We start from the raw sequence: 68,101 nt of genomic DNA on the forward strand, positions 1-68,101 counted from the left end.
TGTGATGCACACTTATGTGCTGGTAAAGACTCATGCAATTGATTTCACAATCCACTAGTGGGTCGTAGCTTGCAGTTTTGAAAATACAGATCTCCTCTCAGATGGAAGTTCCTTGAAGACGGGCAGAACCTTACTTCCAACACCCAGGGCACAGCACTCAGATGGCCACGGGAGAGAAGCTGGCGAGACGGTTGACAGGGAGGGAGCTGGTCCATGTAATCCCCCACCCTGTCTCCCAGTCTGGGAGTTCCTGCTGCAGCTTTGACTGAACATCCTTAGGGTGTAGGAATCCTGGCAACTTTCCCCTGGAAGTTGCCCTTCACCCTCTGGGGTGTTGGGAGGCTGTCCTTAGTAACAGGCCTCATAATATTTGCCAAGTCAGTAGCCGTTGCTAGCAGCAGGGCACCCAACTGGCTGAACCTGATTGGGTCAGGGTTGCAGTGGCTGGGTACTAAGCCCTGGACAGGCATGTCTGGACTCTCAACTCAAGTTCTTGTCTGAACACTTCCCTCTTCCCCTCTCAGGGCCCCCCAGAGTTGGAAGCTCTGTCTAATCCCCTTCCTCTCTCAGGCACCAGCAGTTTGTTCCTGGATGTGTGTTCCTGACTCCCAGCCTGGGACAGTCTCCCTTTCTTCACCCCTGGCCCATGGTGTGCTGGGCCTGCTTGAGCAAACTCAGGAGACCTGATTGTGTGCATCTCTTCCCAGCTCTGCATTCAGTGACATCATGGTGGCAGCTTGAAATCAGCCATGGAATATTTGCAGCATGGAAAATAGCAAACGCTACAGAACAGACTTATCTTCCCTCCCTGACAGAGAGCCCCTTGTGTAACAATAACATGCCACTGCCCCATCCCTGAGCAGAGTGCTGTGTGTTGCAGCAGAGTGGCAGCGGGTGTCTCCCCCCTTGGGCTCTCCCCATAGCCCCCAGCACCAGGGAAACTTCTGGTCTCTTTGTTATACAGGAAACATGTACATATACACACTACATGAAGGCGGTACAGTGTTCCCGGGAAGACTACGGGGGCGGTGTATGTTTAGAAGATCTGGGTTTTCATCCTAACTTGGCCTCTTTCCATCTTTGACATCTTGGACAATTGCTTTATTTCTGTGTCTGTAGAGTGAGGAAAACTAATACCCATATCTCAGATTATGGTGAAGATAAAAGAAGATGAAGGATCTGCACAGGCCCAGCACAGTGATTGGCACTGAGAGTTCCCAATAGTATTTTTATTTATTTATTTATTTGAGATGGAGTCTCACTCTGTTGCCCAGGCTGGAGTGCAGTGGCGTGATCTCTGCTCACTGCAACCTCCACTTCTGGGGTTCGAGTGATTCTCCTGCCTGAGCCTCCTGAATAGCTGGGATTACAGGTATGCGCCACCACACCCAGCTAATTTTGTATTTTTAGTAGAGATGGGGTTTCAGCATGTCGGCCATGCTGGTCTTGAACTCCTGGTCTCAAGTGATCTGCCTTCTTTGGCCTCCCAAAGTGCTGGGATTGCAGGAGTGAACCACTGCGCCCGGCCCCCAATGGTATTTTTTAAAGTGTGTTGTAGAACATGATCATGTTAGCCACCATGGGTAAAAGGGCCATTATTATTCCAAAGTTTGGCATCATCCCTCACTCCCACCCTCAGCGTGGAACTTGGAGACATATACTTCAGTTCTGGACTCCCAATGTTTTGCTAATCCTTTCTCTCCAAGGTCTCTGCCTTAGGAATGCCCTCCTTGTGGGTTTCGGGGCCTCTCTACCTGGGCATGGGTGGGCTGCAGAGGCAGCAGCTTGGCTTACCTGTGGGGCACCCTTTCCCTGTTGCAGTGAACCCGTTGCCTGGGTGGGTGCCACTTTCCTTCGCTGCCAGTTCAGTGAGGGGAGAGGGGGCTACCTGCTGCAGCCCAGCAGGCAGGAGGGTACCAGGGGCAGAGAATGCCGGAGTGTGCTCTGCCTGGGTATGGGGTAGAGAAGGGATACACTCTGTAATCTGCTCCCTCCTTTCTCTCTTGCCCGACAGGCCAAGATTGGTGCTAGAAGTCGGGAATAGCCACATTCATCTTTGCCCTTCCTGGCTTTGGAGGAACTTAGAGCCCTTCCTCAAGAGATTTTAGTAGAGAGTACTCAGGGTACTGTGTAAGCCACTGAAGAAACACAAGATGGACTCAGATGGCACGAAGACAAACGTCTTACTTTTTTTTTTTTTTTTTTTTGAGATGGAGTTTCGCTCTTGTTGCTCAGGCTGGAGTGCAATGGCGTGATCTTGGCTCACAGCAAACTCTGCCTCCAGGGTTCAAGTGATTCTCCTGCCTCAGCCTCACTAGTAGGTGGGATTACAGACATGCTAATTTTGTATTTTTTTTTTTAGTAGAGATGGGGTTTCTCCAAGTTGGTCAGGCTGGTCTGGAACTCCTGACCTCAGGTGATCCACCCGCCTCGGCCTCCCAAAGTGCTGGGATTACAGGCATGAGCCACCGCGCCGGGCCTTTTTTTTATTTTGAGATGGAGTTTTGCTCTGTTGCCCAGGCTGGATTGCAATGGTGTGATCTCTGCTCACCGCAACCTCTGCCTCCCGGGTTCAAGCAATTCTCCTGCCTCAGCCTCCCGAGGAGCTGGGATTACAGGCATGTGCCACCATGGCTGGCTAGTTTTGTATTTTTAGTAGAGACGGGGTTTCTCCATGTTGGTCAGACTGGTCTTGAACTCCTGACCTCAGGTGATCCGCCCACCTTGGCCTCCCAAAGTGTTGGGATTACAGGTGTGAGCCACCGTGCCTGGCCAAATGTCATACATTTTAATAGTTATGTTTTATTCGAATATGAATTAGAGCATTAAGAATTAGCACACAGAAGCCAAGATTTCAAGGCTGTTATTGTTTAGGGTCAGGATAAGAAAAAAGTGAACTGATTTAGATTTGATTTCAAGAAAAATCTTAAGTACACCATAATACCTATGGAATGTCAATGCGGCTTGATGGTAAAGGTTGAATGCAAATGACCGATGTTCAGGATAGTCAGGATATCCTGGGTTAGAATTTGGCATGTACTTCTCAGCTGCAAAAGCCAAAAACTGAGAGAAGCTTCCATTGTGCCTGGATCAGGGAGGTCACTGGGGTGTCAATGGTGAGGGAGGGGAGGCTGACCAAAGGCAGGGACAGGACAGAGCAGCCTTTTCTGTGCAGCCCCTCTCAAACAACACAACAGTAGCCAAGCCCTTCATTGGCCTGTGAAAGCCAGGGGACCTGAACGCATGTGGATGGGCCAGCCTCCCCTTCTCCCAGGCGGAGCTCCATCCTCACCTCCTAGCCTACACTCTGCTCCCTTTGTGCCTGGAGGCTCTAGACCCCAGGAGATGACTTTTGTTTTTTCTTGGAGCATGCCAAGAATAAGAATTCCTGCTGCTTCTGCTTCAAGAAAACCCACTGCCTTCCACAGTCTCTGAATTGGTGCCTCCAACACTCTATTGCCCTTACTGGTTTTCACGTAAGTTCCCCAGTTCCCCAACACTTCCTCTCCCTCACCAGACTGCAAGTTCCTCCAATGCAGAGACTTTGATTAATCTTCATTGAACCTGGGCTCCCATGGTGACTGGCACCTGGTGGTGCTTACGAAATGTTGAGTGAATGACTGTTGAGGGATGAGTTTCAGTTTGGGATTTAGGTACGTTGCTCCACTTCTCTAGGCTTCAGTTAGCTAAGGTATCCTTTAACACTGACACTCCTGGGGCTCTGAGAGGAGCACGGTGTGGTGGTAAAGTGCAAAGACTCTGAAGCCTGCAGCGTGTGTCCAAATCCTGGCTCTGCCATTTACCACTATTGTTCTCTTCGTGCCCCTTTCTGTAAGTTTCCCCTTCTGTAAGATGGTGATGATAAAGTACCTACTTCATAGGGTTGTTAGCATTAAATATTTTAAAGTTGGATTGTAAATGTAAACACTAAATGCTTATGATATGTAAGTTCTGAGAACCGGGCCTGTCGTAAAGGCCCCCTTATTGTTTGATCTTTGGATAAAATAGCTCACTGACAATGTTATCTTTTTAAAAATTTTTTATTATTATACTTTATGTTCTAGGGTACATGTATACAATGTGCAGGTATGTTACATAGGTATACATGTGCCATGATGGTTTAATGCATCATCACCTCATCATTTACATCAGGCATTTCCCCTAACACTATCCCTCCCCCAGCCTCCACCCCCCAACAGGCCCCGGTGTGTGATGTTCCCCTCCCTGTGTCCATGTGTTCTCGTTGTTCAACTCCCACTTATGAGTGAGAACATGTGGTGTTTGGTTTTCTGTCCTTGTGATATTTTGCTGAGAATGATGGTTTCCAGCTTCATCCATGTCTCTGCAAAGGATATGAACTCATCATTTTTTTATGGCTGCATAGTATTCCATGGTGTATATGTGCCACATTTTCTTTATCCAGTCTATTATTGGTGGACATTTGGGTTGGTTCCAAGTCTTTGTTATTGTGAATAGTGCCACAATAAGCATATGTGTGCATGCGTCTTTATAGTAGCATGATTTGTAATCCTTTGGGTGTATACCCAGTAATGGGATTGTTGGGTCAAATGGTATTTCTAGTTCTAGATCCTTGAGGAATCGCCACACTGTCTTCCACAATGATTGAAGTAGTTTACAGTCCCACCAACAGTGTAAAAGTGTTCCCATTTCTCCACATCCTCTCCAGCATCTGCTGTTTCCTGACTTTTTAATGATTGCCATTCTAACTGGCATGAGATGGTATCTCATTGTGGTTTTGATTTTGCATTTCTCTGATGACCAGTGATGATGAGCATTTTTTCATATGTCCGTTGGCTTCATAAATTCTTCTTTTGAGAAGTGCCTGTTCATATCCTTTGCCCACTTTTTGATGGGGTTGCTTGTTTTTTTCTTGTAAATTTGTTTAAGTTCTTTGTAGATTCTGGATATTAGCCCTTTGTCAGATGGATAGATTGCAAAAGCTTTCTCCCATTCTGTAGGTTGCCTGTTCACTCTGATGATAGTTTCTTTTGCTGTGCAGAAGCTCTTTAGTTTAATTAGATCCCATTTATCTATTTTGGCTTTTGTTGCCATTGCTTTTAGTGTTTCAGTCATGAAGTCTTTGCCCATGCCTATGTCCTGAATGGTATTACCTAGGTTTTATTCTAGGGTTTTTATGGTTTTAGGTCTTACATTTAAGTCTTTAATCCATCTTGAGTTAATTTTTGTGTAAGGCGTAAGGAAGGGATCCAGTTTCAGCTTTCTATGTATGGCTAGCCAGTTTTCCCAGCACCATTTATTAAATAGGGAATCCTTTCCCCATTGCTTGTTTTTGTCAGGTTTGTCAAAAATCAGATGGTTTTAGATGCATGGTGTTATTTTTGAGGCCTCTGTTCTGTTCCATTGGTCTATATATCTGTTTTGGTACCAGTACCATGCTGTTTTGGTTACTGTAGCCTTGTAGCATAGTTTGAAGTCAGGTAGTGTGATGCCTCCAGCTTTGTTCTTTTTGCTTAGGATTGTCTTGGCTATGCGGGCTCTTTTTTGGTTCCATATGAAATTTAAAGTAGCTTTTTTTTTTCCAATTCTGTGAAGAAAGTCAGTGGTAGCTTGATGGGGATAGCATTGAATCTGTAAATTACCTTGGGCAGTATGGCCATTTTCATGATATTGATTCTTCCTATCCATGAGCATGAAATGTTTTTCCATTTGTTTGTGTCCTCTCTTATTTCCTTGAGCAGTGGTTTGTAGATCTCCTTGAAGAGGTCCTTCACATCCCTTGTAAGTTGGAGTCCTAGGTATTTTATTCTCTTTGCAGCAATTGTGAATGAGAGTTTACTCATGATTTGGCTGTTTGTCTGTTCTTGGTGTATAGGAATGCCTGTGATTTTTGCACATTGATTTTGTATCCTGAGGCTTTGCTGAAGTTGCTTATCAGCTTAAGGAGATTTTGGGCTGATACGATGGGGTTTTCTAAATATAAAATCATATCATCTGCAAACAGACAATTTGACTTCCTCTTTTCCTGATTGAATACCCTTTGTTTCTTTCTCTTGCCTGATTGCCCTGGCCAGAACTTCCAATACTATGTTGAATAGGAGTGGTGAGAGAGGGTATCCTTCTCTTGTGCTGGTTTTCAAAGGGAATGCTTCCAGTTTTTGCCCATTCAGTGCTGTTTTTTTTTTTTTTTTTTTTTTTTTTTTTTGACAGGGTCTAGCTCTGTGGCCCAGATTGGAGTGGAGTGGCGTGATCTTGGCTCACTGCAACCACCGCTTCCTGGACTCAAGCCATCCTTCCACCTCTGTCTCCTTAGTAGCTGGAACTATAGGTGTGTGCCACCATGCCTGGCTAATTTTTGTATTTTTTGTAGAGACGGGGTTTTGCCACGTTGCCCAGGCTGGTCTTGAACTCCTGAGCTCAAGCGATCCACCTGCCTTGGCCTCCCAAAGTGCTGGGATTACAGTTGTGAGCCATGGTGCCCAGTGACAACATTATCTTGATAGTTTTTGTAGGTCAGACAGAGGCTCTCTGGGATTCAATGAGACATTCGACAAATTTTCTGATGTTCTTGAAGGCAAGATGGGAAAAATGGGATCTGGAGAAAAGTATAGCTGGGTAGATTCCCAAACAGAGGGAGGGTTTTTAAGAAGAGCACACCACGGGGCCCTGTCCTTGCTTTTCTTCAAGACCAGGCCACTGGAGCAATAGGAACTCCCCCACCACACCAACATGCCAACTTGCAATCAGGACAGACCCTCTCAGCTCCTTCCTCCTCTTGGTTTCTGTGCTCATGTATGTATCTTCCACGAGACTGGACAGGTTGGGGAGGTGGCTTATGCATTGTGTATTTCTTGTATCACTTAGCTGAGTGTTCAGCCAATAGCAGATGCTCAATAACACATACTCATGTGCACATAGAGTAAGGAAACCACATTTCCCAAATGAATGGGATGCTCCCAGCTTGGGTGGGCAGGTTGCGGGGAATGTCTATTGTTTCAGAGAAGATAATTGAGAATCAGAAGGATCTCCAGAGATTGGCAGGAAATCACCAAGATGAAACCGAATGGGGATTCATTCATTCAACTAATATGTACTGAGCACCTACTGGCTGCCAGGCACTGTTCTTAAGTGCAGAGAAGACAGAGGTGAGCAAAAGCGGCAAAATCTCTGCCCTCATGGAGCTCACATTCTAGTGCAGGAAAGCTGCCAAACAGAATTAGTGAGTAGAATACACGGTGTATGAGGAAGCGATAGATGCCAAGTAGAAAGAAAGCAGGGAAGGGGAGAAGAGTGGCAAAGGAGGGTTGGTCTCAGGGTTGCAGTTTTGGTTTGGGGCAGCCAGAGAAGGTGGATGAAGGCCAGAAGGAGATGGGGAGCAAGCTAGGAGGGTATCTGGGGAGGAGCATTCCAGGAAGAGGACACAGCGAGTGCCAAAGCCCTGAGGCTGGAGTGTTCTGGAGTGTTGGAGAATAAATTAGGGGATAAACTAGGTTAGCCTTCTTTTGTGCCTTATACTTTTCTCTTCCTATTGTAATTACAATTAAAGACTTGTTTCATATCTGTTTCCCCAATAGACTCTAAGGTCTCTTAGTTCAGTGGCTGGGGCTTGGTCTCAGGTAAATTTCTGTTTTTTTTTTTTTCTTTTTTGAGACAAAGTCTGCCTGTGTTGCCCAGGCTGGAATGCAGTGGCGTGATCTTGGCTCACTGCAACTGCTGCCTCCTGAGTTCAAGCAATTCTCCTGCCTCAGCCTCCTGAGTAGCTGGGACTACAGGCACCTGCCACCACGCCAGGCTAATTTTTATATTTTTAGTAGAGACAGTGTTTCACCATGTTGGCCGGGATAGCCTCCAACTCCTGACCTCAGGTGATCTGCCTGCCTCAGTCTCCAAAAGTGCTGGGATCACAGGCGTGAGCCACCGTGCCCGGCCTGGTCTCAGGTGAATTTCTAACTCTCAGCACAGGGCCTGAAATATGGTAGGTGCTCAACCATATGTTGTTGAATAAATGAATAAATGTGAATAAATGACTTTTGGGTGAAAAGATTGACTGCACAAGCAAGAACTGGCTTGACAGCAATTAGAGAGAAAGGTTGGAGAGTTGTAGCTGTGGCCAATGGTGAACCTAGGGTGGTACAACGAGAGAAGGGGCCACAGGAAAGCCACAAGAAGCTGTGCTGAGATGCCGGGCGCGGTGGCTCACATCTGTAAACTCAGCACTTTGGGAGGCTGAGGTGGGCGGTTCGCTTGAACCCAGGAGTTCAACATGGGCAACATGACGAAACCCCATCTCTACCAAAAATGCAAAAATTAACCAGGTGCGGTGGTGTGTGGCTGTAGTCCCAGATATTCAGGAGGCTGAGGTGGGAGGATAGCTTGAGCCTGGGAAGTTGAGGCTGCAGTGAGTGGAGATTGTGCCACTACACTCTAGCTTGGGCGACAGAGCAAGAACCTGTCAAAAAAAAAAGAAAAGCTGTGATGGCAGGGGCTTTCCCATTGACAAGGGCCAAGGTTGGGAGAGGCTGCAGAGCATGAGGTGTGGTTGAGAAGGGTTAACCTGGAGCAGGGGAAACTGAGGAAAGATATACCCATTAGAGCCTTGACACTGCAGGATTTAATATTAAGTCCATGATGTGAGCCATTTATACTTTTGCTGCTGCATGAATTGGGATCTTTGTGCACCTTCGTGTGCAAAACCAAGTCACTCGGCTGCTGAGGGGCCTGGTTCAATCTCCAGACTGTTTTGTCATTCTCTCCATCACTGCATGACCGTCTTTCTAAGTAGAGCAATTATTTCTAAGTAGGGGCAGTATCTGTTACAGCAGCAATTGCAAATCTGGGGATTTTGCAAGGTCCCTGGGTATAATGGTCGTGGATAAAAATTCATCTCTTTAAACAAATAGTTATTGATGCCTAGTGTATGCCAGATCCTGAGCTGGATAGAGGGGTGGACAGGACATACATCATGGAGCTGTGATTCAGTGTTTAGTGGTGCTGTCTTAGAAAGTTTGAAGGGCGGGCATGTGGAACGGGGAGGAGGTTCATTGTGGGCTGCTCCATGGGGCAGTGGTCTGAGTTGCGTACAGGTGGTGCCTCCAGCCTGAGGAGCTCTGTGGGTGGCCTTGAGCAAGTCCCTAAGATCACAGAGGGATGGGCCAGAGCAGACTTAGAGGTCACCTGGCAACCTCTTAGGTTGCCCAAGAGTATATTCTCTATGCCCTGCCCCACGCCTATGGGGCCTCAGGGTCCTCGAGTGTAAAACAAAGGCATTGGCTCAGATGATCTTGAAGCGCCCTTCTGGCTCAATTATTATCTATAAAATTACAATTATAGGGAAGTTCCATGGAGGTGGATTGGGCCCCATCCCAAATGTGGCCTCTGTCCTCCACCCTTAATCCTGAGAGGGAGGGATGGTAGAGTTCATTTCACGGAGATCTTTCTCAAGCACATTTGTGGGGTCTGGAAGGCAGGCACAGAAACTTGCCCCTGCACAGTGGTCCCCAGGGGGTAGGGCTTGGATTTCCCTGAGGAATCAGCAGAATTCAATGCATTTCCCAGCCCTCTTCTGGACTCTGGGGCTGCTCCACATTGCCTCCTCTCTCCTTGTTGCACCTAATTCTCCTCCTGGGTCTTTTCTCTCCTCTTCTCTTCCTTACCTGGTCCCTTGCTCCTTGAACTCCTCTGTTCTCCCCACTGAAGGCCCTGCCTCTTCTTCCTCTTGAGGTCACCTGCCATTCAGTTTCATTCAGGTGTGCTGCCGGTTGGGGCCAGGGGAAGGAGGAAGGGGCTTTTAATCCTCTGGAGGGAGGTGAGGCACACTCACTGCTATCTGGCCTTGGGGTGGAGTATCTGTGGGATTGTTCAAATTGCTGAGAGTGACTTCCTCATAGCACATCTCTTGAGTGTTCAGTATTCTGAGCCCTCGTTTGTCCTAGCTTTGAGTTGCATTGTCAAAGGCCCCAGTATCCTTTCTTGCGAATGTGCCAGGCTCTAGAAGAGGGGAGGCGGACAGGGAGAAATAGCCCCCTTGCCATGTAAATAAGAAATTTTAGATACTTCCCCAAATCAAAGTGGTCCAGCTTTGCCGGCCAGTGGTGGAGGGGCTTAAGTGGAGTCTACTGTATGCCTTCCTTCCAGGAGTCCTGCCACTCAGGAGAGGTTGTACTGAAGTATCAGATGAACCCTAGAGTTCTCCTTCACCCACCAGACTTTCAGGCCAGAGGCAGAGGCTGTCCTGTGGGGAACCCCAAATATTCTGTTTCTGCTCCCAGTCCGTCAGGAGTATTTTTCTTTCTTTCTTTTTTTTTTTTTTTTTGAGACAGAGTCTCGCTCTATCACCCAGGCTGGAGTGCAGTGGCACGATCTCAGCTCACTGCAGCCTCTGCCTTCTGGGATCAAGCGATTTTCCTGCCTCATCCTCCCAATTAGCTGGGATACAGGCGCCCGCCACCACGCCTGGCTAATTTTTTGTATTTTTAATAGAGACAGGGTTTCACTGTGTTAGCCAGGATGGTCTCGATCTCCTGACCTTGTGATCTGCCCGCCTTGGCCTCCCAAAGTGCTGGGATTACAGGTGTGAGCCACCGTGCCCGGCTTAGGAGTATTTTTCTAAATGCACCTTGCTTTTTTGTTTGAGATGGAGTCTAGCTCTGTTGCCCAGGCTGGAGTGCAGTGGTACGATCTTGGCTCACTGCTCAACCTCTGCCTCCTGGGTTCAAGCAGTTCTCCTGCCTCAGCCTCGTATGTAGCTGGGATTGCAGGTGTGCACCATCACACCTGGCCAATTTTTGTATTTTTAGTAGAGATGGGGTTTCACCATGTTGGTCAGGCTGGTCTCAAACTCCTGATCTCCAGTGATTCACCCACCTCGGTCTTCCAAAGTGCTGGGATTACGGGCGTGAAACACTGTGCCCGGCCCTAAATGCACATTTCATTTCAGAGCCTGGGTGGCTCTGATTTGTAACCTGAGGAAGCGGAGCCTGATGGCAGGTGGATGGGCCTGGCCCCAAGTGCTTGTGGAAGGAGCAGAGCCACAGGCTGGGTCAGAAACGTGCTGTCCCATGCGATCCTGGATGGAGATGCCTGATTTCAGTGGGTGGTGCCTCATGGATGATTGCTGGGTTGGGCAAGAGGAAAGACTTGGAAACCCTGTTTTTCTGTTTCATTTCCAAATCCTGGAGTGTCTTTTAGCCAAGGATGGCAATAACACCTCCACTAACCTCCTCTGTTTGTGGCGCTGCAAGGGCCTTCCTTCTCCAACTCCTTGAGGCAGATTCTCCCTTGAGAATCCATGGCACTCTGATGCTTCCTCTGAACCCCTTCTAGCTTTCTTTCCTCTTCAACCTCCCCTCGCTTCCCTGTTTCCTTCAGGAAGCCTTCCCTGAGGGCCTCAGTGACTTTGCTCCTGCCATCCCTCCCTGTCCCTCAGCACTGACATCCCAGTCTCCTGCCTGCTTCCTTGTCTTTGGGCATGCCTATTTCTCCAACAGCCTGGGAGCTCTGAGGGCAGGGTCTGGGTTTCCTTCTCCCTTGGCTCTGCACGTGCCGGACACTTACTCTCCAGGCACGTCAGAGTAAGTCAGCTAGAGCCAAGTGACAGACACAGTCAGGTCAAGAGGATCTTGCTCTCCAGGGCCCAGCCCAGGTACGGGAGTGGATAAAAGTCTCGTGCTGGGGCCCCAGGGCAGAAACTCACACACCTTGACAATCTGTCTGTCCGTCTGCAGCTGCGTGACTGTCTGTCTCTGCCATGTCTCTCTCCCCATGCCGGGCCCAGAGGGGCTTCAGCGCTCGCTCAGCCTGTTCTGCTCACTCAAGGGGCCACAGCAGGGGAGGCTTCAGCAGCAGGGGCGGCTTCAGCAGCAAGAGCCTTAATTCCTTTGGGGGGTGCCTGGAAGGCTCTCGTGGGAGTACCTGGGGGTCAGGGGGAAGGCTGGGGTTGCGGTTTGGGGAGTGGAGTGGTGGGCCTGGGCTCTCTCTGTGCTCTCCGGGGGGCATCCAAGAAGTGACCATCAACCAGAATCTGCTGACCGCACTGAAGATTGAGATCGATCCCCAGTTCCAGGTGGTGCGGACACAGGAGACCCAGGAGATCAGAATCCTCAACAACCAGTTTGCTTCCTTCATTGACAAGGTGAGGGTCAACTCAGCCAAGCCCCTGTCTCTGTGCCTCCCTTGGAGGAGCTGCTCTTGATGGACTTGGAAATGGGAAGTTTGGCCTCCTTCTACCACTTTTCTAATAACTTCTGCAGCAAAGAAGTCCCTCCTGTGGACTAACTGGACTCTCTCTGGCTATGCTGAGGCCCTGTTGTTCCATGATTGGGGCTCAGGGACAGAGAACTGCCAGCCAGCAGGGGGGAAGGCCCTGCCCCATTAGTCTGTCCAGTCATTTTGTTGTGTTCAGAGTGTCATGGAAGATCATGAGGCTTCCCCTGCCTAGGTTGGGCAGGGAGACAGGGGAAAGGTGAGGCTGATGGGAGGGTCCCTCAGGCTTTACTTTCCAGAGGCTGTGCACAGGGAGTCCCACGGGAGCCTCAGGGATCCTCTGCTTCTGCTGCAGGTGCGGTTCCTGGAGCAGCAGAACAAGGTCCTGGAGACCAAGTGGCACCTGCTGCAGCAACAGGGGTTGAGTGGCAGCCAGCAGGGCCTGGAGCCTGTCTTTGAGGCCTGCCTGGATCAGCTCAGGAAGCAGCTGGAGCAGCTCCAGGGAGAACGAGGGTCTCTGGATGCTGAGTTGAAGGCCTGCCGGGACCAGGAGGAGGAGTATAAGTCCAAGTAGGCACACTGAAATTTCCCCATGCCATGTGGGCGGGGTCTGGGATGACTCAGATTGGGTCTGTCAGCCAGGAGATGTCCCACATACTGAGCACCCAGAGGCACATGACTGGCCTCCCCTCTACCCCTCCGCGTCCCCCTTCCCCAGGCTCTCAGGTGCCCACCTGCTACAGGTAAACGAGGTGTCCCGCAGTCCCCACCCAGGTCTGGAGAACCTTGGAGAAAAGGCAGGGAGACCGGTGTCCTACACGCCCCAGCTACAAGGGCCCATGTTTCCGGTCAAGGCTGGGAAGGGCTTATTTAAACAATGCCCCAGTGGCTTTTTTTTTTTTTTTTCTTGAGAAATTCCTGTTCAGCGGGCTGTGGGCTGAAGTGATTCAGATGTTCTCTGGTTCCAAGGAGGGAAGGGAATCAATTTAGTGGGGCTGTCCCCAGGCCTGTGACACAATTCACAGATGGGCTGTGGTTCTGAGCTCCACGCTTAGGTCACCTGGTGGAGTGTAGAGACCCCTGGACTAATGGGGGCTTGGGTTGGGGCAACTGTGAGTGAGGGGTAGCTGTGTGGCCTGGGCAAGGCATCTCATCTCTCCCAGACTTGGTTTCCCTTCTGTAAACTTGGGAAATGTCACCTGCCCTTCTGGCCTCCCAGGGCTGTTGGGAAGATGGGATGCGAGGTGGAGGAAGGAAGATTCTGGAAGGAGCCCGGGATTGGAGTCAGGAGACCTGGGTTGGCTCTGCTTTGTCTACCTAGTCATCTGTGGGGTCTTGGTCAAATCGTCTAATCTCTCTGATAAAACCCAAACTTCCTGCCTCAACTGATGGGTGTGAGTAGCAAGTGGGAAAAGGTATTCAAATGTGCCTTATAAACTAAACAATGTGGCTGTCGTCATCAAAAGGACATGGGCTGAAAGGGTGGCACAGGTACATAGCTAGGACGTGGCAGGAAAGGGGAGAAGGGCTGGTTATCGTCCTGTTTGGGGGCATTCTAAGGCAAGGAGTCTTTTTCAGGGAGGTCATGCTTAGACGTGGGGGCATGAGCTCTGACCATGGAGCCTCAAACTGCGTCTTTCTCTACTTATTTGGCAGGTATGAGGAGGAGGCCCACAGGCGTGCCACACTCGAGAATGACTTTGTGGTCCTCAAGAAGGTGAGGGTGGGGGCCAGTGCTCCACTTACGTCCTGAGCATCCACTGTACACGGAGCCTAGTCCTAGGCTGGGAGGGAAAAGGTGGGAGGTCCTGATTTAGGACAGGCTATCACTCTGCCTGCAGGGGTCCCCTGGGGAAATGGGACATCTGCCTAGACACAGGGACCCCAAGACAAGATCTGACTAAAGGACTGCTTGACGAGCTCTTGATGTCACTGCAGGAGAGGGCGGGGAGGGAGAGGAAGAAGCAGAACTGGTTGCGATTAATCAGGGAAGACTTCCTGAAGGTGATGTTGGGTCAATGTTGGGCAAAGGAGAGAGCAGGACAGCGTGGGGCTGGAGGAGGAAGGAGGGGTTCTTGGGAGGCATGGTGGATGGGTGTTGAGCAGTGCATGAACAGAATTCCTGAGCCAGAGTAGAGCCCCCAAAGGGGAAGAGGGGGTTACATGTTTTCTCTCCCCATGTCTCCAGGATGTGGATGGGGTTTTCCTGAGCAAGATGGAGTTGGAGGGCAAGCTGGAGACTCTGAGAGAGTACCTCTACTTCTTGAAGCATCTGAATGAAGAAGTGAGGCTAACCGAAGGGCAGGCGGGAGCCAAGAGAGAGGACTGGGTGGGCAGGCTCCCCGTGGCCATGAGGAGAGTGGCCAAGAGGGGAAGTCTGTTAGGGTGGCTTAGATTCTGGGTCATTCAGTCACTCGACAACCAATTACTGAAAACTTTCTATGTGAATTGCTAGGTCCTGGGGATACATCAATGAATAACCAGAAAAAAATCACTACAGATAAAAAAAATTGCTTTCTTTTTTTTTTGAGATGGAGTCTTGCTCAGTTGCCCAGGCTGGAGTGCAATGGTGCGATCTCAGCTCACTGCAACCTCCGCCTCCCAGGTTCAAGCAATTCTCTGCCTCAGCTTCCCGAGTAGGTGGGATTACAGGCACCCGCCACCACGGCCAGCTAATTTTTGTATTTTTAGTAGAGATGGGATTTCACCATCTTAGCTAGGCTGGTCCTGAACTCCTGACCTCGTGATCCACCTGCCTCCACCTCCCAAAGTGCTGGGATTACAGGCATGAGCCACCACACCCGGCTAAGTTTGCTTTCTATTGGGAGACAGACGATAAGCCACAGACTTAGTAAATAAGGAAATTATATAGTATGCAAGAAGGTGATAAACGCAATGGAAAAAAGGAAAATGAGAACAGAGAAAGGAGGATTGGGAACATGGAGCAGGTGCCAATTTCAAATCATGTGGCCAGGGTAGGCCTTATTTAGGAGATAAAATCTGAGCAAAGATTTGGAGGAGGTGAGGAAGGTCACCACGCAGGTGGGTTTCTGGGATTCCAGGCAGTGGCTGCAGCCCACAGCGGGAGTGTGCTGTCTGAGGAAATGCAGGAAGGTCAGTGTGGCCAGAGTAGTAGGAGCAAGAGGGAGAGGAGTGTGATAAGAGGTCTGAAGATGGCCGGGCACGGTGGCTCATGCCTATAATCCCAGCACTTTGGGAGGCTGAGGCAGGTGGATTACCTGAGGTCAGGAGTTCGAGACCAGCCTAGTGAAACACTGTCTCTACAAAAAACACAAAAATTAGCCAGGCTTGGTGGCAGGTGCTTGTAATCCCAGCTACTAGGGAGGCTGGGGGAGAAGAATGGCTTGAACCTGGAAGGCGGAGGTTACAGTGAGCCGAGATCGCACCACTGCACTCCAGCCTGGGCAACAGAGTAAGACTCCATCTTAAAAAAAAAAAAAAGAAGGAAAAAAAAATGAGGCCTGAGGAGTGATGGAGGCTGGGTGATTTCGGGCCTTGCAGGCCATTTTCCATTAATGTCCAAGCTGCAAGAGACCTCAGAGACCACCTCCTATGGCTCTCATTTTTGAATGAGGAGATCGAGTCCCATGGTGAGCAGGGCATACTCAAAGCCACCTGGGATGAATGGGGGTCATGGCGTGTAAGCAGAAATTCACCATCCTGCTCAACCATCCTAGGCTTCAAGGGGAGAGGGAGCTGGGGGTGGGTAGACACCGAGTCTGTCTTCCCTGCAGGAGCTGGGCCAGCTCCAGACCCAGGCCAGCGACACGTCTGTGGTGCTGTCCATGGACAACAACTGCTATCTGGACTTCAGCAGCATCATCACTGAGGTCCGCGCCCGGTACGAGGAGATCGCCCAGACCAGCAAGGCTGAGGCTGAGGCCCTGTACCAGACCAAGGTGGTGGGACCTGGGGGCAGCACCATGCTGGAAATGGCTAGGTCTCCATGCCCAAACTCTAGGGTGGTCATTCACCTCGATCCCATTGGGGCAGTTCCAGTTACCTCCCTGAAGGTCTGGGGCTGGGTGGGCAGGGCCATTTCCCCTCCAGGCGGGAGGCGATAAAGAGGAACCGTGGGAGATAACTGTGGACTTCTGGAAGTACATCCCACTGTGTCCTGGCTCGGGCGTTTAACCCACACTCCAAATAAGGAGTGAGAGGTGGCTTTTCAAATATGAGGAGATGATCAAAGGTGGCGGTCCTCTCAACTAATGGTGTCCCCTCTGTTCCCTTGTCAGTACCAGGAGCTTCAGGTGTCTGCCCAGCTTCATGGGGACAGGATACAGGAAACGAAAGTCCAGATCTCTCAGCTGCACCAAGAGATTCAGAGGCTGCAGAGTCAGATTGAGAACCTCAAGAAGCAGGTAGATTCCCAGAGCCCCCCAAATGTCCTCTCATTGCCTTTGTGCCTTCAACTCACTTCCCAGTTCCTAGCTTCTCTCTCCAGTCGGGTTGCCAGTGAGTTTGTGTCGAGGACCTTGATAACTTGCTGGAGCTTTGGATAATATGGGGAGAAGAGAACTTCAAGCCCCATCTAGGGTGAATTCAGCCTTCCTGCTCTGACTTCTAGCCACATGTTGGCTTTTGTGGGATAGTGCCACTGCCCTGCACTTCCCTGGCATTGGGGAGGGGGCTGACAGCACTGTAGCCTATGTCTAGGTGTACATCTTGCTTTCAGCCCCTTGGGGAGATGGTTAATTCATCTGTTTTCTCTTTTCTTATCTTTTTCTTTTCTTTTTCTTTTTCTTTTTTTTTTTTTTGAGACAGAGTCTTACTCCACTGCCCAGGCTGGAGTACAGTGGCGTGATCTTGGCTCACTGCAACCTCTGCCTCTGGGTTCAAGGGATTCTCCTGCCTCAGCCTACTGAGTAGCTGGAATTACAGGCATGTGCCACTATGCTTGGCTAATTTTTGCATTTTCAGTAGGGACGGGGTTTCACCATGTTGGCCAGGCTGGTCTCAAACTCCTGACCTCAAGTGATCTGCCCGCCTCGGCCTCCCAAAGTGGTGGGATTACAGTTGTGAGCCAGTGAACCCAGCCTCATCTCTTTTGTTTTCTTTTCTTTTCTTTTTTTTCTTTCTTTCTCTTTCTTTCTTTCTTTCCCTTTCTTTCTTTCTTTCTTTCTTTCTTCCTTTCTTCCTTTCTTCCTTTCTTCCTTTCTTCCTTCCTTTCCTTCCTTCCTCCCTCCCTCCCTCTCTCTCTCCCTCTCTTTCTCTCTTTCTTTCTTTCTTTCTTTCTTTCTTTCTTTCTTTCTTTCTTTCTCTCTCTCTCTCTCTCTCTCTCTTTCTTTCTTTCATGGAGTTTCACTGTTGTCCGCCCAGACTGGAGTGCAATGGCATGATCTCGGCTTAATGCAACCTCTACCTCCCAGGTTCCAGCAATTCTGCCTCAGCCTCCAGAATAGCTGAGATTACAGGTGCCCGCCACCGCGCCTGGCTAATTTTTGTATTTTTAGTAGAGACAGGGTTTCACCATGTTGGCCAGGCTGGTCTCGAACTCCTGACATCAGGTGATCCACCAGCTTCAGCCTCCCAAAGTGCTGGGATTACAGGTGTAAGCCACCATGCTCAGCCCACATCTCTTTTCTTATCCCTTCTTTTGACTCTTACTTCTCAAGCTCAGCAGGGACTTTAAGGTCAAACACTGAAGGTCCTGGTGCCCTGAGGGGGAAGTTGGGAGCCAGGGCCTCAGAGAGTAGGTGAGGTGGGCGGCAGGGTGGGGCTAACTTCTCCTTAGGTAGGTGCATTACAAGGGTCAGAAATAGAGGAAGGGATTGGCAAGGGGAGGGAGGCCGTTTCCTGCTCCTCCTGTGGTGTAGAGACCTCACTTCTAGATGTGAAGTGTTCTGAATTCTCAGACTGTTAAGTATTCTTGCACTCATATTTCCTAAACCCAAAATATCAATTTGGGGATCAATGGAGGATGAAGAGCAGAGATCACAGAGTTAGGCCATTTCCTCAAGCACTACAGCTTGATTTGAAAGTCACATGTGGTCCCTTGACTCCCAAGCAGAGCCCTCTGGGGAGGGTTCTGGGAGTATCCAGAACCCATACTTCATCCCAGACCATCCTTCTGGTTCTTGTTTGCAATGAGAAGCAGGGCTTGAGATGAATGTGATGAATCCTCTTACTCAATTTGCTGCCACTATGTTTCACCAACAAATTTGGACCCCTTGCTTTGGAGTCCTCTGGGGTGGCTGTTAAGATCCTGATTCCTGGCCTCCTGGCAGAGCTGAGGAGTCAGAATCTCTAAGGATGGGGCCCAGAAACCTGCTTTTTAAATGAGGTTGCCCAGCTGGTTCTGAAGCATGTGGTCTTGAGAGTCCAGTGGCAGCACGCAGGAGTGTGTACTGGGTACCTGGGCCTGGGAATCACAGCTCCTCACACAGCAATGTGCCTTTCCCAGGACAATCCCTCCTGGGGATATAGCACTGTCCCCTGCTCCTTTTCCTGCACAAACATGATGAACTGGGCTCCCCTGTGCAGGCCCCTGTGGCTTAGGATCCCAGTTCTGCCACTCTTCTGAGCCTCAGTTTCTTCATCTATAGAGTAGAGATTATGTTTCTATCCACAGAGTGGGAATCGCATAATAACAGCCTTTAGACAATTCCTTCTTTCCCGAGTCAGATGTGAGGGCAAATCAACTGTAAGGCTGATAAAGACAGGGATCTCATCCTTCCTCTAGCTTTCTGTTGTAAGCAAAAGGATGATATTTTCTTTCTTTCTTTTTTTTTTTTTTTGAGAAGGAGTCTCTCTCTGTCACCTAGGCTGGAACGCAGTGGCGCGATCTCAGCTCACTGCAACCTCCGCCTCCCGGGTTCAAGCGATTCTCCTGCCTCAGCCTCCTGAGTAGCTGGGACTACAGGCGCGTGCCACCACTCCCGGCTAATTTTTTTTTTTTTTTTTGTATTTTTAGTAGAGACAGGGTTTCACCGTATTAGCCAGGATGGTCTCTATCTCCTGACCTAGTGATCTGCCCACCTCAGCCTCCCAAAGTGCTGGAATTACAGGCATGAGCCACTGCGCCCGGCAGAGATTATATTTTTCAAGCCCCAAATTGAGGCACATGGTTTGATGTACTCTGACAACATGACAAAGTATTTGAAATGAGACTGTCTGAAAAAAATGAGAACCTTTGTGGCCCTCATGGGGAGCCTTGCAGATAGTGATCCATGGTATAGGAAGAGCTTTAAGCACCCTGGGAGAGGTGCCGAGGGCTGGGGGTGGGAAGAAATAGGGAAAGAGCACTTGGGGAGGTGGCACAGGAGTTGTACTAGTGTCCTAGGCCTGTCATGACAAATCACCACAAATTGGGTGGCTTAAAACAAGAGAAATGTAATCTCTCCCAGTCCCGGAGCCTTGAAGTCTGAAGTCAAGGTGTTGGCGGGGCCGTGCTCCCTCTGAAGGTGCAGCGAGAGTACTCCCTGGGTCTTGCTAGCTTCTGCAGGCTCCAGGAGTTCCTTGGCATTTTTCGTCTTATTGCTGCATCATTCCCATCTCTGCCTCTCTCTTCTTTTTCTTTCTTTTTTTTGAGACGGAGTCTTGCTCTGTCTCCAGGCTGGAGTGCAGTGGCACGATCTCGGCTCACTGCAACCTCCACCTCCCAGGTTCAAGCAATTCTCCTGCCTCAGCCTCCCAAGTGGCTGGGACTACAGGCGCGTGCCACCATGGTCGGCTAATTTTTTTTTTTTTTTTTTTTTTTTTAGTAGAGATGGGGTTTTACCTTGTTAGCCAGGATGGTCTCGAACTCCTGACCTTGTAATCCACCTGCCTCAGCCTCCTAAAGTGCTGGGATTGCAGGCGTGAGCCACCACGCCCAGCCCTGCCTCTCTCTTCTGATGAGCTCTTCTCTCCATGTCTGTCTCTGTGTTCTCTCTTCTATTCATAAGGACACCAGTCATTGGATTTAGGGCTCACCCTAAATATGGTATGATGTGATCATGAGATCCTTAATTAATTACATCTGTAAAGACCCTACTTCCAATAAGATCACATTCTGGGGTCCTGGGTGGACATGAAAATTTTGGGGGATACTCTTCAACCTACTGCAGGAGGTAAGGAAGTGAGGGAAGCAATACCTTCTCTGAGAATGAGAGGAGCCTGTTGCAGGGGTGGTGTTGGTACACATGGCCATGGATAATTTTGAGCTCATAAGATTATGATCCGCCCCAGCCCTCAAGTGATATCCACAGTGGGTGCTTTGAGAGGCTATGTTGGACTTACAACCACCTTCTCGTTCATTTCTTCCCCGCTTCCAGAACGCCAGCCTGCAGGCCGCCATCACTGATGCTGAGCAGCGTGGGGAGCTGGCCCTCAAGGACGCTCAGGTCAAGGTGGACGAGCTGGAGGCTGCTCTGAGGATGGCCAAGCAGAACCTGGCCCGGCTGCTATGTGAGTACCAGGAGCTGATGAGCACGAAGCTTTCCCTGGATGTGGAGATTGCCACTTACCACAGGCTGCTGGAAGGCGAGGAGTGCAGGTGAGGGAGGCTTGGAGGGACCTGGGAATATGAGGTTGGGGAGGGGGATGGGATGCCAACACAGTGAGCTGCTTGCTAAAGAGGATTCTGAGAGATTTCCTGACATTGTGAGTTGCTAAGGGCAACCAACGCTGCAGAGAGGGATTTTAGGTTGGGGACTGTGGATTTCATCTGCTGAGAGGGTGGGTGACCTGCTTTGAGGGGCTTAAAAGTTCATGGGGATGCATTCTTCACAGTATTTCTTAGCGCATCCCCCTCTTGTCCTTTTTCCCCTAGGATGTCTGGGGAGTGCCCCAGCCAGGTCACTATCTGTGAGTATCAGGGGACTTTAGGGATGGGATCCCCACGGGGAGCTGAGGACCCTGCTCTGACCCGGTGCGTTTCTTGGCAGCCTCGGTGGGAGGCAGCGCTGTCATGTCTGGAGGAGTTGGTGGAGGCTTGGGGAGCACTTGTGGACTCGGTAGTGGGAAAGGCAGCCCTGGGTCCTGCTGCATCAGCATCGTGACTGGAGGCTCCAACACCATCCTGGGCTCTGGGAAGGACCCTGTTTTGGGTTCCTGCTCTGTGTCTGGCTCCAGCTCTGGCTCCAGCTGCCACACCATCCTGAAGAAGACAGTCGAGTCGAGTCTGAAGACATCCATCACCTACTGAGCGACCCAGCAGCCACCTCTTTCCTGAACACATTTGGCCTGCTCCCCCCATCAGCCGGCTCTGCAAGGTCAACTCCGTGACCACTGCCCACAGCCCAAGCCAGCCCACAGCAGATGCTGCAAAAATCAATAAAGTCTCCCCTCCTGCTGTTCTGAATGCTCTAAGTGCTTGCACACCTCACCTGGCAAAACAAAAGCTGTGTGGCTCCCCAGCTTCCTCTCCTCGGAAGGCAATTGTGGCATATCTGTGTCCAAACGTGTCCTATTGGCATCTCACTCCACATCCCAGCCACTCTATCAAGGCATCCTTCAAGCTCTCCAGTGTGTTCCTTGGGGTGCCCTCCATCTCCCACACCTCCACTGATGTTCTAGCTGTGCTTGTAGCTCACTTCCTCGTCAATTGCCTGTTTTAAGAGGTTCTAGTCCTGACTGGGGGCAGCCCCCTTCCTTCTTGTTCCTCCTTCTTCCTGACTGTGCACCAAATTTTTCTCCTTCTAGGAACCTTCTCTAATTCCCATGTCTAAACTACTGGGCCCTTCCTGTCCCTGGCAGTCTGGCTGCACCTGTTGCTGTCCCAGGCTCTGTGTCTGTCTGGTTCTGGTAAGGGACTCAGCTTCTCTACTAGCCTGGCACTCCTGCACCCAGGATAAGGATGTGCTCAGCTTGTGCCTGGGGGCTCTGATGGAGATTGGGGCTCAAACTCTGCCCCTACCCCCTTATCTGTTGGCTCTCATCTTATCCTTGGGCAAGTCTGAACATGAGGCTGGAAACTTCTCCTCCTTCCTCTCCTTCAGGAAGCTCTGCAGGAAGCCAGGAGTGTGGGAATTGGGTGGGGTGCCAGGAGGGGCTGGAAGGATCACCTTTTCTACACACCCCCAGCAGCCTCATGGGTGCCTGCAGTTGCTCTTTCAAACTCCATAGTCTGGGCTGCAGGAGGTCACACTACGCCTCTCCTTGCTTTAGAGGGAGGGCAGACCTTTCCTCAGATCCATGAATCGCTCCTTCCAAATTATGCAAGAAGGCTTTGCAGCTTTGTGTGAAGGAGACCGGAGCCAGTGAGGATGTGGCTAGAACTCCTAGGCTTGAATCCCAGCTCTGCCGTTTCCTAATGGTGCGACCTTGATCAAGCAGCTTGACCTCTTCAGTTACCTCCTCTGTAAAAAGAGATTAATAATATGTACCTCACAGGGCTGTGTGGCGACAGTGCCACTAGGATCCCTGAAGGAAACTAAATTCATCCAAGGTAGTTCAATTAAATTGACTTTTTGAAAAAGTATAATTTCCGTTTTATTTTTTCCCCAGAGGATAGTCTTTAGTGCTGAGGGATTCAGCCCCTTACATGGGCTTTGGCGGAGATTGTGGGCAGCACCGGCTGTTCTGATTGGGGATATGGGTGTTGGGTCCTTCTGGGCTTCACAAGGCTGCTTCCTGCCTGGTCTGCTATGAGTGACTCACCTCACATGGTAATGCAGTTTCACATACAGCCTGGGAAGCACCCAGACATCCAAGACACTAGCTTTGGAAATGTTCCTGATGGCAGTGGCCTCTACCACGTTTTTCAGACTAAGACCTCCTTAATGGCCTTGCCCTGGGGCACGTATCAGGTGGAGTCTGTGCAGTGAATAAGCTGCACGTGGCTGTGGGCGTGATTGTTGTTCCTTCTTTTCTTTGTCTTCTTGGAAGTGAGGACCTGAGAGGGCTAAATTGACTTTAAGGAAAGGATTACTTACAGAGGTGTGGGTAGGGCTGAGGGAACAGGGATGGAGAAGCCAGGGACCAGCAATGGCGAGAAGCTGTTACCACACCTAGAGTGAGGTCCACCCTCTCAGTGTGTCCAAGACTGAGAGGACTTGCAGTGCTAAAGCCGGGCAGTCCTGAGAAAATCAGGATGGGCTGGTCGCCTTATGTAGAGCTGAAGATCAAGAGAAGCAGTGAGGTGGCAGAAGCTGTAATCATGGGGAGATGCAGCCATGTCCCCAGACAGTGGTCTGAAGTGGTTGGAAGCAGGGAGGGAGCCGGGAAGAAACATCTGACCTCTCTCCTCCCTCTGATCTCCTGCTAGTGTCTCCCTTTGGTCAACTCAACTGGAAGCCAGACTGCCAGGGAGCAGCCCTCAAGGGTCAGAGAAGGGTGGAGAATGGAGCGGGAGGGAGGCAGATGGAGCATCACCCAGCGTGGAGACTCAGCATGCCATTGCAGGGAAGGTGCCCAGGCCACTGTCTGCCGCATAGTACGTGCTCAGTAAGTGCTGACTGTATTGATGATAATTAGCTCAGGAAGCCCTACCCTCGGGGGACTCCTTTGTCCCTGTAACTTTCCTATTGCTCAGCACCCAGTCTGGCCCATGGTAGGTACTAGGTTGGCAGTATCCACTGTCTTGCCCCCTCCCTTTGGTGGCGGCAACCTTCAATCCCCTCTGCTTTTGTGTCCTGCCATCAGGGAGGGACTCTGGGCAGGTGACAGTCTCCAGAGATGGAGCCCCTCAGTAATGAGTACAGCAGTGCGCAGCAGCTCTTCCTCTCTGTTGAGGGCAGGAGGGGAGGAAACTGCTCCTCCCTGGGCTGCAGAAAGAAGGTCTGAGTTTGCATGTCCTGTCTGAAGGTAGAGTGGAGAGTAAGGGCTGGTGAAGGCAAAGTGGCCTCCCAGGCTTCTGTCTGGGCCTGGGCTGTGAGCCTGGGTGGGAGGGAGGCTGTCTCCCAGCAGCAAGCAGGGAGCTCCATGACAGTGTGCCCTGGGCCCTGTGCACCTGTCACCAGCTCCCAGCACAAAGCGTGGCCCAGAGAGCGTGCTTGGTAAATGTGTGCGAGGGACTGGCGTGAGTGTCCGCGTCTGGGGTGAGGTGAGACTTGTGTTTATTGACTGCCTCTCACTCTCACCAGCCTGGCTGCCCTGTGACTCAGAGGGCTGACAACACTCCCTTGCCCAGCGGGCCCACAGCCGCGTCCTGGAGGCTAGGGCCCACTCATGACTGTTTCCTCCTCCCACGTGGCCCAGGGAGAGATAAGGGAGGCTGAGAAAGTGATCTCGGCCTGGGGAAAGGAGACGAAGGTCAGTGGGAAGGGGCGGCTTCATCCAGGGATCGCTTTTCCAAAGGGCTTTCACGGAGGGCCCTGCTTATAGGCAGAGGAAATGGGGCTCAGAGAAGTTTCAAATTGCCTCAGGACACACAGCTCAGTGTGGGAGACGTCTCGGCTTGGCTCCCTGAAATGCCCAGTGTCCTAACTCCAACCTCTCCTCTTGGCTATTAAGGGACTAGTTCTGCAAATGCTCTCACTCCCATTCCTCGTGGGAGCCGGGTTCAACTTCTTCAAGCAACTGGGAGCCACTTACAGCCTCCCAGGGACCCTAGGAGAAGATCCCACAGCTCCCTCTAGTACTGGAGTAGGCTGTCTCTTCACTTGCCCTCCCTGGGCTGTAGGGAACATGGGAGGGAGGCCAAGCCTTCTCCATGGCAGTCCCATGTCCTCTCTGTTGGGATCCTGGGGACACAGGCTGGCTGGTTGTCCTGCTCATCTGATGGGGGTGGGGAGCACAGCGATGCTGTCCTCGCTCCTTTTTTTCAGGCAAGTCTCTGTTCACTTTGAGCCCATCTTCTTGCTGAGAGAAGGGGGTGGGGAGGGCCAGTGTCTAAAGTCACCTCCTCAGTCACCCCTCGGCCCTGACAGTTGATGTCTCTGTCTTTCCTTGGGGCTGTGTTTGGTCCCAGCAGACTGAGGTGAATAGGAAGTGGGGGGGACCATATGAGGTGATTTAAGGAACTCCCCTGGCCCCTCTGAATCAGACACATGGGCTCCTGCATGTGGGGCAGGGGAAGATGGGAGTGACGGGGCTGCTGTGTGTGCCTCCTGGGGCTCTTTCGGAACACCTGCTTTTTGGAGCTGTGCCTGTCTCTACCCAGGGTGGTCTGTGTCCTTGACCCACCTCCAGCTCCCTCCAAAGTGGCTGAACCTTTCTGTGGGGACTCTGCTGTGATCTCAGGTATTGGTTAAATCCTCTGCCCTCTCTTCAGCCTCCATAAGAATGTCCTTTGCTCCCAGGCTTCTGGGCCCCGCCTAAGGACCCCAGGCCTTTTCTACCTCCTGATGAAGTGCCTGGACCCCACGGTTGGGCAGGGATCCTCTTTCTGTCCTTGAATCCACTTTGCCAGCACAGGCTCACTTCCCAGAAGGCTCTGCCACTGTACGGCAGAGGCACAGGCTATCCCCACTCTCACCCTGTCACCTGTGTCACCCACCCTGGACCTGAGAGGAGCAGTGGGCCGTGGGCTGGGGGTGGGATGGGAGCAGGCCTGGTTGCTCTCTCTGGCAGCCCATTGCCAAATGCTCCTTCTCCTACCACCTGCACAGCCCCAGGCCCTGCAGCCTTGGCTTACAACTGGGGCCTGGGACAAACCCCATGGAACAGAGCCCTATTGACAGTGGCCACTGGGGCTGGGTGGGAGGACAGCAAGTCAGCCACTGGGTGGTGGGGGTGGCCGTGGGAGCCCGTATCATCCTGTGCCAACCGAGGAGAGCCTGGGGGCAGGGGGAGAAGGTGGCATCCTGCCCTAGACAGTCTCGGCTCAGCCCCAGCTCTGGAGCACAGGTGATAACCCGGAGGGCCCCTCCCTCCTGCTGGGGGAGAGGGCACTCCCCGTGGCCCACAGGACCCCTCCCTCTCCCCCTGGGGCGATGGCGCAGGAGTGTCTGTGGAGCTGGGGAGCCGGCCCAGTTGGGAAAAGATAAAAAGCCCACAGTGATCCAGCAGCTCACGGCACTCCCTTCCTGCCCTCTTGTCCTGCCCTCCGGCCCCTCTGCAGCTATGAGGTCCTCCATCTCTCGGCAAACATACTCCACCAAAGGGGGCTTCAGCTCCAACTCTGCCAGCAGAGGGAGTGGGTCCCAGGCCCGCACCAGCTTCAGCTCAGTGACGGTGTCCCGGAGCAGTGGCAGTGGTGGTGGGGCCCGCTGTGGCCCCGGCACAGGTGGCTTTGGCAGTCGAAGCCTCTATAACCTGGCGGGCCATAAGAGTATCTCTGTCAGTGTGGCCGGAGGGGCCTCATCGGGGCGGGCTCTGGGGGGCTTTGGCTTTGGCAGCAGGGCATTTATGGGACAGGGGGCTGGCAGGCAGACGTTCGGGCCTGCCTGTCCTCCTGGGGGGATCCAGGAGGTCACTGTCAACCAGAGCCTGCTGACCCCCCTCCATGTGGAGATCGACCCCGAGATCCAGCGAGTGCGCACTCAGGAGCGGGAGCAGATCAAGACCCTCAACAACAAGTTTGCCTCCTTCATCGACAAGGTGGGCCAAGCAGGAAGGAGGAAGGGAGCTCTTGGGGAAGAAGCGGGACCTCTAGTAGAGAGTGGGGCTGGGCCAGGGCTGCTGTAGCCTACTTGTACTAGGATGGTGGTTGATAGAGCTCTGGAGCTCTCCCAGTCTGAGCCTGGGATGCCAAGATGTGGGTGGCTGGAGGCGGCCTTCAGGTCTTCGCTGTGCCTGTGTGGGGGAGTCTCCAGTCTACTCATGAGTCCTGTTTGCCAAGCCCACCTTGCCCGTGTTGAAGCCTGTCCTACCACCACGATTAATACAGTTGATGACACAGTAGCCTTACCTCATCATCAAAAAATGGATTGTCCTCATTGCTCCTCTTAGTGGGGTGGCCTGCATTGCCTCTTGTCATTTTACAACTGGGGAAACGATGGCTCAGGATTCGAAAGAGTTGTTCAAGGCTAAGAGTATGGAGCCCTGTTTGTTCTGTTCTTTCAGGCTTGGAGGAGGCTTGAGGGCAAGATGTGATCAAAACACAGTTGTGTGGGGGTGGGGTCCTAGGGGCAGGCTCCCTTTTGCTTCTCCTTTACTCTCCGTTTGAGTGAAGAAGCTCAGTTTGGGGTGGACAATGAGGAGGGTGGTCGCCAGGTCACCAAGCTCTGGGGGTGTGGAGTTTGACCTGTTGCCCATAGGTGTGCCCTGAACCTTGCCCTTGCCTCCAGATGGATGGGGGCAACACTTGTGCTGGGATTTCCTGGTCTGTTTCGCTGGCATTGTCCACCTCAGTCCTGAGCCAAGGCAGCGGGTCATGATGGGGAAGGTCTGGCAGACAAATATACCTTGGTTCAGTGAATTGTGTGTTTCCAAAGAACATGCACATCCCTTTTCTCCTGAGGTACCCACAGTGCTTCTATGAAGAGTCAGAAATAGTGATATTGTGCCCATTTTTGAGATGAGAAAATTGAGGTCTAGAGAGCTCAAATGATTTGCCCAGGATGATACAAGCAGTTGGAGGCAGAGGTGGGACCGAGACCCAGGCCCCTGGACTCTGTGGTTTTTGGCACTAAGAGGTGTTACTGCTCATGATAGGCACACCTGCTGCATGGTGCTCCCAGGCCATGTGACTGAGGCCCAGGTGGTGTGGAGGTGGGACCTGGGGAGACTGGATGACAGAATATGAAGCAAGCCGTCTTGCCTGCCTCCTCACACTCTCCCCTAGTGACTTTTGGTTTTCCTGTGGGACTGTCCCAGAGGCCAAACAAGCCAAAACCTTTCTCAGGCTTGCAGAATCACAGCCTGGGAGCTGGAGGGCTGAGAGATTGTCTTGGAACCCCAGCTGGGCCAAGAACTTCCTGGGGGTCCTGTTAAACCCACACCATAAACCTCCTTCTGAGTCTATAGAGGAAGGGCCCAGACATTGGTATTTTAAAAAAAGATTTTTTTGGGAAAAAATGTTGAATTTACAGAAAAGTTGCAAGAATAGTACAACATACTCCTGTATACTCTTTCACCCAGTTTGCCAGGTTTCTTAATTTATTATTATTATTTTTTGAGACAGGGTCTTGCTCTGTTTCCCAGACTGGAGTGCAGTGGTACAATCATAGCTCACTGCAGCCTCCATCCCTTGGGCTCAAGTGATCCTCCCACTTCAGCCTCCTGAGTAGCTGGGACTACTGGTGCATGCCACTACACCTGGCTAGTTGTCTTGCTTTTTAGTGGAGACAGTCTTGCTATGTTGCCCAGGCTGGTCTTGAACTCCTGAGATCAAGCACTCCTCCAGCTTCAGGCTCCCAAAGTGTATGATTTTAAACAGTTGATTTACATTTTAAACAGATGATTTTAATGCAGAATTAGGGGTCAGAAACATAGATCTAGTCCAGTTTACGCAGGACAAGTGAGAGAAGGAGACTCAGAGAGAAATGATTCGACCAAGGTTACCAACTAGTAAATTGGTACTGCTACCGAGCTGGGCTTTTGTGCTTATTAACTTGTTAGGGTTCTTTCCATCAGATTGGACGGTCATTTCCAGCAGTCTATTCCCCTAAAGAGTGCCTCCCCACAGCAAAGCGTAGGAGCGGCTGCAGTGTCCCTATGGTGCCCTGGCCTTGGAGGGCAGGTGGCAATGGACCCCATCCTTTGCTCCTCTGGTGACCAGAGGATGACGTCAGCCCACCCTTTCTGCTCTGGCTCAGGTGCGATTCCTGGAGCAACAGAATAAGGTGCTGGAGACCAAGTGGGCACTGCTGCAGGAGCAGGGCCAGAACTTGGGTGTCACCAGGAACAACCTGGAGCCCCTCTTTGAGGCCTACCTGGGTAGCATGCGGAGCACGCTGGACAGACTTCAGAGCGAGCGGGGGAGGCTGGACTCAGAGCTCAGGAACGTGCAGGACCTTGTGGAGGACTTCAAGAACAAGTGAGGAGAGCAGGCCAGGCGGGGCCATGTGGGAGTGAGGAGGGGCAGTGGGAAACCTGCCAAGAGGGCCACCCCATTCCCGGGGTCCCAGGCCCACCTGGGGGATGCACAGACAGAGCTGGCTCCCTCAGGTGCTCAGGTCCAGCACCTGCTGCCACCTGGAGAATTGGCAGGTTTGTTCGTAATTTAAAAAAGTTTTTAAAGTAGGGGGAATAGTATAATGAATCCCATGTTCCTGTCACCCAGCTTTAATCATTATCGACTCATAGCCAATCTTGTTGCATTTTTTACACCTCCCCACTTCCCTTCTTCTCGTGTAGTCTTTTTTTTTTTAACTTTGCCTTTTTCTACGTGTTCCGATTCCCTTGTAGTCTTGAAGCAAATCCCAGACATCTTGTCATTTCATTCACTAATATTTTATAAGTTATACTCATATATCTGCATGTGAATGTATTTCATCTATGACTCAATAAAACATACAGTGCCATAATCACACCTAAAAAATTTTAAAACAATAATTCCTCAATATCATTATATATCCAGCCAGTTTTGAATTTCCAGTGATCCCATACATGTCATAAATTTAAAAAATACAGCTTGTTTGACTCAAGCTCCGAAGAAGGTTTATGTATTATAATTGGTTGATATGCGTATTTATAACTTTTAAATATGCACATTTAAAAATGGCTTTTCCCATAAATTGACCATGGCAATTTCTAAGCTTTAAAATCTCATCAAAAGTGGTTGGGGAGGAGTTAGCTGGTTTGAATGACACTGTGTTGTTGAAAGTGATGGTAAAGGTTAGCCACTGTTGACACATTTTCACTTGTCCCTCTAAAGCCCCCTAAGGGCTTGGATCAAAAGAGATGGCAGCTCTTGATTGCCATATTATTGCACAAATTCTGTGCCTCATTCCCTAAAATGGGGTGGGGAGAGAGAATGTTTAAATCAAGGCAGACCCCACGTTTCTTCACTGGTTGGCTACATTAAAGAACTGCTCCCCAGAGGTGTTCTTGGTCAGTGACGGACCCATCAGGGCTTCCGTAAGGCTGAGTGGGTCCCATGCCTGAAAGGCAGAGCCAGGCTGAGCCTGGCCTGAGTCTCCTGTGTGTAACAGGTACGAGGATGAAATCAACAAGCGCACTGCTGCGGAGAACGAGTTTGTGGTGCTCAAGAAGGTGAGCCCAGTGGAGTGGGGGAGGTGGTCCTTTGGCTGCCAGGGTACTGGGCTGATTCGGGGAGAGGTGACATCCCTGGGGGCTGAGGATCTGTCTTGCTCTCTCGTCCCCAGGATGTGGATGCAGCGTACATGGGCCGGATGGATCTGCATGGCAAAGTGGGCACCTTGACCCAGGAGATTGACTTCCTGCAGCAACTCTATGAAATGGTGAGGTGGCCAATGGGCAGGGAGAGTTTGCATATACTATAAACAGCGCTGGGGGTTTTCCATGGAGGTCTGACCTGAATTCACCAGTGCAACCTCATTGGTGGAAGATGAAATCTTAACACTTTTTTTTTTCGAGACAGAGTTTTGCTGTGTTGCCCAGGCTGGAGTGTAGTGGCACAATCTCGGCTCACTGCAACCTCCGCCCCCAGGGTTCAAGCGATTCTCCTGCTTCAGCCACTGGAGTAGCTGGGACTATAGGTGCCCGCCACCATGCCCGGCTAATTTTTGTATTTTTAGTAGAGATGGAGTTTTGCCATGTTGGCCAGGCTGGTCTTGAACTCCTGACCTCAGGTGATCCACCCGCCTCGGCCTCCCAAAATGCTGGGATTACAGGCGTGAGCCACCACACCCGGCCTAAAACCTTGACACTTTAATTAATACTAGCTTCCACGTATGGAGTGCTTTTGATGGGCCAGGTACTGGGGCAAACTTTTAACATAATCTTCTCAATAACCCCAGAATGCAAGTACTATTATTGTCTCAATTTTATAGTCAAGGACCCCGGGGCTCAGAGTTACTTGCTCATGGTCACATAGCTAGGAAGAAGCACGCTAGAATTCAAATCTGGCTCTTGAACCCTGAAGTCTGACTCTTACCACTGTTATATTGCCCTCTTCCTGCCCGGTTTGTAATGGAGCCAGGGATGAGGAGGAGGAATGGGCAGAAAGGAGGGACTGGGATTCCAGATTGGAGTAGAAGGTGAGGTGTGGGTAGATTAAAGAATCCAGCAGGGGTTCCAGGAGACAAGAGGGCTTTGGAGACTAGAGTGAGAGGGTTGAACTTAACATGAATTGATCGCAGAATCATAGACTCTTAGGGTCCGCAGGGACCTCAAGACCAACCTTCCCTCCAGTGCAAGAAAACTTTCTATGATATCCCTGACATAACCCTATCATATGTAACCTCTGCTCAAATACTTCCGGTGGCAGTGAGCTCACTGCTTTTTAGGGCAGGCATTGCCATTGTTGAACAACTTTATTAGAGCACTGACTTGGATCTCCTCATGACTTCTGCCCTTGACTTTGCCCAATTATCTTCCATGTGACTTATGCCTTTCACATGACAGCCCTTTAGAAGTCATGATGATGACAGGATAAAAATCTGTGGCATGTGAGGATGTTCAGGAAACAGGGCTCTTAGTGAAGTATTCAGAAGATAGAGGGGTGTGGAGGGAGGTATCAGATACAAACTTCTATTGATGCAGCCTAATAGTGCACTAGTTTATGTGTTGTTTTAGAAGTCGTTTCACAATGTTGGCTTCTTAAAACCCCTTCTGGACTTTTTCACATAAATCCTTTCAAATGAGACATGCATCTACTCTCCTCCAACTTCCTGTATTTGGGTAGCTGAATTTTGAAATTGAGTGGAATAGTTAACCATTCCCTTTCTTTCCTGTGAAATGCCATTGTGGTGTCCTCCCAACCTTTTAAGCTATGTGGGCTCTTAGTAACTTGATTCTTTTATCCAGTGTATTAGTGATGCATAGCTTTGTGTTATCTGCAGATGGGATAAACTTTCAGTCTAGGTATTTGATAGCATCTCAGTGTAAATCATTGATACACATGTTAAGGCAATCAGGGCCTAAAATAAAGTCCTGTGGGTCTTCAGTGGTGATTTTCCAAGGGACTGTTAGTCTGTTAACCAATAATTTGTGGTTAAATAGCCTCAGCTACTTTAAAATCCCCTTAACAGTACTGTTACCAGGATCACATTTTTCTGTCTTCTTTCAAGAATGCTATGAAAGGCTTGGTCAAACATTGTCCATGGCAGGCCTTTAGCAGTTTAATATTATAATCATGAAGGAAAATGAAATCCACTTGGTTCCACTTTTCCTTAGGGAACCCTTGATGGCTTCATGCCTCTCACACACATTTAGGAATTCATTCTATGGGTCTGGAGGAGGTTGACGTCAGCTTTATTTGAAAAATTCCAAACCTCTCCTGTTTGAAAATCAGGCCATTTGCTGTGTTTGGGGTTTTGGGGTCTCCTCCTCTCCATATCTCTCAAGGATGACCAGGGCGTTCCTCCCCTTGGCAGTCCCTGGAGCCTCTGAGTGTATGCTCTTCTGGCCTGGATCCCTGTGATCTCTAACAAGGCCAAGGCCTCTCATCTACCCTGTCTTGGGTTCCCATTTCCCCTCAAACATATTTCTTGTGCTTTCCACTTTGATGACCAGTTTGTTCTTGATGGAAAACAGGCAAATGACAAAGCAGCTGAGCGATTGGCCTTTCCTGGATCTTCTGTAGGGATCAGCCCAAAGGGACCTCCGTGTTATTTCTGCCTAGAGTTCATCTAGCAGCCTCTGACCCCTGGCTTTGGTGTTTCTCAGGCTTATCCTTGGCTGGATTGCTTGCCTTCCAGCATCTCCGCACGGCCTGTCTGGATGGAACTTGCTGGGAAGTGTTCTGGGCTGCCATGCTGAGTTTTTAGGTGCTTCCCCAGTTTCTACTTTGCCAGGGTCATTGATGGTCATCCATGGTCTGGGGCCTCCTTGTGGTCTGTTAGGTTCCATTCTCTCTCCCCGTCTTTTCTGAATGTTTAGGAATTGGTTTTTCTTTGGTCTAAGGACATGGCTGGCACACTCAGCATTCCTTTCCATTGCTATGCCTTGTTTATTTAACAAACATTTACAGAGCACCTTCCACATAGCAACAAAGACAAAGTCTCAGCGCTTGTGGGGCCAGGTTATCAAGTGATAAGAGCTGTGGGGGACAGGCATGGGTGCAAAGGCACATGGGGACTCCGTGGCTGACCCTTCCTGGGAGGGCTGTGGAAGCCTTCGAGGGAGATGACATCTGAGTTGGATCTTGATGGAAGGGTTGGACTTCTAGAGGAGGAGCAGGAAGGACTTGGCAGCCTGAGGCCCAGCCTGTGCAGTGTCACGGAGGCATGAAGGAGCATGGTGCTTGGGGACCAGTGGGTGGTGAGTGCCCACATCGAGTGTGGACACAGTTAGGTGAGGAGGAGGCAAGGGAAAGAGAGGTAGGGACCAAGCCTGGGCCCTTTCCTGTCAGAGGTCCTCACAGCCCAGCAGTGCCTCCGTGGGGTGAGAACAAAGATCAGCACAGTCGTTCCCTTGCTGCCTCATGGGCTCGATCAGTCATGGAACCAGCATGGCTCTCAGTAACCAATGCCATGGTCTGGTTTTGGCCAAGCCAGATCCCACGGCAATCTGGGGGTGAACCACCTATCACTGGGTGTCTCACAGGGCAGGAAGGTAGCCTCCATTGTGGCCTCCCTCTGGCCTGGGGTGTCTGTGGAACCCAGTCCTTCTTCCGCTTGTGCCACTTCTGCCCGCTGGCTCCCTTTACCCTTGCCTAGAAGTCTCCACTATCTTTCCCCCTTAGAGTCCCTGGTGTCTAAGGAGACACACACCTTAGCGATTCACAGAGCTCTTTCTGCTCCGATTTCACGAGCTCTCTTTCATTGGAAAGCCTGAGTTTTTTTTTTTTTTTTTGAGACAGGGTCTCATCCTGTCACTCATGCTGGAGGGCGCAATCACAGCTCACTACAGTCTCGACCTCCTGGGCTCAAGCAATCCTCCCACCTCAGCCTCCCAAGTAGCTGGGATTACAGGCGCACGTCACCATGCCTGGCTAATTTTTGTATTTTTTGTAGCGACAGCGTTCACCATTTTTCCCAGGCTAGCCTTGAACTCCTGAGCTCAAGTGATTGGCCCGCCTTGGCCTCCCAAAATGCTGGGATTACAGGTGTGAGCCACTGCACCTGGCCAAGCCTGACCTTTCTATCCCCTTGTTCCAGCAAGACCATTGCATCACCTCATCCACTCTTGATGCCATCCAGTAGAGAGATTTTGCCTCCTTGTCTTAAAAGTTTCGGGTTGATTTTCCTCAGAACTATGCTCTGACATGGGGCTGGAGAGAGACCCTGAGCTGAGGAGGGCAGGGGCAGGATGCTTCATGATGATGCTGACAGTTCATCTCGGTGGGGAAGGAGACAAAGCAGCTGTGACAACACAATCTTATCTGTGACAAATAGGCCTTATGGGCACCTCCAATGGCCTTCAGAGAAGTCTGGGCAAGTAAGAATGTACTTTACTCAGCACATGCCGTGGGTCATACATGGATCTTAAGCCCCACAACCACCACAGGAAGAAAGTATGATCAGGCCGTGTTACAGAAGAGGGAACTGAGGCATCGCAGGGTTTAGCTGCTACATCAGCTACACAGCCAGTGCACATCAGGCTGGAGACTTGATCTCAGGCTTGTCTATCTCCAAAACTCATATCTTCCCAAAAACCACAAGTTTTTGTAGTGACTAGATTGATTGGATCTCTAAACTCCTCATCCCACTTTTTGAAAGACAATCTAATTTAACAATCTACATCTACATCAATATGGATATCAGTTTTGCCTTTGGTATTTCTCTTTTCCCCCTGTCTCCCTTTGTTCCTGCCTTTCTCTATTTTAGTCTGTGTCCTCTCAGTTTCTGATGTCAGACTCCTGGGGTTTGAAACTGAGCTCCTCACTTACTGGCTTGTGCTCTGGGGCAAGTTACTTCATCTCTTTGTGCTACTGGAAAAGGGCATGTAATGAGTTAGTACCTGCCACGTGCCTAACGCAGAGCCTGAACCACAGTGATGCTCAGCATGAGAGGGTTGTTATTATTATTCTGTTATAATTCCCTGGGCTGCCATGAAGGGCCAGTATTTGAGAAAGGATGGAGAGAAGACCAGAACATGGGAGGTGTTGGGTTTTAGGGGGAAGGTTCTCCACCCATCAGGGAGCCTCTGAGGACTACTGAGTGAATGAGTGATTTGTCAGAGCTGGAGTTTAGGGCATTCTATGGGCAGCCCAGAGCAGGAAGGACCATGGGAGAGATGGAGGCAGAGCCCCACGTGGGAGCCATCACAGTCGTGGCCCAGCGATCCAGCTGGTCCCAAGGCCAGAACAGAGACCTTCGATTCCCCATCACCTAACCTGCCATTCACAGCATCCTGAAGCCTACTTATGTGTGAAAGACGATGGTTCTAGAAACAGGAGGGCCCAAGAACATCACGACAGTCTATACCTTTCAGTGTGCTCTAGAGGGAACCACTTGGGCTTTGTGCTGCAACTGACTGGTCCCAGGCTGGGTCCCACCCTGGACCTGGTGCCCTTGGATGCATAACTCCTCCACTCCAAACCTCTTTCCTCACTTGTCCATGGTCAGGACTACTGTGGATGGTGATGCAGTTGGTGACTTGGCTGGTGCTGGACATGCTGCTTCCACCTGAAGGGGTGTCTTTCCCCAATTTGCACAAAGGCACCCTGTGAGCCTGCCATGGGCCCGCCTGCTGCACAGGGTGTTCTGAGGCCTAGAGGGGTTAGTGAATGTGCTAGCACAGTGCCGGGCACCAGTGTTAGTGCAGAGAGCTCCCTCTCTAATCTTTTGGAAGCTTGCAAACCCATAAAAATAAACAAAGTCTGTAAAAATGGGAGCTTCATTTTACAGCTGGGGAGACTGAGGCCTTTCCTTGCAGTTTTCCTTACTTTGCTCTAGGCTGGAGCCTGGACAAGAGCACAGGCCTCCTGATGCTACCTGGGGGCCCATGTCCTTCACCCTCTGATGCTTCCTGGGGCCTGGAGCAGGGGTGCTGGTGGCAGCTGTCTCTGTTTCTTCAGGAGCTGAGCCAAGTGCAGACCCACGTGTCTGACACCAATGTGGTGCTGTCCATGGACAACAACCGCAACCTGGACCTGGACAGCATCATTGCCGAGGTCAAGGCCCAATATGAGCTGATTGCCCAGAGGAGCCGGGCTGAGGCCGAGGCCTGGTACCAGACCAAGGTGAGAGGCATAGCTGGCTCAGGTGTGAGGCCTGGGGTCGGATCAGATCTTCTCCCATTGTGAGAGGCTTGGGCCTCTGGGAACCTTGGAGTCTGGGGGGCCAGATATACTCAACCTGCATGGGGCCTCCAGCTGTGAGGGTGGGCTGGGGCCATTTGAAAGCTCACTGTCACTTCTTTGGTCCTCAGTATGAGGAGCTGCAGGTGACGGCTGGGAAGCATGGGGACAACCTGCGGGACACCAAGAACGAGATTGCTGAGCTCACCCGCACTATCCAGAGGCTGCAGGGGGAGGCAGATGCAGCCAAGAAGCAGGTGGGACTCTACCTGGGGGGTTGGGGGTCTGGACTGGGTGTTGGCAGGGCCTTCTCATTGTCATCTCGAGGGGCTAGGCCTGCTCTTCTCCTGATGGACACAATAGAATGCTAGGCCATTGATTACAGGCTCCTTTTACAGGGGGGAAACTGAGGCACAGAGAGGGAAGGGGCTTGTCCAACGTCACACGGTATATGAGTGGTAGAGCAGGTGGGACAACCTTTTCCAAGGAAACTGATCCATCCCATCTCCAGGAAGTCAGAACAGGAGGTAGAGGGTTCAAAGGGCCAGGTCACAGATGCTGATGCCGACTCCATCTTTAGGGCGGCTAAAAAGTGTGGGTTCTTTCACAGATTGGAATGAAGCACCTGGTTACTAATAAGGCTGTGTTATTTATTTCATCTCTTCTGAGGCATTGGGCTGATCTGCAGCAGGAGGGGTTGAGGTTAGACTTCAGTAAGGACTTTCTTAGTGGCCTTACTTGATCCTGCTTGTGTAATAGCATCTCTTCAGATGAATATTTCTCTTCTCTCTTTCCCAGTTGGTTGGGGGCAGGGATGTGGGAATGATGATGCCTCCATGGCTTGAGGGCAGAGAGATGAATGGGATGATCCTGGAGGGTGCTTCCAACACCTTTCTCCCCTGGGCAGTGTCAGCAGCTGCAGACGGCCATTGCGGAAGCGGAGCAGCATGGGGAGCTGGCGCTCAAGGATGCTCAGAAGAAGCTTGGGGATCTGGATGTGGCCCTGCACCAGGCCAAGGAGGACCTGACACGGCTGCTGCGTGACTACCAGGAGCTGACGAATGTCAAGCTGGCCCTGGACGTGGAGATTGCCACCTACTGCAAGCTTCTAGAGAGCGAGGAGAGCAGGTGGTGGCCCCTCCTGCCCGACCCAGAGAGCTGCTTAGGCCTGCCCTGGGGGAGAGCCCAAGGAGTGTGCTCTGGGGTCAAGAGGGAGAGGGAGGAAGCAGGGAGCAAGATCCTGACTCACGCGGGGGGAAATTCTGCTTGTGCCCACTGCCTCCACCACTCCTCTCCTTGGTTGGCACAACTCTTGTTAATCCTTACTGTGGCTGACAGCCCGGTAGGAATGGAACTTCCTCTTTCACCAGCAGATTTCACCAGCAGTGGAAGCTTTGGAAAAAAAAAATCCACCATCCCTGTCCTTAGGAAAGGCATGAAACAGAGAGAAACTGGGCAGAAACTAGGCAGCTCTGTCTGGTTGTGGGCTTGTTTCCATTGGGGCAGGGATGCTGTCCGTAGCCCACATGGGCAGAGAGGAAAGAAAAGGGGAGGATGGGAGTTGGCACAGCCTACTGGTGGCTCTGCCTTCTCTGCAGCACCGGCTTTTGGACCTGGGCACAGCCCTATACACATACTTCTCATGCTTCCTGGTCTTGTCATCAGGATTCACTGAGTTGATCCAATGTAAAGGCAGAGGGAAGGAGAGGGTTTTCATGTGGGCACCAGGGACCACTGACTGCTCTCCCGGCCTTTCTGTGTCCCCTAGGATGTCTGGCGAATGTCCCAGTGCAGTCAGCATTTGTGAGTATTTACTCCCCACTTCCTGCTCCACCCCTGGCTAGGCCCCAGAACTCTGCTCAGTTTATGCAACCTGTCATTGCCCTAAAGCATGGTCTACTCCATTTGAGCCCGTGGAGACAGGTTCAGAGGGTCCTAGTACTGGGCTTCTCTATCCATTTCCCATAGCTCTGCTGCCTGATTTTGTTCTAATTCACCACTGATTTCTGGGTGTCCCCCAGCCGTCTTGTGGCACAGCCACCCTGACTAATCCAGACCCTTTGCTTTGCAGCTGTGACTGGCAAATCCACCACTGTGTGCGGAGGTGGCGCAGCCAGCTTTGGAGGTGGCATCTCCCTGGGTGGGAGTGGGGGGGCCACCAAGGGTGGATTCAGCACAAATGTGGGCTACGGCACCGTCAAGGGAGGGCCAGTCTCTGGGGGCACCTCCATCCTGAGGAAGACCACCACGGTCAAGACGTCCAGCCAGAGATATTAGCTGCTGTGTCCTGCAACGGCCCCTGCAATCCTGTCCCTGCCCTCCTCACCCCACCTCTGCTGCCCTTTCCAGCCACTTCTCAGGAGCAGGAACGGCCAGGGGACCTCAGACCCAGGGTATTTTCATACCAGACTATTTGCATCTTGGGAAGGGCTAAAATCTACTCAGGTTTTCTCCTTGGTCCTGCGGTAGGATGGGAGGGGAGGTTAAAGTTGCCAGCTTGAGTGATGTGTTTGGGTGACTTGGGGGTGACCTTTTGACCACTGAGAGGAGGTTGAATTTCCCAAGCCATTAGGAGAGAGAGAAATTGGGAGTGGTCTCCAAAGACCCTTCAACCTCTCCGGTCCTCCACCAGACCCACCCTCTGCCTGAATCTACCCACATCCCCCTTCCCTGTCTGTGTCTCAATAAATGGTGCAACTGCAGCTAGCTGTCTGTGGCTGCAGTCTGTCCTGCCTGGGGAACTGAAATTGTGTCCATTGATTAAGGTCCTGATGCCTGACACAGCAATAATCACACACTCACCACACCCCAATTACCATCCTTACTTAGGTACATTAGTTTGATACCATCGCCACTCCAGGGCTGTACATAGCTCACAAGAGGATACCAAGGCTCAGAGGGAATACGTAAGCTGCTCAAGGCCAGACCTGGCTAAGTGGCTGCCTATTACCCAGCCACCCCTGGTGCTTGTTCAGCCTCCCACTAACTCTGTAGGGGCAGACAGCATGCTTTGTTCAGTGTAGAGATCTTAAGCTTCAGAACTAGGCAACTTGCGTTTAAATCCAAGTTCTGCCACTTACTAGCTGTATGACCTCGGTCAAGTTACCTAACGTCTCTGAGCCTTAGTTTCCTCCTTTGTAAAAGTGGGTTGTGATAAGAACATGTGTAAAGCATCTGGCTTATAGAGGCTCTTTCGGGAATTAGGTTTCTTTGCTTCCCCACTCCCTGACTTCTGGATTCCCAGCTTATCCTCTTGGCCTCAGTGATGTCTCTCTCAGCCCCCACATCCATTCGGCAAGAAAAATCTACACTTAATTGGATTTTGTGGTTTACAAATACATTACTTTGCCTGTGATCATCACCACAGCCCTAGGTTCAGTAGTGGGCACGTGGTGTTCCAGTTTACAGGTGAGGTGATTCACGCTCACAGAAGTGACCTCTCACGCTGTAGTCATCCAGCTGGCTGGAGGGGGGTCAGTAGTGTCCAGGGCTGCAATTTCAAGCCCTCTGTCCTGTCACCCCCGAAGCTACCTCCGTCCTACTCCTGCCTCCGTCACTCGCCAAATCTTACTGCTCCTCCCTCCATGTGTCTCTTGGTATCACCTCGTTTCCTCTTCATCTCCACAGTTCTCTACTCTGAGTCTGGACCCCACTCCTCAAGCTGTACCCAAGTGATTCCCCAGTTGGCTGGCCTCTCAACCCTGCAGCTCTCAGGCCCTCCCCACCCTGCTACCAAACCAGCCGGCCGGACCCCAGGCTGTCACCACTCTGCTCCCTTCCTTGGCAACCTTAGGGCTCCTGGCCCTTGCTGGGATGCACCCCACACTCTTCCAGACTGATCACTCCATCCTCCTCAGAGGAGCCCTGAAGAGCCCTGAGAAAGCTTCCTCCAGGGCTGTGGAAGGCCAGCAGAGGGATTTTCAGCCAAACCCTAACCTCCAGCTTAGGAACACAAAGGCCTAGAGGTTTAGGGTCAGCTCTGCCTCACCAGCCTGGGTGGTCTCTAGCTTCCCTTCTCAGACAGATGGAGTATAGTCCACCCCATGTACAACACTTTGAGGAATACTTGCTAATGCTCATTGAGTGCCAACTGTGTGCCAGCACTGCTGTCAAGCCTTTAACTGATTCTCTTCACAACAGCCTGTAATATAAATACTATTATCATCCTAATTTTGCCTATAAGGAAAATAAAGCACAGAGTGGTTAAGTAACTTGTTTAAGGTCACACAGCTAGGAAGTAGCAGAGCTAGGTGTGGTATCCAAGCAATCTGGTTCCATAGCCCAAGCTCTTAACCACCAGGTTATTTTGCTTATATAGAAAAAGGAATAGACAGGTGGGGATGCTGGAGCTAGAAGGGGCATTGGATGTAATGGACTCCAGACTTTTTATTTCATAGATAAGAAAACAGGTTGAGGAAGGGGAAGAATGTATCCAAAGCCACGGTAACTTAGTGGCAGTGTTAAAAAAATCAGTTTTACTGAGATCATAGGCCAGGTGTGGTGGCTCCTGCCCGTGATTCCAGCACTTTGGGAGGCTGAGGCAGGTGGATCACTTGAGCCCAGAGTTCAAGACAAGCCTGGGCAACATGATGAGACTCCACCTCTACAAAAAAATACAAAAATTAGCTGGGTTTGATAATGCATACCTGTAGTCCCAGCTACTTGGGAGGCTGAGGTGGGAGGATCACTTGAGGCTGTTGAGGCTGCGGTGAGCTGTGATTGCACCATTGCGATCCAGCCTGGGTGACAGAGGGAGACCTTGTCTCAAAAAAATTATATTTAGAGCTCAAAAACTGAACAATAGAAACTTTCAATTGTCATGGAAAAAAGCCTCAGAGATTATATTGCAGCCCAGGGGGGCCACCAACAATAACGTGCTGCTTAGACATACTTGTCAAAGAATGGGAATGGCCCAGACCCAGGCGTTTCCAAACTGAGGACCCTAAGGGCTGCTTTCAGGGGTTTAGGGGGAGGTCAGCAGGTGAGAAGGGTCATGGTCCCTCCTCTGCACCAACTAGATCATCTCTCCTTATCTGTTTTACTCATGAGGCTGTGCACGTGATTTTGTTTATGAGGGTGCTTTTGCCGCCAGAACATGCTGGGAAGCCCTTGTCTGTATGTGCTGGGGTAGGAGGCCGGCAGGGGCAGCTCTCTGGCCTGGGGAAAGAGGAGCCCCTGGGTACAGACCCCCACGCCTGGTTCTCAGGAGTGCCTGTCCTCTCATTGCCCTCACTGGCCTCTCCCTAAAATGCTGATGGCCCTTTTCTGCAGAATCTCTGATCCTCATATTGGCTCTGGTTCCCCAAGAATGACTCAGGCCCGGTGGGGCAGTTGAGGTTGGGTGACCGAATGGGGTGAGGGTGCCTGCCTGGCCAGGGAGGGTAGTGTGAGCACTTTCCCACACCACACAGTGGGTTTGGAGCTGAGAGTGACAGAAGCCCTCAGGATCCCTTAATCCCGGGGCTGAATGTAAGGTCTTACCTCCCTTACCCAGAAAGCCCTGGGCAAACACTCCCTCCACCTGGCTCCACACCCCTGTCAGCTGCTCATCCCTCTGTGAAAAGATGGGGAAGAACTGCCAAACAAGGAAGGGTCATGGAGGGCAGTAGCTGAATCTGCGTGTGGAGGTCTGGGGAGGAGCAGGGGACCAGATTTTAGCTGTGGCTGCTGGGTAGTGGCACCTTGTTCAGCCACCTGCCTCTGGCCCAGATATGAAGGCAATGTCTTTCCCGTTTTCAGGGAAAGAAACCCATCTCTCTTTCTCTCTCACTCTAGGGTGTAAAAGCGCTCTTGCATAGGAAGTTCTTCCTTATGTCTACCTTTGGTTTCTCAGGCTCAGTTTGAAGATTTTGTGAGCTTCTTGCAATTCTGATTTAATAATAAGGACACAGAATGTGGCTCTAGATTAGAACTTTCTTCCTGTTTGGATTGGGTTTATTGTAGGGTTTGTCATGAAATTAATTTGGATTTAGTTAATTGGAGGATACAAAACTGGCCCCTCAGGACAGTGTCATACCTTATTGGGTACTTGTAAGGACAGGGCCACATCAACCAAGCAACTGACCATGTGCCGAGGGTAAGGATAAAAAAGAGTGGAGCTGCATCTGCAGAGCTTGCAGCCTGCGGGCCACACCCCATGGCTGCCCTGGTGGACCATGAGCTACAGGGCTGTATAAGTTGCTGTGTATTTTTTTCCCTGCATATTCTGTGTAGGCCAGACACTCATATAAAACACTGTACCTACCATTTTATACATTGTAAGGTCACAGGCTTTGAAGTCAGACAGATAGGACTGACTTTCCACCTCTACCACTTCCTAGCTGTGTTATCTCAGGCAAGTTACATACCCCTCTGAGCCTCAGTGTCTGCAGCTCCAAACTGGACATAGCAAAACACCTCTTTGGCTGGGTTGTTGGAAGAAGCACCTAGTGTTCAGCATATAACAATAGTTCCAACAGAGAATCCCTTCTACCCAAGAGGCACCGCTGCCTTTCCTTCATCTTCCTTCTTGTATCAGGGATGGCACACCTCAAGTCACCTTCATGAGAAGTACCTCAATCGTAGCTCCATGATTTGGGTGGCCTACAAGCACAAAATAAGACTGATTGCATATTCTATATTGTTTCCCTGAAAATCCCCTCGGATCCTGGCTTGCTTTTTGTTCTAAGCAGTAGACACAACTCTAGGGGCAGTGAACCCACGCCATTTTCTCCTAGTGTTGGAGTGTTACAGCCACAGAGTAAAAGACGCAATAAGCACACTACGAGCCATCTCAGGGATTCACCTGTGCTCAGGCAAAGCCTATACCCTGGCCTGTGATAGTCCCCATCAAATCCCAGGGGCTACCAGAGAAGAAAGCAGTGAATGGCAGGTGCAGAGGCTGAAGTGAGGCAGCCGGAGGGCTGAGCTCCAGGCCTCACTCAGGGTGAGATCCTGATGGCCCTGCCATGTCCTCTGGGGCAGGTAACCAGTCAATTGGACCTCAGCTTCCTAAGGGGGAGGCTCACATGTCGCCTCGGCTCCTGCAGCTGCAGCCCCCAAAGACCTGCAGTAGTTCCCACCCTCCTTCCAAGCCATGCCCATCTTAGGAGCAACAGTGGAAATCAATAGACTCTGGGATGCTAGTGCCCCCAGAGCCCCTTTGACCCAAACAGCCAGTTCCATCAGGTTTATTTGGATGCCCATTCTGGATTGGTTGTGACACAATTTAGACAGAGTGGCTTTATACCAGGCACAACTGTGTGAGTGAGAGGCCATAGAATATGGAGCCTTTGGTCCTGGCACAGTGGCTCACGCCTGTAATCCCAGCACTTTGGGAGGCCAAGGCGGGTGGATCACGAGGTCAGGAGATTGAGACCACGGTGAAACCCTGTCTCTACTAAAAATACAAAAAAAAAAAAAAAAAAAAAAAAAAAAAAAAAAAAATTAGCCGGGTGCGGTGGCAGGCGCCTGTAGTCCCAGCTACTTGGGAGTTTGAGGCAGGAGAATGGCATGAACCCAGGAGGCAGAGCTTGCAGTGATCCGAGAAGGCGCCACTGCACTCCAGCCTGGGCAACAGAGTGAGACTCCCTCTCAAAAAAACAAAAACAAAAACAAAACCCCCCCCAAAATAATATGGAGCCTTTGGGACCAGACTGATGTGAGTTTAAATCCTGGCTCCACCACGTGCTGCTGTGTGACCCTGGGAGCTACTTTACTTCTCTGAGTATCTGTAAGGAAGGCTAATGGTGCTGACTGCATAGAGCCTCTAAGTAGACTAGTTGATCAAGTGTAGGTAAAGCATCCAGCACAGGGCTTGGCACAAAGTTGGCGCTTGGTGAATCTGGGCAGAAAGGATCAGTGAAAGTCCAACCCCTTCCTTCTAGGAGATGGTTCTGGCTCTAGAATGCTCACCTACTGCAGGTGGACTGACCCATGACCCAGGCATTCTTCTGTGATGGGGCCTGGGGCCTCCAGTCCTCATGGTCACAGCCCCTCTGCCCCCTCTCCACTTACTTAGAGGTCATCTTGGCAGAGACAGACCAGAGGTAGGGGAGGGAAGGGTTGGGGGAATGGGGACAAGGGAGGAAGTGGCTGGAGAAGGAGCTGGCTGAACTCCCAGCCAGCCTGGCCTTCCCTGCCAGGGAAGATCCCTGGGGTGGGATCTCCTGACCACTCTGTCCTCAGCACTGGCCCCTGCCCTCTCTCTGTGCATGGAGGCAGCCGTTCACGGTCTCCTTGGCCAGCTCTCATTCAGCTAGGGCAGCTTGGGTGTGTGGGATCATCCAGATGCTAGTGACCGCTCTTCTTCAGACCTGGGGTCATTTCATCTATGAGGAATTGAGGAAACGAGGGAGAACAAAGACACCAGATTTCTTCTCGTAAATGGCAATGGCAAAGCCTGGGAAAGAAGAGAATGAATACCTGCTGACCTCCTATATGCGAGGCACCATGGGGACATTGTCTAATTCCTTGTGAGGCAGGTGTCCCATTTGCTAGATGAGAAGATGGATTGGATGGTGTATTAATCCATTATTATGCTGCTGATAAAGACATACCTGAGTCTGGGCAATTTACAAAAGAAAGAGATTTATTGGACTTACAGTTCCACGTGGCTGGGGAGGCCTTGCAATCACGGCAGAAAGCGAAAGGCACTTGTTACATGGTGGTGGCAAGAAAGAGAATGAGAGCCAAGTGAAATGGGTTTTTCCTTATTAAACATCAGATCTCGTGAGATTTATTCACTACCACAAGAACAGTATGGGGGAACCGCCCCCATGATTCAATAATCTCCCACCGGGGCCCTCCCACAACGTGTGGGAATTATGGGAGTACAATTCAAGATGAGATTTGGGTGGGGACACAGAGCCAAACCATATCAGATGGGTTCAGAGTGCTTAGATGGCCCACCCAAGGTTACACAGCTAGTTAGTGGCAACAGGAGGGATTTGAACACAGATCTGTTACACTCAGCTGGGAAGAATTTAAGTTATGGATTAAAACTAGGATTTTGCGTTTAAAAACATTGCTCTGAGAAGGGATCCATAGGTTTCATCATTCTGCCAAAGGGATCCCCAGCAGCAAAAAAGTTACGAACTCCTGCCCTGAATTCTGCACCATTGCAGAAAACCAGAACACACCTAGCAAACAATTGGACAGCAAATGGAGCAGCAGAGTGCACACCACCAGGCTCCGCTGGAGAACGCCCGTCTAGAATCGTGCAAGCACAGATTGAAGGGAGGCCTGTGGGGCAGCATGGGTACCCAGGGCTGAGAAAGACAGTCACGGTTTTCTTAGGGGAGGTGTTTTGTCTTCCCCCATCTCCTTAGTACCTAGCTCCATGCCTGGCAGTTTCTCAGTAGCTGTTGGCCAAGTTGAAGTGAATCTGGATCTAGGTTGGAAGCCTAAGGCTGGAATACAGAATATTTCTCCTTTTTATAGGTACATGGAGCCAAGTACATGTGGAGGAATAATAATGCTAAGAATAACAAATATATATGTGGCTTTTGACAGTTTACAGAGCACTCCATTAATCACTAGCTCACTCTATCCTGAGAAGTGGCAAGGCAAATATTTGTATTACTTCCAATTTACAGGGAAAGCAACTGGGCCTCAGAGGGTGACTTGCTCCAGTTTGCAGAGCTAGGAGGTGGCAGGCTGTGCACTCAGACTCAGGCTGTCTAACTCCACATTCTGTGGGGTGAAAGGATGGGTGATGGGGTGTCTTTTCTGGAGGAGAGAGGTGCTGTGAGCCTGGCGAGATGGAGGTACAGTGGGTGCGGGCCTGGAGGGCTGGGCCCAGGCAGGGGCTTCTGATTAGGAGGCCCTGGGGTGCCGGTTCAGGTTCTCCCAGAGAGGAATGTGATGGGATCCAGTAACCTGTGCCCTCCAGATGACTTCTGTAGGTGTGTTTAGTGACATGCTCAGCAGGTGTGGGAAGGATGGGCTTGTGCCAAGGGCCAAGCCCAGAGATGTTTCAGATTTTTCCCTTTATGCCCCTGCAACCAAGCCCTGCTGCTCCAGGACATATAAGAGACCAAGGCTGAGGGCTCCAGCACTCAGCGGCCTGGGCCCTCTCACTTCTCTGATAGCTCCCAGCTCACTCTCTGCAGCCATGATTGCCAGACAGCAGTGTGTCCGAGGCGGGCCCCGGGGCTTCAGTTGTGGCTCGGCCATTGTAGGCGGTGGCAAGAGAGGTGCCTTCAGCTCAGTCTCCATGTCTGGAGGTGCCGGCCGATGCTCTTCTGGGGGATTTGGCAGCAGAAGCCTCTACAACCTCGGAGGGAACAAAAGCATCTCCATGAGTGTGGCTGGGTCACGACAAGGCGCCTGCTTTGGGGGTGCTGGAGGCTTCGGCACTGGTGGCTTTGGTGCCAGTGGCTTTGGAGCTGGTTTCAGCACTGGTGGCTTTGGTGGTGGATTTGGGGGCTCCTTCAGTGGTAAGGGTGGCCCTGGCTTCCCTGTCTGCCCCGCTGGGGGAATTCAGGAGGTCACCATCAACCAGAGCTTGCTCAACCCCCTCCACGTGGAGATTGACCCTGAGATCCAGAAAGTCCGGACGGAGGAGCGCGAACAGATCAAGCTCCTCAACAACAAGTTTGCCTCCTTCATCGACAAGGTGAGCTGTGTCCTCGGCCGGAGAGGGGCAGTTAGAAGAGAGCGGTCCTGAGTCCTGGGGTCTCAGACCTGAGCCTGCCACAGGTGCTGGGAAGACCACTGAACTTCTCTGGGCCCCAACTCTCCAGCTGTTGAAGGGGCATCATGACTTTGAGCCTTCCTTTTTGTCCCGTGGCTGGTGGGAAGGTGGGATGCTCAAGGCAGTTAAGTGTTTGGAATTCCCTAGACAGGCTGTGGGATACTGGACAAATCATTTGGCTTTTCTGGCTCTAGTCATCCCAGCTATAAAGGGGGTTCATTATTTCTCTGCTTTTTCTCAGATTTTGGTTTTGAATATAGTACAGTTAACTCCATTAATCACTTAACAGTGGCCACTTCGGTTCTTAGAACAGAAGAAAACTAAGCTGATTTTGCAAATGAAAAAGGGACTGGCTCCTGTGGCAGATTCTAGGTCTCACCAGGGCCTTGGAAATTTACCTTTTTCATTCCTTTGACTGGACAAAACTGCTCATGTCTGGGTCTGTTCGAAGAAAGGAGACAGGTCTCTTTTCTTTTTGTAGCCCAACTTCCTTTTTCATGCAACGTCTAGAAGTTCAAGTTCTTTTTTTTTTTTTTTTTTGAGACAGAGTCTTGCTCTGTTGCCCAGGCTGGAGTGCAGTGGCGCGATCTCGGCTCACTGCAAGCTCCGCCTCCCGGGTTCACGCCATTCTCCTGCCTCAGCCTCCCAAGTAGCTGGGACTACAGGCGCCCGCCACCACACCCAGCTAATTTTTTGTATTTTTAGTAGAGATGGGGTTTCACTGTGTTAGCCAGGATGGTTTGGATCTCCTGACCTCGTGATCTGCCCGCCTCGGCCTCCCAAAGTGCTGGGATTACAGGTGTGAGCCACCGCGCCCGGCCAGAAGTTCAAGTTCTTTAAGCTCAGTTACAGTCATGCATGATGGATGACAGTGAGCGGTGCAGCCCCAGAGAGCCAAGTCATCCAAAGATTGATGACTGGGTGGATGAGTGCCGCCCTTTGGTCCAGGTTTCCCTGGTTCACCAGGCATCAAAGTCTTAGGCAGCTTCGACATATGGGGCAAGAATGAACACTCTTGGAGTAGAATAAGGTGCATATTTGTTCTTCTTGCTAGTTTGAATAAACCCATAGTAGCTTAAAGAGGTTTTACTGTGACTACAGGACAGGCAGATATGATAGCAAAAACTCAGGGCTCTTTGATGCATCCTTGTCTCATCTCATCTCATTTTACCTTTTGGGGTCAAAATGTGATCCGTCTCCCTTACCTGCTTTCCTTTCAATTCTGAGGCTGATAAAGTGGAAATGTCATGCTAAGCTGCTGTCCTGGTTTGTCTGGCTAGATTTTTTCATAGAGGGAGGGAAAGTTCAGGGAAGTCCTTTGCAGAATGGAGTTTAGGTGAGACAATGTGTACAGGGCCTTGGTTTTAAATATCTATACTCAGTTGTTCACAGGTTCACAGGGACATACCAGGTCCATTGATAAGTAAGCTTATTTAAAAAATCTGTGGTGACTTTATCTTTCATTTGCCTTGGGTCAGGATCACTTTGAATGCAAGAGCCTCCAGACTGTGATGTCTCCTAATTTTAATTTGTTATTTCATAGAAGTTTAATGTTCTTCTCTGGGGCATTGGGTGCCAGCGGTTAGGAAGTTGTTCTTGCTGCACTGTCAGGTCCTGCTTCTCTGGCTGTGCTCTGTTCTCTACAACTTATGTGACCCCCTTGGTGCTCTGGGCTCAAGAATGGGGCCATCATGTCCCATTATGGTGCCCTGGAGATGCAACATAGTGGCCCTACTTGGGTGGTTCTTGGGCCGTGTGGTTCCCTGGGATTGACTGGGTTGGTGTTGCCTTGGCTGGCCCTCCTGCCACACTTCAGGCCCTCATCAGTTGGCTGGCACCTTTATCAACACAGGTGCGGTTCTTAGAGCAACAGAATAAGGTCCTGGAGACCAAATGGAACCTGCTCCAGCAGCAGACAACCACCACCTCCAGCAAAAACCTTGAGCCCCTCTTTGAGACCTACCTCAGTGTCCTGAGGAAGCAGCTAGATACCTTGGGCAATGACAAAGGGCGCCTGCAGTCTGAGCTGAAGACCATGCAGGACAGTGTGGAGGACTTCAAGACCAAGTAGGTGGGGAGAAAGGAGGGGATGCCATCTGACACGTGTGCCCAGCCATGCCCAGGCTCCTGGGGCTCTCTCCAGTGGCTTAGAATCTCAGGCTCTGAAGGGGACCAGGAAGGCCCTCTAGTTTGTTTTCCTACATCCACACAGTCACGTTTTCTCAGGGTGAGGTCTGGTAACCACAAGTTTTTCCAAATGGAAATTTAATGATAGATTCAGGGATTTGGGTCTGCCATATATGAACAAGATCAGAACCCAAATAGATGAAAAGCAGTATAGTATGGTTAGAAGAATACAGGCTGTAGAGACAGATGGAGGTGGTTTGCATACTGAGTCCTCACTTACTAGCTGTGTGACCTTGGGTAAATAGCTGAACCTCTCTGAGCTTCGGTTTTATTCATCTTTGAAATGGGGATAATATTCCTAATTTATGGGTTGTGAGAATTAAATGGAATTAAATGAAATAGAGAAAGCATGTGGCATATTTCAGGACACAGAGGGACACTGAACACACGGCAGCTCTCATTAAACTCACTATGGGATAGGACTGACAAAATAAACACCAACCCCGTCTCTCAATTCACTCACCCACCAAACAAAGGGAAGTGGAGTGTGCTGATGACATTGCTCAGAATTTAATCTGCCAAAATGGCCAAAAGGACAGCCTTTTCAGGGACATTAACTCAACTACATCATTGCTGGGTTTTCTATCGAAAACAGTCTCTTTAAAATTTGGTTTTCATGTATCTGAATAAACCCTGGCCTAAACTGGTACTTCCTATATTCAATGAATGTAGGTTAAATGAATATCTGTATGAATATGGGAAAAGTAACTAATTACGTGGATATTTCCAAATTTGTTTGGAAATGCTTGAAAACAAGCAGCAGAGATCTGAGAAACACCATCTCACTGTGGGCTTTTGTCTTTTTCTCCCCGTGCCCACCTCCAGGTATGAAGAGGAGATCAACAAACGCACAGCAGCTGAGAATGACTTTGTGGTCCTCAAGAAGGTAAGAGATGAAGGATGGTAGGGAGTGCCCTCAGGGTGCCCCTTCCCTTGGGGAGTGGTCTTTGGCTGAAGTCATGGGTTTGGTCCATCTCTGCCTCATCTCTGCTTCACTTGGAACTATCTAGATCTATACAGTCAAAGAAAGTGGGTAACCAAACCAGGTTCTAAGTAATTAAGTTTGGGAGGAAAGCCTATTTGCTTTTTTTTTTTTTTTTTTTGAGATGGAGTTTCACTCTTGTTGCCCAGGCTGCATTACAATGGCATGATCTTGGGTTACCACAAGCTCCACCTCCTGGGTTCAAGCGATTCTCCTGCCTCAGCCTCCCGAGTAGCTGGCATTACAGGCATGCACCACCACGCCTGGCTAATTTTGTATTTTTAGTAGAGACAGGGTTTTTCCATGTTGGTCAGGCTGGTCTCCAACTCCCAGCCTCAGGTGATCTGCCTGCCTCAGCCTCCCAAAGTGCTGGGGTTACAGGTGTGAGCCACCGCACACAGCCAATTTTTATTTTTATAAATTCATGGGGTACAAGTGTAATTTTGTTACATGGATAGTTTGTTTTGTGGTGAAGTCAGGGCTTTTAGTGTATCCATTGCTGGGATAACATACATTGTATCCAATAAGCAATTTCTCATTATCCTCCCACCCCTCCCTTTTTCAAGTCTCCATTGTCTATCATTCCACGCTCTATGTCCATGTGTACACATGATTTAGCTCCCACTTATAAGTGAGGACATGGAGTATTTCTTTCTGTGCCTGAGTTATTTCACTTAAGATAATGGCCTCCAGTTCCATCCACATTGCTGCAAAAAGACATAATTTCATTCTCTTTTTATGGCTGAGTAGTATTCTATTGTGTATATGTATCACATTTTCTTCATCCAATCATCGTTGATGGACACTTAGGTTGATTCCATATCTTTGCTATTGTGAATTGTGCTGCGATAAACATGAGTGCAGGTATCCTTTTGTTACAATGATTTCTTTTCCTTTGAGTGGAATTCCAGCAGCGGGGTTGCTGGATCCAATGGTAGTTCTATTTTTAGTTCTTTGAGCGATCTCCATACTGTTAGAAAAGCCTATTTGGATAATCAGCTTCCATGTCTTCAGGTGGCTCTAGGGGAAGAATATATAAAATAATTGGTCCCCCACCAGCTCACCTGCTGCTGAGTAGTCTTTCCTAAATGCTGCTGAGAACACCTGTAGGTGTCACTTACTGCCCCGTCCCCCTACTGGCATTCCTGCTTCTCATCTCTTATCCTCCTTCCTCCTCTGCAGGACGTGGATGCTGCCTACATGAACAAGGTGGAGTTGGAGGCCAAGGTGGACAGTCTTAATGATGAGATCAACTTCCTGAAGGTCCTCTATGATGCGGTGAGGGCTCCATCCTCCCCTCCATTCAGGGAAAGGGAATCCCCCATCTGTGACGCTGCTGGTTGGGATTCACAGTTCTTTGAAAGGACTCCAGCTCCATTATTTTAGGGCAGTGGATTCTTATTAAGGTCATGCATAGAAAGGTTTGAAGTGGGAAATTCAACTGGGAGATTCTTAGAACCAGATGTGATCTTGGTCTTAGAAGGGGTGATTAGATCTAAAGAGTGCTTGGAATAGAATTCATTGCTGTCTAGCATTTTTTCTGGGGAAATGGATCCATTCCCTTCCCTTCCATCCAACACACCAGCACTCACTGCATTAGAGTGGCTTATGGTTCCTGGGGACCAGTAAAGACCAGAAGCATTGCTCTTCCATCCTGAACTGTCACAACCACTTGATTTCTACTTAGAACTTTACCTGTCTCTCCCCTTCCTACACATTGTGAATGCTAGCTCTACTCCTATCTGAGCCTGTATCAGGTCAGTGAAGGCTTTCCTGGGGGGGCTGATGTGAGACATTTGCCCTGCAGGAGCTGTCCCAAATGCAGACCCATGTCAGCGACACGTCCGTGGTCCTCTCCATGGACAACAACCGCAACCTGGACCTGGACAGCATTATTGCCGAGGTCCGTGCCCAGTACGAGGAGATTGCCCAGAGGAGCAAGGCTGAGGCTGAAGCCCTGTACCAGACCAAGGTGGGTGGTATGGATCTCTCAGGAGATGGGGCTGGCTCTGGGGCTCTGCTTTTGATGTCTGTGAACAGGTGATCATTAGCTCAAGCCCAACAGAAGTCAGATATGAACAGACTCTCCCAGGCATCGTTGGTCCTGGTCTGATTTGAAACTACTTGACATTTGGTGTTATTCTTGCCACCTGATGTGAACAGACTCACCCAGGCATTGTTGGTCCTGGTCTGATTTGAAATTACTTGACTTTTGGTGTTATTCTTGCCACCTGTGGCAATTCTCACTGAGTTCACTTGAGAATGGACCCTACCCAGATGCCCTTGACCCCTGGTTCTCTGTGTCTTCTTGAGTATTAGGTCCAGCAGCTCCAGATCTCGGTTGACCAACATGGTGATAACCTGAAGAACACCAAGAGTGAAATTGCAGAGCTCAACAGGATGATCCAGAGGCTGCGGGCAGAGATCGAGAACATCAAGAAGCAGGTGGGTGTCACTCCCTTCCAGATGGAGCACAAGGCCAGGGGCCTCAGGCAGACATCTCCAGAGTGAACAAGCAGATAAAGCATCGGGCCAGAAGACCCTGAACTTGTTGCTGGGAATTCATAGCTCTTTGTGCAAAGCATACCCAGATTTTTTCAGCAATATCCTAGTTGGCACACCATTAGGCTCCTATGCATAGGTTTCTTGGCTCTTCTTCATGGATTTTTGCTCATCTTTATTTAATCAGTCTGGTGGAGGCATTGGTGGGCTATGGCTGGAGTGAATGAGATGCGTAAGTGTCAGGGAAAGTGGGCAGAACAGATAGAATCTTGACATCCTAACCCAAGGAAAGCTGGACCAGGGGAGGGGACAGGTGTAGAGGCCTTGAAGGCAGGGCACTGCTGACCACCTATCTAATGCCTTTGTCTATAGTGCCAGACTCTTCAGGCATCTGTGGCTGATGCAGAGCAGCGTGGCGAGAATGCCCTTAAAGATGCCCACAGCAAGCGCGTAGAGCTGGAGGCTGCCCTGCAGCAGGCCAAGGAGGAGCTGGCACGAATGCTGCGTGAGTACCAGGAGCTCATGAGTGTGAAGCTGGCCTTGGACATCGAGATCGCCACCTACCGCAAACTGCTGGAGGGCGAGGAGTACAGGTGAGGGGTTAGGCAGGGTGTGAACATGAGGGCTAGAGAGGTCCAGGGCCATGAGCTTGTGCCTCTGCTGAACTGCAAGCGTCAGTGCTGTGCCGGTGCATTACGAACCAGGACAGCTCAGCTAATAGGTTCACACTGGACCCTCAAACTCAGAGGCTGCTCAAGGACAAGAGAGGTGAGTGAGGTGTGCTTATTGAATGAAATTCTGTGCTCCCTGAGGCTCACCGCCTTTTCTTTCCCCCACAGAATGTCTGGAGAATGCCAGAGTGCCGTGAGCATCTGTAAGTACCTTCCACACCTGCCGTAGTTGTTCATTCACCCGGGTCTTGGCTGAGAACCCTGGGGTGCTGGCACCATTGGAATAACTGTGTCCTTTGCTTCTTTTCTGCAGCTGTGGTCAGCGGTAGCACCAGCACTGGAGGCATCAGCGGAGGATTAGGAAGTGGCTCCGGGTTTGGCCTGAGTAGTGGCTTTGGCTCCGGCTCTGGAAGTGGCTTTGGGTTTGGTGGCAGTGTCTCTGGTAGTTCCAGCAGCAAGATCATCTCTACCACCACCCTGAACAAGAGACGATAGAGGAGTCGAGGTCCCTGCGGCTCACTGTGTCCAGCTGGGCCCAGCACTGGTGTCTCTGTGCTTCCTTCACTTCACCTCCATCCTCCCTTTCTGGGGCTCGTCTTACTAGTGTCCCTTCCACTATCCCATGGTCTCTCTCTGCCCCAGGATGATCTTCTGTGCTGGGACAAGGACTCTGCCTCTTGGAGTTTTGTAACTACTTCTTGATTTGGGCCTGGTGACCCACCTGGAATGGGAGGGATGTCAGCTGACCGCTCACCTCCCATGGACAGAGAAGAAAATGACTAGGAGTGTCATCTCCAGAATTATTGGGGTCACGTATGTCCCTTCCCAGCCCAACGCCATCTCCCACTAGATCCTGTATTATCCATCTACGTCAGAACCAAGCTACTTCTCCATCACCCGGCAGCACCTGGCCCTGCAAGCTTAGGACGAGAACCACTTAGTGTCCCATTCTACTCCTCTCATTCCCTCTTATCCATCTGCAGGTGAATCTTCAATAAAATGCTTTTGTCATTCATTCTGAGCAATGGTCTTTTTTCCCTGGGGAGAGGTCTCTAGAATCCTGTATAACTAGATAATTTTGGTGAAGGTGGATGCTTGAGGGTGTGAAGGATCTGTTCACACAGATCTGGGTCATCGACTAGTTTCTCAGGTCTCTACTTCTAAGTTGCTCAAATTATTGGTGGGAGAAGTACAGTGTACAGAGGCTGAAGGTTGCCTACAGGGCAGTTGCATAGATTCAAGGGGCATCCAACAATTATACACACATTGTCCATTGTAGGGCACCCTGGGGTAGCACCATTTCAATGCTGATCCTGGAATAAACCTGGAGGGAAGGAGTTTAAGTCTGCAGGTGGGGGGCATTTGATAGGTGTGAGAGAAGCAGGCCAGGGGTCTCTGCTGAATATTGAGCAAGAAGTTATGGAGCTTACGAGAGTGCTTATACTCTGTGTCTAGCAAGGCCTCCCTATTTTCATGAAATTCCATGCATGGGGCTAAATCTCACTGGCCCAACGAGGCTTTCAGGAACCTGTTCTAAGAATCAACAAGGTCACGGTTGTTGGATTGTTGGAGGGAGGCTTGCATGCGCGTCATTCTCCTAGAGTTTTCACCAGCTGCTTACTTCCCCAGCTCCTCAGGGGTGCCTGGGGTTATGTCTGTGGTGCTGTCCCTGAGTGGCGAAGAATGTTGGAGGTGGAGCAGGTCTTGTGGAGCGGCAGTGGAGGGAGCTGCCTGATTACAGAAGCAGGGAGAGGACAGTCAGAGGTGGGGGTCTGGGTAGAACCTTTGAGGACACCCTTTTTCTGTACTGGACCAATTCCAAGTACCCGGAGCAGCACAGTCTCCTGTTTTCCAAAGATTTCCCAGCTCCTGCTCTGCAGTCTGACCCAAATCAGTTTGCTGCAGATGCAGAATGCACTCTCTGCCTTGGCCACCCAACTGTGCCTCCCACCCTTGACTGCCACAGAGTTCATTCAGACTCCAGTTCCTCCAGCCCTGTGTCCATGGGGCCTCATGGTGTCCAGGCAGAAAGGCACATGGTTTGCCCAAGACCAGTCCTTGCCCATGGGACTCTCGTGCAGATCCAAGGTAGGCTCAGGGTTGTTCTGCCTTTGGGAAAGCGGGGACAGAGTAGCAAAGGGTTAATCTCTGGGGCTTGTGCTCTCTGGGCAGGGGACTTTGCCAGGAGCAACCTAGGCTCTGTCCTTCACCAGCCTGGTCGTAATGTCCCCATTGTCTTAGGGCTCGTTGAGCCCCATGTGTCAGTCAGAACAGGAAGCCTCTGCAGCTGCATTTGGCGGCTTTAACTTCTTCCAAGGGCTGCACTCCTCCTCTGCAAAATGCAGATGGGCTCTTTTTTTTTTTTTTTTTTGAGTTTCTGGGAGTGGGTAGGAGGAGTTAAGGGCTGAAAGTAGGGGTGGAGCTTCTCAGGTTCACCCACCAGGAGGTTGCAGGTTGTGTTGGGCCTCACAGAGAGACAAGGGGCAGGTTAAAGCATTTCCCATGCCCTCTGAGTGTGGGAGCAACCAGCCTGAGCAGCCCTCCGTGCCTCTCAGCATCTCTTTGGTTGAACTCAGTGATTTACACTGCAAGGTCAGGCCATAGATTATACATGTGTATGTGCATCTTAGAATAAATGTGTTTGTATTCATAGGCACATGGCTATGTGAGTGTGTCAGTGTTTCTTATTTATATAAAAAGTCTCTTAGGCCCGGCGCGGTGGCTCACACCTGTAATCCCAGCATTTTGGGAGGCCAAGGTGGGCGGATCACGAGGTCAACAGATCGAGACCATCCTGGCCAACATGGTGAAACCCCATCTCCACTAAAAATACAAAAATTAGCCTGGCGTGGTGGCAGGTGCCCATAATTCCAGCTACTCGGGAGGCTGAGGGAGGAGAATCGCTTGAACCCAGGAGGCAGAGGTTGCAGTGAGCTGAGATCGCATCACTGCACTCCAGCCTGGGGACAGAGCGAGACTCTGTCTCAAAAAAATGTCTTCTATTTTACATAAAAGAGGAAAAGCCCTCATGTTGGTCTCTGTTTCTAGAACAGTCCAGGAGAGTGGATCCTGGCCTTGATTCATATGTTTGAAGCTGGCTGGCTAGTCAGAGGGGATTATTTGGGGTAAATATACTGCTGAGATAATAGACACCACCCTTCTCTCTGATCCTTCTAATTGGATTCTGGCCAGCTCCTAGTGCTTAGGAAACAGGGAGACATGGCTTGCATTATCTGCCCCGTTGGAGGCCCCATGCTCTCCCTTTTCTTTTAAATGCTTCACCTCTAAGTATACGGAAATAACTTTTCACATCTGAAGAGCCGAACTGCAGGTTGGCAGATCTCTAACTTGGTTTATTTGGCTCATCTGCCCTGACTCCATTCCCCAAGCTCTTGGCTCCCAGCCCTGGCTGCAGCCCCACCATCGCTTTGGCTCAGGCACATGTAACTGCTATGTTTGCATAGATCCCTCCCACCTCACCAAGACCCTCTGCTCTGGGTTCAGCCCTCTCAGTTCCAGAAAGTTCTCACCGATACTTCTGAAGTCTCCCTGCATCGTTGCTAGTAAACCCAGAAGGTTATAGCAAAGAGGGGCTTATTTAATGTCCCACCGTGGGGTTTTGGTTTAACTTACTGACCAGGGCCAGGCTTTGTGTTCTAAGACCAGAGGACCTCAGAATAAGGCATGGCTGCTCCCATGTCTTGGGTGGATGTTCAGGGTTTAGTGAGGCAGCTACGAGGGGAAATAGTTGAGGGGGCTGTGCCCCCTTTGTGGGCCCTCAGGACATGGTAACAGTGGGCCAATGAGGGACAAAGGGAGGGAGCAGGCTGAAGGGAAAAAAGCCATTTTAGCACCTTCCATTGTTTTTTTCCGTGTTGATGGTAGGGTAGAACAGTCATCTCGTTATTCCACTAAGAGGGCTGGGAGTGTAGAGTTGTGGCCATGAAGGATATTGGTGGTGGGAGCCCCAGGACTCAGGCTCATTGCTGCCCATGGTTTTCTGGTTTGGCTTTGGGTCAAGGTAGGATTGTTCTGCATCTGCAGTTTTTTTTACTTTGAGTGTTGTGGATTTGATCCTTAAAAATTCGAGAAAGTGGATGAGAAGCTAGATAAGCTGGGAAGACATTTTCTGGAGAAAGTGTTTTGATTGTCATTTGCCATCCACCTATTCACCCATCTACTCATCCATCCATCCATCCATCCATCCATCCATGATCCATCCATCATCCATCTATTCATCCATCCATCCACCCACCCATTCACTCATTTACTCAACAAACCACTAGTTTATAAGTTATTTATGGGCAGAAACCATGACTTTATTTATCTTGACATTCCAGGGCCACTGTGCTTGCCATATAGTAGCCGTTTAACAAATGTTAATTGAACAATGTTTACTGAGTGCCTAGTTTGTACTGGGCAATGGGGACCCATTATACAAAGAAGAATTAGACTCTATTTTCAAGGAACTTTTAATACAGATGATAATGTCTAGATAAAAACATGCACATAAAGAACTTGGTAACCAGATAAACAGATGAATGCCTTTGGAAGTTACAAATGAAGGACATGACAGTCCAGAGGGTAGTAAAATTACTTCTAGTCTAGAGCGAGAGGTTGACAATCACAGGAGGCTTCATGCAGGAGGCGGTATTGAAGTGGGGTCTTGAGGGAGAAGCAGGCCCTAGATGCTAGAGATGGGGCAGGTGCTCTCCTTACAGAGGGCAGGATTCTGATACCTAAGAGGAGTCCTTTCGTCTAGAAGTCTTCTAGGAGTGGCTCCACCCCTTTGGAATATCCTGCTGTTCTGTCTCCCTTAGGCCTCCTCATACTGGATTTTGGTCGCACTCCTTTTTCTGTGTAGTGTCCTGTGAAGCTGCAGCATTTCTCCCATCGGGCTGGGAGCTCCTTCTCCTGTGAATCCACCACCCAAGAGCATGGCAGGGGCAGTTGCTTCAGCTCGAGAAGCATTGTTGAGCACCTACATTGTGTCAGACTCTGTGTAGGGCTGTGAGGATATAAAGCTTATTGCAGCACGGTCCTCACCCTTGAGAAGGGCAGAGTTTAATGTGAAAATGGTGCGTAAGCGTGGGGAGTGTAGAACACATTAAATACACATTTTCCATACTTTCAGGAAAATGTTAAAAGCAATGGTGTATGCAAGCACTGAGACTCTGGAAGCCTAAGGGAGAATCATTTGGTTTTGCCAGGGATTCAAGGAAGTCTCTCTGGAGGAGGTGACACCTGTGAAGCCAGCCACGTAAAAGGGGTGTGGACCTGGAGCTTGCAAGACGGGTGCAGGGGAGCAGGGTATTCTAGGCAGCAAGAATTGCAGAGTAAAGACAGGGAAGTGTGGCTCAGTGCAGTACCAAACCAAAAGCAGCTTAGCATCACTCAAGACAGGGCAGGGAGTGGTGGGAGAGGATGCTGGAGAGAAAGGTTGAGGCCAGGATGTGGAGGACATGGGTTGGCCCATTGTCCAATTTGTTTGGGGTTTGGGCTTTATGTTCCAAGACTAAACAAGCTCAGAACAAGGCGTGTCTGAGAGATTAAGCTCAGAAACGGATGAGGAGGTAGCTCTGGGCCACCTGCCCTCAGGGTGTGGCCTGGAGGCCCATGATGTGCTTTCAGTTGCAGTCTTGGAACCACCACTCTGCACCTCCCTCCCCTGCCACGCAGCTGTAACACTAAGCCTTGCCACGACTCTGCCTCCTTTCCCACTCTTGTTTCCTATGAGGGTATGTTTCCAGGAATGAAGAGGTTTGCTGTCATTCCTTTGTTTCTTGGCAGAATTGTCTCTCACCCCAGATGCTGGCATCCATTCCTTTGATATTTATTGAGCATCTTTCATATGCTAGGGGCTATAAATTGCTATTTTAAAAATCCCCTTAGATTATTTACAGCGTCCCCTTGTCCCCTTATTTCCACCATGATTGTACCCTTTGCTTTATGTCCAACTGGATCCCCTCAAATTCCTCAGTGGAGAGAGATCCATGCTTTTCAAATCATTGTATTGAGAAATAAATGTATTTTTCCTCTTAAATGCCTCTTTCCCAGGTTAAATGACCACTTAATGATTTTTTTTCATGTCCCCTTTTATCTTTTTTTTTTTTTTTTTGAGACAGACTCTCGCACTGTCACCCAGGCTGGAGTGCAGTGGCATGATCTTGGCTGACTGCTGTCTCTGCCTCCTGGGTTCAGCCATTCTCCTGCCTCAGCCTCTGGAATAGCTGAGACTACAGCCGCCCGCCACCACACCTGGCTAATTTTTTGTATTTTTAGTAGAGAGGGGGTTTCATCGTGTTAGCCAGAATGGTCTCAATCTCCTGACCTCGTGATCCGCCCGCCTCGGCCTCCCAAAGTGCTGGGATTACAGGTCTGAGCCACCACGCCTGGCCTATCTTTTGTTTTAAGACAACTGTTTAATAACTTCCTAAGATCTCTTGGGAATTCTCCAGCTAGGACAAGGTTGTGATTTCTGCTGTGTACAAGCCTCTGGTTTGAGCAGGCATGCCAGCCAGACATGATTCAGCACAAATATAAATGGACAGCTCTTATCCATGCAGAGGAATCTTATGTAAATAGAGGCTTATTCAGGGCAAACCTTTTTTTTTTTCTTTCATTTTTACTGTTACGTTTCTTTTCTCTGTAAGTGCTTTGTGAATGCTGTCCCTTCAGTTTATTCTTACAGCAGGACGAGGAAGTGAGTTATTTAAAACTAGGAAGCTGGCTGGCATGGTGGGCCATGTTTATAATCCCAGCACTTTGGGAGGCTGAAATGGGCAGATTGCTTGAGCCTAGGAGTTCAAGACCAACCTGGGTTACATAGAGAGACCCTCTCTCTACAAAATAAATAAAAAAAAAATTAGCTGGGCATGGTGGTGCATGCCCATGTCCCAGCTGCTAGGGAGGCTGAGGTGGGAGGATGGCTTGAGCCTGAGAGGTTGAGGTTGCAGTGAGCTGAGATTGTGCCACAGCACTCCAGCCTGGGCAACAGAGTGAGATGCTCTCTTTCTCTCAAAACAAAAACAAAAACAACCCCCCCCCCCAACACCAACAAACCCATGCCTTACCATTCCTCCTCCCCAGGCAGGATTGATGGAAATCAAGAGCTAAAGAATCTTAGCTTGCATTGAAAGAAGCATGGTGCCCCCATCACAGACAGGAAGGGGCTTCTTATTAGTTCTGGTGCTCATGAAGCCACCTTTGAGTATCCTATCTTAGCAAGGCACTGTAGTTTTAAGAGGTCCATTAACATATTAAAGTGGGTGCAGAGAAGAGTCCTGGAAACCATGTGTACTGAGGACTGGGAGAAACAACTGGGTCTATCTAACTGGGAGGTTGGTGCCTGTGAATTCCACAGTATTTTCTAATATTGGAAGAGTTGTGATACAGAAGCCAGGGGAGTTTGTGTGTTTTACTCTGGAAGGCCAGGCAAGAGCAAATTCATCTCAACTCAGTTCCCATCTGCTGAAGGCCTGCCAGGGCCACAGGCTGATGGACACAAAGGCAGGGAAGACAGGTGGTAACAGTGCTCAGTGGGGAATCTCAGCTGGGGGCAGGTGTCCAGTGGTGGAAGGGGCAGGAGCTTGAGACTTGAGGCTGAGAGGCCCCAGTTAGGGTTGCTGTTGTGTCAAGACTGTAAGGATTCTGAGAATGCACATGGATGCAAGTGTCTCTCGATTGAGTGAATAGTGTGTCTTTTTATGTATATGTATTACCACTTTCAAATGTGTATGATTATGAACTGCAATTTTATTTAAAAGTGTTGCTAAATTCATAGTAAAAAATGTATGTTCTCAAAGGATACTGGAAGTATGAGTTCTGACATGTGTGAAGGTCAATGTAATTTTGTGTGTGTTAAAAAGGGGCCTTCACACCCAGAGAGGTATGGGTATCATGCCATGACAGTCAGGTGACTGGGGCTCCTGCTGCTGACCACAACTTCACTGATCCTATAAGAGGAGTTAGGCTCCCATGAAATGGAGTGGAAGGCATGAAAGCTAGATCCATGAAGACCTTCCTTGGGTGAGGGTGGGGTCTTGCTGGCCTGGGCAAGTTAGGAGATTTGATGAATCGCCTTCCATGGGGATCTTGAAAAGTAGGAGTGGCCAGGTGGATTCTGCCTCAAGGTAGAGGAGTGGACTGGAGAGCCTCCTGGCCGTAGCACCCTATGAGTCTCTGATTTCACACATTTCAATCCAGTGACTCACTCTTTCCAGGGAGAAAGCACTTAGGGCGCTTAGTTAATAAACTTCAGATAATTCAAGTGTTGGGGGTGACTGTAAACCAACTCTGTTTTCTCAAAGTGTTTATTAGGCCCTCCAAGTTTAGAGGGCTGGGCCCAACCAATAAGAATTTCAACTCACTGATTATCTCCTCCCCTTCTACCACTTCCTTCACTCACAACTCTGATTAGAATTGACATTCTAGTCCCACGAATGTATTCCCCAATCTTTGTTTTGCTCCCTGTCCTCTCAAAGGCCAAGCCGTGTCTTCTCTGCTATCTCAACCCCAAGAGTAAGTATAGATTATGGCATTCTTCCTTTTCCTTCCACCATCTGTTGGGGAGGTCCCAGACCCAGGACTAGCTGATGACAGCAGTGGTTGTGATGTTCCTTCTCAAAGATTCTTCTCTAAGATAATTCCCTCTAAAGGAATAACAAGCATGGTTCAGAATCAGTGGGCTCTGGCAATGGCTGAGATCTCCCCTCATTGGGGGCACTAAGTACCCTGAATCACTATGGGTTTAAGAATTCCTAGAGACTCATTGCCCTGGACTCTAGGCCCCACATCTGACCAAGCAGCAGCCTCATTTCTGTCTGGCATAAAGGCGGGTCCTCCATCCTGCTCTCTTAGATATTATAAGAAAAAATATGGCCTAATTTTTGTGATATGTTTCCTTTTTTCTTTTTTTTTTTTTTTTGTTGAGAAGGGTCTTGTTCTGTTGTCCAGGCTGGAGTGCCATAGTGCAATCATAGCTCACTGCAGCCTTGACCTCCCAGGCTCAAGCGATCCTCCAACCTCAGCCTTCCAGGCACCTGGGTCTACAGGCACATGACACCACACCCGGCTAATCTTTGTATTTTTTTGTAGAGATGGTGTTTTGCCATGTTTCCAAGGTTGGTCTGAAACTCCTGGCCTCGAGAAATCTGCCCACCTCAGCCTTGCAAAGTGCTGGGGTTACAGGCGTGAGTCACCACATTTGGCCTTGTGATATGTTTCTTAAAACACTGGCAGATATTTCATTCATCTAGCTATGTTCCTGTGAGATCTAGAGGGTCAGAGATGATTGATCATCTTTTATGGTTAATGATGCTGAAATGCAGAGAATTTAAACAGCCTTGGTCATGCTTAGTCATGGGGAGGATCTGGTCTAGCCCTGGGTATGGTTCATTGCCTCTGAGGGAGCAAAGAGGAGAGGATCCTGTGTGGCCACCCTCTGGGCCTGGCTAACTTCACAGTCCATGGGCAGAACTTGCAGAAAATTAGGGATATAAGTCAGAGATGCTGGAGAGGGGATCCCAGCAATGAACAGGGCAGACATTTGTGTGATCTCAAATGTCCAGTCAACTTCAACTTGATTCTCTAATTGATTGATTCTTGATTGATTGGTTCTTTTTTTCCCCTGAGGAGGTGACACTTATTTTGCATGTACATTTTTCTAAATCTGAACACCAAATTTGAGAAGTCTGGATCCCTCACATTGAAATAATCTCAATTAGCTTGTGCTACCTCATGCAATGGGAGTTGAACGAGCTTTCAGCCAGTTTTATCTGGTTGTAATCCAGTATAAGGGCTTAACCATTAGTTCATTAATAATTAATTGATGGGCTCATTCATTTTTTCGACAAACTAAACTTTATGGCACTTACTATTGGCAAAGCACCGTGCTTTGGTCCAAGGGACCCAGTATATTAACAAGACTGGAAACTCCTGGAGAGCTTATGGTTTTATCCTGGGGAGGAGCTAGGATGTTGCACAGCCTGGCAGGTAACACATGGGAGAGATAAGGATAAAATGGAAGAACCAGGCCACTGAAGAAAATTTTACTTCCTTTGCACTTGGGCCACTCCCAGCCCTACCTAGTAGGTGTTGAAGAAGTCTCTATCCTTTCCCCCAAATCTAAGGAGGCTCCTGCCAGGGCCATACAGACCACACCCTTAGAAGGGCCCAATATGCTGCAGACAGAACAAAAAAAGGCCTGTCCTGGAGAGATAAGCAGCTAACTTGGCCAGCTCCAGAGTGTGCAGGATGGCTTTCCTCTTGGACAAACCAAGCCCAGTCATAAGCCTCTGAACAACCCCAGACAGGTAGAGTTTCAGGCTTTTGGAGTCACACATGTTCCATAGTGCTGCCGGCTCTACCAGATCTGGCTTCTTGGGGTTTGGGGGGTCGTGGGCGACTCTCAGGAGCACATCTCTCAACCAGAAAATGGTCCCACAGGGGCCCTGTGTGTCTTGTCCATGACTGGGTCTCCAGGGTTTTGCACAGGGCCCGGCACACATTCGGCAGTCTGTAAATATTTGCTGAATTTGTTGTTGACGTTTGAGTTTCTTGTTCCCTAGGCTTTAAGCTAAAACCAGAGAAATACCAAAATGTAGGGAGCAAGAAAGGAAGCCATAGAGAAACCCCAAGATGTGTAATAGTGTAAAACTTCTCTGGGAAGTTTTAAAGAGAAACAAACATTAGGCATGTTGGATTTTGCCAGTGTATGGTCAACATGCATAGGTGTTAACTTGACTTTTTCTCTGAAGATAGTCATAAACCAAAAGGTCACTACCTCCTGAACTAAAGTTTGGAGTACAGGGAGAACCCAGGAGGCAGATTATGATAGTTCTGGGCTTTTTTCCAGGAAGGGAGAAGGAGAGGTCAGTGCTTCATCCCAAAGCCCAGCACAGAGCTGGGCACATACTGTGCACTCAATCATCGTGGAGAGACCTGCATCACTCCTTCCATTAAGACACTTTCCCAGAGCTGTGAGTGGGCTCCACTGTCTCCACTACTCAGAGAAGCAGAACCTCCCCATGCCCCCTCCACTCTGTCCTCTCCAGAGCTGGGCACAGCTCTGCAGGGCCCAGGTGCAGCTAACAAGCAGAGGGACAGCTGCTGAGCACCTGATGCTGGTGAGCGTGCTTCCTGGGTCCCGTCAGACAAAGCCAGGAGGAGGCCATGCCCAAACAGGGGGCAACACCAAGCACCACCCCCTTGCCAGGTAAGCCTGCCACCTTAGCACTCTTACCATTTCAGATTATTTTCAAGGTGTGTTTGGTAGCCTGGAACAAACTTATTGCCTTGGAGGCAAACCCAACCCATGAATATTTGGGATTAATTATCTCTCCTTCATTTGAGCCCAACAACCTCCTCAAATGTATATAAAGGGATTTATTTTGCACAGATCTTCATTTCCCATCCCTCTTCCTCTGACTCTCAGTGTCCCTGCTTAACTTACACTCTTCTCTTCGCCAGGCTCCTCACCATGAGCAGACAAGCCAGCAAGACATCTGGTGGCGGGAGCCAGGGTTTCTCTGGCCGCTCTGCTGTGGTCTCTGGCAGCAGCAGGATGAGCTATGTGGCCCGCTCTGGGGGAGCTGGTGGAGGGGCCTATGGCTTCCGGAGTGGAGCAGGTGGCTTTGGCAGTCGCAGCCTCTACAACCTGGGCGGAAACAAGAGCATCTCCATCAGCGCGGCAGCTGGCGGCTCCCGGGCTGGAGGCTTTGGGGGAGGGCGGAGCAGCTGTGGCTTTGCAGGTGGCTATGGAGGTGGCTTTGGGGGCGGCTATGGAGGTGGCTTTGGTGGTGGCTTTGGTGGTGGCAGAGGAATGGGAGGTGGCTTTGGTGGAGCTGGTGGCTTTGGAGGAGCTGGTGGCTTTGGAGGGGCTGGTGGCTTTGGTGGTCCTGGTGGCTTTGGTGGGCCTGGCAGCTTTGGCAGTCCTGGTGGCTTTGGCCCTGGGGGCTTTCCTGGGGGAATTCAGGAAGTGACTATCAACCAGAGTCTCCTGCAGCCCCTCAATGTGGAGATCGACCCCCAGATTGGGCAAGTAAAGGCCCAGGAGCGGGAACAGATCAAGACCCTCAACAACAAGTTTGCCTCCTTCATCGACAAGGTGATGAAGCTCTGACTGGCCATCCCTTCCTGGGCTGGGGACTTTGAATTGACCTTTGGGACACAGTGTTTAAATGTGTCTTGGATGGACCAGACTGGAGGGTGAGGAGTTAGGTGGAACTCTAGGGTCTGGGAAGATATTCAGGGTTAAGGAGTTTGTCCACATGGTCAAGGGAGGGGAGGTGTGGAAAGAAAACAGTCCCCTATTTGGCCCTGAGCACCACACATCCTGTTTGTCCGAACCTCTGCTGAAGTTTCCAGTCATTGCCTCATTGAGGCCCAGGCTGGCAGGGCAGGCAGCCCAAGGTAAGGGCCATGGCCACCATCAGGGAAGGGTCCACCGAGAATGGGAGGCTTTTCAAATACAAGCTGCCCTCTGAGGCTTTCCAGGAAGCCCTTTCCCCCTCATATTGCTGTGCCAGGGAGAGGAGGCTGATTACCTGGAGCAGGGATTAGGAGCATAAGAACCTTAGTCCCAAGGGAGTGCAGAGAAATGAGTGACTTTGCACTCCTACTCAGCCTAGTCAGGAAGACAAGAGTGCTCGGTGAGCTTCTCCAGACCTGGACAGCTCTCATGGGGCTGCCTCCCTTCCAGGCTCAAGAGAGGTGTTATGCTAACTACGGCATGCCAGCCAGTGTCGCTTCCCAGCATCACTTCACTGTTTTTGCAGAGCTAGCATGTCAGTAGAGTCGTGGGTGGAAACGGTGCTGCTGAGGTTTATGTGCATTTTTGCAGAGTGTACTGTAGTTTTGGAAGTTGAGATAGGGTCGTAAAGTTCCCAGGAACATCAAGGGGTCAACCTTATAATTCTATTGCTTTCAGGTAGGAGCTACTTCTGGTTTCCCCTTCCTTTGTAACTTTCCGAACCACGCTGCAAGTGTAGTGTCCTGACTGATCACCCATCTGACCATAATCTCTCTGACTACAGTAGGAGCCTATCTTTGCATCCTTTCTAGGCTTTTGTGCTGGGGGCCCAGGAGATAGACACCTAGCCCTACCTGAGTGAAGTCCCCTCTGCTCCTCTGCTACAAGTGTTGCCTGATGTTGCTTTCTGCAACCATTGCAGGTGCGGTTCCTGGAGCAACAGAACAAAGTCCTGGAGACCAAGTGGAACCTACTCCAGCAGCAGGGCACAAGTTCCATCTCAGGCACCAACAACCTTGAGCCTCTTTTTGAGAATCATATCAACTACCTGCGGAGCTATCTGGACAACATCCTCAGGGAGAGAGGGCGCCTGGACTCTGAGCTGAAGAACATGCAGGACCTGGTGGAGGACTTCAAGAAGAAGTGAGTGACAGGGCAGGAGTGGGAAGATGCCATGGCCCACCCTGTCTCAGAGTCTTGGCCCCTTCTGCATGCCCCCTGACTGCTGGGCAGTGGTGCCACCTGGCCTGTTTCCCTCTCCTTACCTTCATGAAGGACAGCTTGGTTCATTCAGTTCCCCCTCACCTTCCTTCTCCAAGCACAATGCTTTGCAAATAAAATTGTGGCAAGAGGATGAGTTCAGGCTAGGCATGGTGGCTCATGCCTGTAATCCCAGCACTCTGGGAGGCCGAGGTGGGCAGATCATTTGAGGTCAGGAGTTCAAGACCAGCCTGGTCAACATGGCGACATCTCGTCTCTACTAAAAATACAAAAATTAGCTGGGTGTGGTGGCACACACCTGCAATCCCAGGTACTTGGGTGGCTGAGGAAACAGATTTGTTTGAACCCTGGAGATGGAGGTTGTAGTGAGCCAAGATTGCACCACTGCACTCCAGCCTGGGTGACAGAGTGAGAGTACATCTAAACAACAACAACAAGAACAACAACAACAAACGGATGAGTTTAGAGTTGGGGAAGCATTTCCTCATGAGCCAGGTTGGGGAAGATCCTGGTTCTGGCATCTGAAAGATTCTGGGACAACTCATGGTATGGTGATCAACCATCCAGAGGTTTGCCTGGGACTGAGGGGTTTCCTGGGATGCAGAACTTTTAGTGCTAAAACCAGACAGTTTGCCTGGAAAAATTGACATGGTTGGTCCCCCTAACTAACAGGGAGATAGTAAAGAGGATGTGCTCATCTGAGAGGGGCGGGATAGGGATGGAGGGAGGGAAGAGATGAACTTTCAGAGTTCCAGGGAACAATGGTGTTTATGATGATCTCAAAACAAAATTCAGCTGTTTCTTTTTTACTCACACAGATATGAGGATGAAATCAATAAACGTACAGCTGCTGAGAATGAATTTGTGACTCTGAAGAAGGTAAGGGCTGTGTGTGAGGTTTCTGAGGCTTGTAGCTGCAGGTTTCTGGCTGGGTTGGGGGAATCTCCTCACTCCACTGCCACAGAGCTGCCAAGTTCAGGCCTTTGGAGCAATAAACAGAAGTCAGGTGCACCTTAATCTGGAAGATCCCTAAAAGAGTTAGTTCATCAGTGTTTAGTTTTTTAGTATTATTAAACTTAGACCATCCTAATGGGATACAAATTGCCCATTCAAGTGGAGACTGGTCTTAGACAAGGACCATCACTGCACCAGTCCCCTCCGCTCTTTCTTGCTGCAGTTGTAGTTTGCTGTTTGTTCATTGGGGGAATAAGGCCTTTATCCTCCTCTTTTCTCAGGATGTGGACAGTGCCTATATGAACAAGGTGGAGCTTCAGGCCAAAGTGGATGCCTTGATAGATGAGATCGACTTCTTAAGGACCCTCTACGATGCTGT

General features: G+C 50.2%; 4 protein-coding genes across 7 annotated transcripts in view; all 4 read left to right on the forward strand.

Annotated features, from left to right (window-relative positions):
- The first annotated feature begins 11,661 nt into the window (after nt 1-11,661).
- On the forward strand, nt 11,662-21,478 carry KRT78 (keratin 78). Its single transcript, XM_030822605.1, has 9 exons — nt 11,662-12,109; nt 12,536-12,750; nt 13,837-13,897; nt 14,369-14,464; nt 15,936-16,100; nt 16,440-16,565; nt 20,460-20,680; nt 20,957-20,991; nt 21,072-21,478. Exons 1-9 carry the CDS (start codon nt 11,726-11,728, stop codon nt 21,329-21,331), a joined length of 1,563 nt encoding a protein of 520 aa, XP_030678465.1. The 5' UTR covers nt 11,662-11,725; the 3' UTR covers nt 21,332-21,478.
- Nucleotides 21,479-26,085: 4,607 nt separating this feature from the next.
- KRT79 (keratin 79) lies at nt 26,086-38,982 on the forward strand. The gene is made up of 9 exons (XM_030822606.1): nt 26,086-26,607; nt 28,767-28,987; nt 30,105-30,165; nt 30,279-30,374; nt 36,059-36,223; nt 36,412-36,537; nt 37,188-37,408; nt 38,049-38,083; nt 38,352-38,982. Exons 1-9 carry the CDS (start codon nt 26,131-26,133, stop codon nt 38,555-38,557), a joined length of 1,608 nt encoding a protein of 535 aa, XP_030678466.1. The 5' UTR covers nt 26,086-26,130; the 3' UTR covers nt 38,558-38,982.
- A 6,898-nt stretch (nt 38,983-45,880) lies between these two features.
- Nucleotides 45,881-54,312, forward strand: KRT4 (keratin 4). Of its 2 annotated transcripts, none has more exons than XM_003252088.3 (9): nt 45,881-46,877; nt 48,808-49,022; nt 49,968-50,028; nt 51,307-51,402; nt 51,932-52,096; nt 52,444-52,569; nt 52,999-53,219; nt 53,466-53,500; nt 53,611-54,312. In XM_003252088.3, exons 1-9 carry the CDS (start codon nt 46,152-46,154, stop codon nt 53,790-53,792), a joined length of 1,827 nt encoding a protein of 608 aa, XP_003252136.3. In that variant the 5' UTR covers nt 45,881-46,151; the 3' UTR covers nt 53,793-54,312. The 2 variants fall into 2 exon arrangements, with proteins under 2 accessions (XP_003252136.3, XP_030678468.1); XM_030822608.1 differs by having other exon boundaries at nt 46,374-46,877; nt 52,444-52,575; nt 53,005-53,219; nt 53,611-53,792.
- A 10,395-nt stretch (nt 54,313-64,707) lies between these two features.
- KRT3 (keratin 3) overlaps nt 64,708-68,101 on the forward strand; it is a 6,429-nt gene continuing 3,035 nt past the window's right edge. The window contains exons 1-5 of one of the 3 annotated variants that reach the window (XM_030822607.1): nt 64,777-65,114; nt 65,241-65,403; nt 66,470-66,690; nt 67,587-67,647; nt 68,004-68,099. In XM_030822607.1, the coding sequence (XP_030678467.1) occupies nt 64,777-65,114; nt 65,241-65,403; nt 66,470-66,690; nt 67,587-67,647; nt 68,004-68,099 (879 nt within the window). Of the gene's footprint in view, nt 65,404-66,469; nt 66,691-67,586; nt 67,648-68,003; nt 68,100-68,101 lie in introns of all 3 variants that reach the window. The other 2 variants (XM_012510201.2, XM_003252085.3) reach the window with 2 other exon arrangements.

The sequence above is a fragment of the Nomascus leucogenys genome, chromosome 11, assembly GCF_006542625.1.
Source record: "Nomascus leucogenys isolate Asia chromosome 11, Asia_NLE_v1, whole genome shotgun sequence".
NCBI classification, from domain to species: domain Eukaryota; kingdom Metazoa; phylum Chordata; class Mammalia; order Primates; family Hylobatidae; genus Nomascus; species Nomascus leucogenys.

What these genes read in the sequence shown, in the direction of transcription:
- KRT78 (XM_030822605.1), top strand. Translation starts at nt 11,726, where the DNA reads ATGTCTCTCTCCCCATGCCGGGCCCAGAGGGGCTTCAGCGCTCGCTCA. An exon ending in AGGCCCTGTACCAGACCAAG is followed by an intron (nt 16,101 to 16,439) that starts GTGGTGGGACCT and finishes TTCCCTTGTCAG; the next exon opens with TACCAGGAGCTTCAGGTGTC. An exon ending in CTGGAAGGCGAGGAGTGCAG is followed by an intron (nt 20,681 to 20,956) that starts GTGAGGGAGGCT and finishes TTTTTCCCCTAG; the next exon opens with GATGTCTGGGGAGTGCCCCA.
- KRT79 (XM_030822606.1), top strand. Translation starts at nt 26,131, where the DNA reads ATGAGGTCCTCCATCTCTCGGCAAACATACTCCACCAAAGGGGGCTTC. An exon ending in AGTTTGTGGTGCTCAAGAAG is followed by an intron (nt 30,166 to 30,278) that starts GTGAGCCCAGTG and finishes TCTCGTCCCCAG; the next exon opens with GATGTGGATGCAGCGTACAT. An exon ending in AGGCCTGGTACCAGACCAAG is followed by an intron (nt 36,224 to 36,411) that starts GTGAGAGGCATA and finishes TTTGGTCCTCAG; the next exon opens with TATGAGGAGCTGCAGGTGAC.
- KRT4 (XM_003252088.3), top strand. Translation starts at nt 46,152, where the DNA reads ATGACTTCTGTAGGTGTGTTTAGTGACATGCTCAGCAGGTGTGGGAAG. An exon ending in TGAAGGTCCTCTATGATGCG is followed by an intron (nt 51,403 to 51,931) that starts GTGAGGGCTCCA and finishes TTTGCCCTGCAG; the next exon opens with GAGCTGTCCCAAATGCAGAC. An exon ending in AAGCCCTGTACCAGACCAAG is followed by an intron (nt 52,097 to 52,443) that starts GTGGGTGGTATG and finishes CTTGAGTATTAG; the next exon opens with GTCCAGCAGCTCCAGATCTC.